This window comes from Elgaria multicarinata, chromosome 4 (genome assembly GCF_023053635.1).
Source record: "Elgaria multicarinata webbii isolate HBS135686 ecotype San Diego chromosome 4, rElgMul1.1.pri, whole genome shotgun sequence".
Classification (NCBI taxonomy): Eukaryota; Metazoa; Chordata; class Lepidosauria; order Squamata; family Anguidae; genus Elgaria; species Elgaria multicarinata.
Genome location: NC_086174.1, coordinates 84267356 through 84339444, shown reverse-complemented (window position 1 = coordinate 84339444; position 72089 = coordinate 84267356). Strand labels below are relative to the sequence as shown.

The following is a 72089-nucleotide window of genomic DNA, read 5'->3' as shown; positions in this document are numbered from 1 at the left end:
GGCACACACAAGCTACCTGCCCCTACTGGTGTGCTGCAAAGTGAAGTACAATGCTCATAGGCATTCCTAGAAAATGAAGATGGCTGGTAACTGAAGCCTTATTGCATTTTGCTTTGAAGCACACCAGATACCCACCAAAAATGTTTTAAAGAAAAGGAAAGAAGCAAAAAAGATCCTGCCACCATTGCCTGGTAAACCTCTGGCGTTTGGGAGAGGGAGCCATGAGGGGATTTGGAGAAGACAGCAGGAGCAAGCAGAGGTTTGGAAGGAGTGACAGGGAGTATGGAGAAGACAGCAGGGAATGATGGTTGCTGGGAAGACCAAAAGGGAGTGATGGAAACAGGAGGAAAAGGGAGGGATGTGTGTGAGTGTGTGTGGGAAGTAGGGGGAAGAGAGAACTTTGGATAGATGATCATCTGGAGAGAGAATGTGCATGTGTGTGTATTCGGGTGTGACCTGCTGAATGTCTAAATGGTGTCTTTGTCCCTGCAGTGGCTACAAATCAGTGGTGCATTGGTTAAATGAAGCAGCCGCCGATTTGCTGCCACTGTGGGGCAAAGAGATGAAGATGTGCAGCAGAAAAGTTGGGAACTTACTCTGACTTTTCCTGCTGGAGTGAGGTCAGCACAGCTATTCCGCTGTCTGTCCTCACTCTGATGCCATGCTGGGGGCATTCCTCAGCAGATGGCAACCTCCAATTGATTGCTGGAAGCTGGGCGAGGGGTAGGGGGTGGACTCGGCAATCCAAATGGCCACTGGAAAGTCCGCACTGTCTCCTGCATTGTGATTACCTGATGCCACCCCACAGCAGCAAAAGTGGGTGAGTGTTTTTCTAAAGCAGGGGCAAACAGATGCCGTCAAGGCAGCATGCTGGAGAAAGTTGGCTAGCAGATGATAAGGAGTTAATTGAAGAGGAATTAGTTTGGATAATGATTTGGGGGATTTTATTTGGGAGTGATATTCCTATCAATTGGGGGAAATGAATTGATTTTTGAAGAATTTACTTAGAGGTGATTTGGGAAATTAATTGGCTTGCCTTCTATGAAATGCTATCCAATTTAATTTATATGTAAATGGTAAATTGCCAAGAAAGTCCAACACAGCCATATTTGTCTTCAAAAGTAGAAACTTCTTTAAAATGAGGGCATTGGTAAAAAAAGGTTGTGGAAATGGACTATCAGGGGTGTAAAATCTTTCAGATGCTTGGGGGTTACTCAAAACCACATTACTAGAAGCTCAGCTACAATGTATACTGCAAGTTAGGAAGAGCATCACCAAGCCAAAGAGATCACCAGCATAGTTAACCGACAGCATCAAGCAAACTATTAAAGAAAAGAAGCTTTCTACAGAAAATGGAAGTATTGCCCAATTGAGACCAAACAGGACTAAAAACTTGCAAAAAAGAAGTGCATGCAGACAATAAGGGAGGCAAAAAATTGAGAAGCATATCACTAATAACATTAACACCACCAATATTTCTTCGATTGTAAGACGCCATGGATTGTAAGACGCACACTAATTTCAGTACCACCAACAGAAAAAAACAAACCCTAAGAAACACCTGTGGTTCTAAGACGCACCCCATTTTTAGAGATGTTTATATGGGAAGAAAAGTGTGTCTTAGAATTGAAGAAACAGGATATATATATATATATATATATATATATATATATATATATATATATAATATATATCAAGAAACTGGCTAGGGAGGAAGTTAGTCTATTGGATGACACAGAAGTTAAAGAAGTACTAAAGGAGGATAAGGAGACTGCAGATAAGCTGAATGAATTCTTTGTATGTGGCTTCACTGAAGAATATATATGGCAGATAGTCATAGTTTAAAATGGGCCATAATGTCTTTAAAGACATACTTTGTGAAGTATGAGACTGTTCGCACAACATGCTAACCCATATTCAATAGTTAAGTGTGGTTTGTTCCTAAACTTAACTTTGGGTTAGCATGTTGTCTGAACCCAGGATATTTTTTGCAGGGTGGTTCGTTAACCATCCAGTGTGACTTATTTTTTCAAATAAGCCACTTTGGGAAGCCATGGTTTGTTGTTGGGTTGTTCAGGGTGATTAACAATAGGCATGTGCTCCGCTCCGACTAGAATCGGAGAATCAGAAGCGAATTGGCCTGCTCCGCCTTGCCCAGAGGCGTAGTAGAAGTGGACCGCAGACCCTAAGAAGCAGGGCAAAGAGAAGCACCCATAGGCGGAGTGCTTCTCTTTTCGCGGCGCGATCCGATCGCCATTTTGGAAAATTTCGCCCATAGGATTGCATTGCGGAAAAGAATAGGGGATAACTGTGTTGTTTTTAAAGCTATCTTTCTGAAACTTCTTGTGCTTAGAGAGTCGTGGCTGGGGGTCATTTTGAGCCTACTCTCAGCTCTCTGCATGGTGCAGTTCGCTTGCTAGAATTTTTTTAAAAATCGGGTAAAAACCCCGAGAGATTTACCTTTTTGAAGTGCTGAGGGGCAGAGTCAACTCCCGGTCATGATCACATGATCCCAAAGTTGGAGGGATTCCCCTATCCCCATCCCAACAACATCTCTTCATGTTGCACCCTAACAGTGCAGTTCTATGGTGGTCTACTCATAAGTAAGGCCCACCAAGTCCAGTAAAACTTATTTCCAGGGAAGTGTGTATAGGATTGCACCCTAAAGCGCTTTTGATATGCCAACATTCAAATGCTGATTGTGTGTAGCATGAACAGCAATTGTTAGGGGCAAAGAATAGTGAAAACACTTCTGGCAGCTCTGGGATGAGGCCATGATCTTCTTGATCAGAGCTACTAAATCAGTGGCTAGGGCCAAAGCCAGAGGTGGCTGGGGCCCTCTATTTAACAACTACATCTTTTTTTATTTTTTACACTAGAGTAGGTTCATGGCCCTCAATTCCGACTGGAACCCTAGTGTGGAGGGTAGGGGGGCCTGTAAGATCTGGATTTGAGGCCCCGTGCCTATTCTAGAGTAAAAAATTTAAAAGATGTAACTGCTATGTAAAGATTTAAAGTAATATCAGTTTCGGACTACCAATTGCTTTTGCCAGAGTTCTGAACTGACTCTTGCAGAGAGATTTTGAAATTAGGCCAAAGGCTGTTTGAAATTAGGGTGAGATTATGCATGTGGTCCTGGGGCTGCAGATTGCCTACCCTTGCACTAAATGGCAGGGATATTTCCAACCTCCTCAGAAACAGCCAGATCAAAGTGGCCATTATATTACATTACATGTAATGTGACCATGCATATTTATTACTTTATTTATAAATAACAGGCATTAGGGTGGGTGGGATCAGGATTAGGACAATGGTGAGGGGAAAGGTTTTTTCGGGGGGGGGGGGGGGATCAGCACTCCCCCAAAGCTACCATTTTGATTGGGGGAAAAGCTGCCATTGGCGCTATTGGAGAATGTTTCTCATGGAGATTTATTATTTACTGGGCTACTGGGAAATTCTTGTTGACTTCAAATGACCAGTGTATGAATTGATCACAAGACACAGTGTAACTATCAAAAAATCAATGGATGGGATGACAGTTTGCATTGCCAGTGTAGATTATTTTCTAATACATACCATAAAAGTTTTGGTTTGGTTTGGTTTTTTAAAAACTACCACAAACCACTGAATTCCTAAATGTCAGTGGGGATACTGCTTGATTTCACTGAATAATATGCACAATATCTTTATGGAGATTTTATAAAAATAAGTGTTTGAGAGTGGGCTATGTAAGAGAAGAAAATACCCAGTCACTTTTTTAAAAGCATATATTTGAAAGCAGAAATCTGAGGGTTGCCATTATTGTTGCTCTTCATGAGACGGATCTGATCTTACTTTTCAAGTGTCTTTTTATAACAATCATTTCAATCATAGGGGCAATTTATCTCATGGTAGTTACTAAGGAAAGAACATCATTCTCTCTCTCTCTCTCTCTCTCTCTCTCTCTCTCTCTCTTCCCCACCCACCCAGCCCTCTCTTTGTCTCACACACAGAGTAATTACATTTTTGCAAATAAGTTCTACCTTTATTGTTAGCTCAGATGTAGCAGCTTTTCACAGTATGGAAACACTAAAATAGAAAGTAAAAGTGAGTCATACTTCTTCCTTATACTCTTTCTGGGGTAACCTGCAAGTGGAGGAAATAAACACCTCTCCTTGCACACTGATTTGCAAACTGCCACTCATACCAGGTGCAGATGAATTTCTCATTTTATATATAATAACCGGAACTGCAAGAAGTATGGTTCCACCACCACCACCACCACCACCCCAGTTTATATACATAATATCCAAAGTTGTGTAGCAACTTCCATTCTGATATAACTTACTGGATGTCTTTATTTATCAAATAAGCAAAAAGCAATGGGAAAAGAATTCCAAGTTATATCTTTCTAGTCTACAGATTATGGGCTTTCTGCAAAAGAAAAAAAAAACCTTCAGGACCTCTAGACAGCGAGCTTTATCACACCAGGGTTATACTGTGCAATCACTGCAAATTGCGTGCAAAAGACTCTGGAGTTTTCCAGCTTATAATCTGCTTTTATTATGAAGTACTCTGAAGTTTTCCAGTTTATAATCTGCTTTGACTGTGAAGTACTCCCATGCATCCTGCTTTAATTGTGCTATAAAGCCAAAAGACCTGCCCTATTTTGCTACTAGTTTTGGAGCGAATCATTTGTTGTTTTCCGAGTGGCCACTGGGGTCTCAGGAGCAGGATTTGATATGTTTAAAGAAAAATTAAACAAATGCTTACATCTGTGTAAGTTTTAAAGATAAAGACATCAAAATTGGCACAGTAATAGATATTAAGGAGAGCTTTAAGCATACCAAATTTGAATCAGATTGGGTCATCCGTTGATTTTGTACATTTCCCCCCTTAATCCCATTTCCTGGTATGCAAAGCATTTTAGGAGTGCTGCCGCCTGGGTGTGATTTAGCTAGCAGCAGCAACAACAACAACAGCTTAGCACTGTAGGGGATAATTCGAGGGAAACAGGTACGTGGGATGAAGCTCAGCTTGTTTACCCTGTAGTAAATGCACAATGATGGCATTTCGGGCAGATGACGCAGCCGAAGCCATCTAGGGGCAAACCCCCGAAGCTCCGCTTTAAAAAAAGCCATGGACTTACAGCAACTTTTCCAGCTTGTGGCGAGGTGACAACAGCATCTGCCGTCTGTCCCTTTGAGTCGGAGCTGTGTCAGCAGACTGCCCCAGCCAATGTCAACCCCTGATTGGTCACATCGGCTGGACAGGGAGATGGGGAGGGCCAGCAAGTTGAATGGCCCCTGGATCGTGTCTGTGGAGCTTAATTTTGAATTGATTTTTAAAAACAACAAGAACAACAGTTGTACATTTTAAAAATACTAATAATAAGGGTGCAGGCTCACCAGGACAGTGGAGAGGTGGTGGTTCATCTCTGTGCCTCCCTTGAAATGCGCAACTGTGCAATTAGAGGACTAAAAGTTTTTTTAAAAAACCAAAGTGGTAAAAAAAAAAAAAAAAAACGGGGTGAGGAGCCGACTCCCCCCTCCAGGACTCCTTTGTTTTCAGACACTGGGAGAAGGAGGAGGGAAAGAATGGGGTGTGCAGCTGCCAGTCAGCCTCCAAAACCCATATTTGCACTCCTTTCCGTGGGTATTACCCTGGAAGAGCTCGTAGAGACAAGGGCCCCATCACAAAACTGCTACATCACATCTACTTTGGGTGCTTCTGTATGGATGACTCAATTCAAAGGCATTGTGCAGCTGTTTCATCTCCTGAATGGATTTTCTCCTTAATGGATTCTTTGTGGTAAGAAAAAAGACTGAAGAAGCGGCGGGAAAACATTAAAACCTAAGAAGTGCCACGCTGGATCAGACCAAGAGTCCATCTAGTCCAGCACTCTGTTCACACAGTGGCCAACCAGCTGTTGACCAGGGACCCACAAGCAAGACACGGTGCAGCAGCAGCAGCCCACCCATGTTCCCCAGCAACTGATGTATATAGGCTTATTGCCCCTGATACTGGAGGTAACACATAGCTATCAGGACTAGTAGCCAATGATAACCTTCTCCTCCAGGAATTTATTCAACCCCCTTTTAAAGGTATCCAAATTGGTGGCCAACACCACATCTTGTGGTAGTGAGTTCCATAGTTTAATTGCATGCTCTATGGAGAAGTGCTTCCTTTTATCTGTCCTGAATCTTCCACCAGTCAGCTTTAAGGGATGACCCTGGGTTCTACTATTATGGGAGAGGGAGAAAAATGTCTCCCAATCCACATGGGAGAGTTATGAGTGGAAGACAATGATATCTGGACTCCCCATCGCCATAAAATTCCATTAAATAATAGCACAATAAAAACTTCATCTGGAATCACCCTTTGGGCTTTTCTATATGAGGCTTTTAACTTGCCACGAAGTGGTTGGGGGTCCATTCACAGCCCTAATCAACACCAGCACCACCCGCACACCTCTAATTAATTAAAACAAAGCTGGATACATAGTTGCATGCTACCTATTTACAGAATATCTGCTTTGGCCCTTAGTCATGACAAAATTTAGGTGGATTGGAACCAGCTTTTTAAACATGTGTGTGTATATGTCACACATACTATCTTAGCCAAATGCATGATTTCACATATGAAAATGAAATCACTTTCCTTTTAATCTTAGCCATAAACAAACACACAGCCCTACTGAAGTATACAACTAACTGAATACAATCAGTATCACTTGGCTATGCCCAGATTCAAATGATGTCGTGATACAGCAAATAATGCTGTCATAGCAAATTCTTCATTCAGTATCTTTACACAGAGGTGTGTGAACAACAAAACTGGAACTAATCAGATCATGCACTTCTACTAATGTCTATATAATAATACATACTGTGTTAGTAATCTGTTTTATTTTTTAATATCTGAATGTCTTCCTGCCTAATTTTTTCCATGCCTTGCTAAGCAACATATTAATTTCAGCTGGCCCATTAAAATCATTAAGTGGAAATTATTGTTATTTTTTAGAATGGGAGCTATAAACACACATATATCCCTCACCGCATAATAAGCCAAGAAAAAGTCAGACTTCAGTTGATTTAATTTTATGTTGCCCATTAATAACATGCAGCATTGTTGAGAGCATTAGGTTATAAGATTACTCCAGCATTGTATTCACTTCGCTGGAGTTATAGAGGCACAAAGACAACTGGGCAGTCCTGAAAAAACATTTTATTTTCATCAATATTCCCTGCCATAATACTGACAGCGAGGGGAATATGCTTGGCATGTGCAAAATGTGGCTATAAAATTATCATAGAGTCCTTAAAACATAACAGTCAGATGTACCCCGAGATGCAAAGCAAAACTTGCATCTTAACCACTAGGGGGTGAGCAGAGTGGGTATTCGCCACCTGAAAATTTGGGGTGGGGCTCCGTTGAGTTTTTTCTCTGCCCTGATTTTCAGAGTGGATCCCTCTCTCCGCCCCATCGAATTAACCGTCGGAGAACCATTCCATTTTCAGTAACCACTACATTATCGTCAATGGGAATTAACAGAAATGCTTACAGTTCCCTCAGTTTTAAAAGTAAACACATGAAAATTGGTAACGTGACAGCTTTTAAAGAGGGCTTTAGGCATGCCATGTTTGGAGCAGATCCCTGCATGCAGTGATTTAAAGGGAATTTTTAAACTCCAAACTCAAATGTCCTCTCAGACACCTCTCGTGCCTTGATCTGTATGGTGAGGGAGAGGGAAACGAAGCAGCGGGATAAAAGTGCTTAGTGCAATAATAAATAAGTAAATATAAATTAATAAATGCCACAACAGCAGCACACATCTTGCCCATCTTCAGAGAGCACAGGATGAGGAGAAAGAGGCACACGCACCCCACTGTCAGTCGGGCACATTGGAATGAGTCAAGGCAAGGCAACAACAGCTTCCCCATAGGAGTATATGCAGCTTGGAGGAGGAGTCCCCCCTGCACTGGAAGCCCAGCCAGCCAATAGGAGTAATAGTTTAACTGAAATAAAGAGCCTGCCTGACTCAGGTGTAGAAGCTTACTCACAACGCCAGCCCATCAGCACTTTCACACTGTGGATGACTTCTATGAGGCTGAGCAGAAATGCACAACCAACCAGCCCCGCACTCCCCATCTCCCCCACAGCCAGAACCACCAGCAGCAGTCAGTGTTTCCCACACCTCATGGAATGTTATCAAAGTGTGCTTTATTAATTGTGTACTGCTTGTGTGCACTGCACGACCCTAAAACACACAAACATACAAGTACAAGAAGATTTTTTAATGGGGGATGTAAATCAAAGAACAGTCACATGGACAGTCGGCTGGCTTGAAGGATTTCAATTGAAACGGCTTCTCTTTTTTCCTGATTTTTAAGTTAAAGAACAGAAACGCGCACACAGCTGTCTCGAATGGAGTTAAAAAAATATTTGAAGGAAGAATTCAAAGAAAAATCTTTTTTAAAGGATTTCTTAAGATTTTTGGACGTGCACATGCTGGGGGTGGAACAGTTCAAATGAACAAAGCATTAAAAACAGTGAAATGAAAAACAGGTCCCTCTCTTTTTCTTTCTCTCTCTCTTAAATAAATTCAATATCTCACTTTGGAATGAATGCTAAACAAACAGTATTTTTGCTCTCTCGCTCTCTCTCTGACCGAAATGAATGCTGCCAGACTGAGAAACCCAATGAGCATGGAATCAAGGACACTGTGAGGGAAATGATTGGCATTCCCTCCCTCAAACACTGCGATTGGAGGATAACATGGTCACAGACAACGCTGTGGCAATTCCTAATTGGTTAGCCACAGATGTCAATATCAATTTTCAAAACCACCCCACCCCATCACCCCATGTTCCTCATTGGGAGGTTTTCAGTTAGACACACCACACATACTAAACGGTTGAATAATTACAGGGTCATTACAAGCTCAGATTGGGCACATCTCTGCTCTGAAATTATTCTATGGGTTTAGAAGCAGCCAATCTCCGCTCTGGAAGATCGAATGCTCTGTGGATGTTCGCGGTTATCAGATGTTTCTGGTGCAGAGTGCTCACCCCTATTAACCACACCCTCACAAAGGCTACCTAAGTACTGTTGCTTCAAACTTTTCAAATCCAGGAAACCCACTTTCTCTCTTTCTCTTTTTTGCACTTTTCTTCCCTGATGGTGGTTCCAAAAGATTGTGGAGGCAAAAGATTGTGGATCCAAAAGATTGTGGAGGCAATGGTGCTACCTGCCTTAGGTTATGCCTTCAGCCACTTGGGCATAGCAATCAATCACCTCAAGGCCAGTGCAAGCACTGTCTCATATTTTGGATTTGGATTTGGCACTTGCCAAAAAAGGTTGACTATGACTGATCTAGATGCTTCCTGGAGCAACTTGAGTCAAGCTGATTTAGGGCATTTCTACATGAAGTTTTTACTGTGCACTTGAGAATGATCATCACAGTTTTACAGTGATGATCAATCACTGACAGTGATTGATTTTCATGACACTGTCGATTTCCAGGGTCCCTCCCATGCTTTCTGGCCATTAAAGTGGTGTTATTCTCAATGGGGAAAATGTGATAAGTGATTTTATCGTGGTTTGAATTTATTTATTTACTGAAAATTTATTGGAAATTTCCAATAAATTTTCAGATTCCCACTATATTGCAGCTATACCACAGTACCACCTAATGGCTGTATAGTGAAACATGTAGAACTTGCCCAGAAAGAACCACCACCAAAAAACCCCCCACTTTTAAAGGAGGCAATCTTAATTCCGCAAGGAATCAGGAAGCAGAAGCCTGGTAAAGACGCGGGATTTTGGCCTTGTGTGGAGAATCCCTTAGATTGACAGAGACTGAATGAAATAGACAGCCTTCCCCAACACGGTGATCTACAGATGTGTTGGACTACATCTCCCATCATCCCCAACCACAGCCAACATGCACACCACCAGATTGTGGTACTGGATCAATACAATAAGAAATGGGTACTTAAACCACATCAACACAAACTATTTATTATATATTTTCTTGTGCCTATCTACTTAACTAGCTTTGTTAAAATTATAGATCTCCTCTTACATTTAGTGTCAGTGACACTGGCATCCTGAATTCCTTCCCTGCAATATTCCCTTCCAAACTTCCCTACCTTTATTTTCTATTAATTTTATTTCCTCCCCGCACCCCGCTCTAAAGGTTAAGGTCCAAAGCAGGTTTATTGAAGGAAAAGGAAAGATGCCATAAAATTCACTAGTAACAACATACATCTTATCAATTTAATTTTCGAAAAGCTTTCATCATTCTCCTGTGAATATAGATGTGATAAATATGTTAATGGCAGATTTGGATGGTTCAGTTTGTAAAACCACAAAGCCAGATAGAAATTACTATTTGCTTTTCTAAATTAAACAATCTAAAATCAAGGATAGGGAAGTAGAGAAAAGAGAGCAGAAGATAGCGAGACAATGGCACTTAAACTCTCAGACTGGAGACAGAAACTTTCAGAATGCTGACAGTGGTACAATAGGAGCATTATTGTGGTCCCTTCCCACAATCATCTCTGTTCACAAGGTATTTGTAGTGCTTCAAAAGCATGAAAACCAGTCTGACCAGAGATGGCAGTGGAGCAAAAGAAATGTCCTCAAGCTCAACCCTTTTCAGAGATGACACAGAAGCTGCCTATATGGCCTTAGCTAGACCTAAGGTTTATCCCGGGATCATCCCTGTTCATGTAAATGACATACAGGATATCCTAGGAGCAGGCAGGGACAACCCCAGGACGATCCTGGGATAAACCTTAGGTCTAGCTAAGGCCTATGACATGTAAACTGCCTATATCACCCCTGCACCCCATACAGTTGTGCTCATCTTCATTGATCCTCTTGACATTTCTCCTCATGGGTTCTGGACAGTGCTATCCCCATTTGCCAGAGCTAATAAAGCCCCTTTATCTGCAATGAGCAAAACGGCTTTTCTTCACAACCAGCTTATTGTAAACAGCTTTTACTTGTTCTGCCGCACTAGATCAGGGATGCAGAATCTCAGGCCTATGGCCCAAATCCAGCCCTCCGGGGTTATCAAACTGGTCCTCCAGGGTTTCCCACATGGCCACACACCCTGTCCCCAGACCACTGATTGGTGGTTTCCCCACTTCTGTGCAGTTTTTCCCCCATTCTAAAAGATTGAAATGCCTCCCCTAAGGTTTAGTTACTGGCATTGAAAACCTCAGGCTTAGTTACTGGTTCTCTTAAGGCTTTGATACTGGCATTAAGCTAAAATATCCTGGCATTTTTTAATATTTTGGCCCTGCATTTTACCTTTGGTTTGCCTCCTGTTGCCTTCAGCTCTGCCCGCCACCAGAACGTGGCTCCCAAGAGTGCAGGTTTGGATCTCAAGCTGAAAGAGATTCAACACTTCTCCACTAGACGGTGATTAAGAGCTTCATCAGACGGGGGAAAATTAAGTTTCCCTACCGTCACTTCTCCGTCCCTGCTTCTGTTGCACAACACTTCCTCTTTTTCAACGGAGAAGGATGAGGAAGTAAACAATGACCACGTGGCCCATTCTGTGGGTGTTTTTAATGCAACATTTCTCCTGCCCACAGTAGGAGATCGCAGCAAGTTCCATTTCTAAAAATAAATCAGACTTACCGAGGTCTTTTTTTGTCATGGGAAGAAAGCCATGCGGGAGATGCATGGGAGATGTACAGCGTCGTGAATAGCACCCACAAAAATCCATGAGTGCCCAGTAATGAGTGTGCTATAAAATGCTCATCTGATCCCCTAAGAATTGCAGAACTGCATACTGTAAGTTACAATACTTCACTATAGAAAAATGTCATACTATAAAAAGTGTGATATTTTCTGTGTATACCCATTTGGCCTATCACCACATCACAATCAAGCAGAGATGATTTTGTGGCACAACAAATAAATAGTAAAGGTCTCTCTTTTTACCTCAGAAGAAACAACATAACACGTCTTCCCCTTTTGCTCTTTGCAGTTATACTCACTTGTACTAGTTCAATCATTTTCCTGTTGAATGCACAATTTCTTTCCAGTACTAGGACACATATATTCCTCTTTGTTTTAATACCTCCCTTGTGCATTTCTGACAGGCAGAGTCTTTTATCCAAAAGGTGGGCTGCCGGGGAGTCTTTTTATACCTAGTTTTAAAGGAACATCCAAACTACAATTCATACATCTGTACAATCCCCCTGCTGTTTCAAAGAGGATCTTTTGACTTTTATGCCAGGAAGTATTTTACTGCTTGGGATTTGCCTATAAGCTAGAAGATAATTTTCAGGCCATTTGGAAGTCATATACAGTTTCTTGATACGTACAATCTGAAAATAGCCATGGCAGTGCCATCAAACCTACACAATCAATAGGCATCTTTAGCAGTAGCTTCTGAAGATCAGCAATAATATTGTTACACATTCCCCCATTTCCTCATGCAGTGAGAAGTTCTAGGGTCAATAATGCATCTTGTGATTTGGTTTGCTTTGACAGAGAGACTACTAAAGAGAGAGGGCATTTTTATATACATAATATTTGGATATTTACAAAGATACAAGTAGAACACAGGTAGAAGCAAACATCATGCACTTTCCTATCAGGCAGCAGATCTACTATCCAATCAGATTCTCAAAGAGAGATGCTTGTGAAAATACATACACACACACCGTGCCTCCAGCTCACAGCTCTCTCTCTCTCTCTCTCTCTGTGTGTGTGTGTGTGTGTGTGTGTGTGTGTTCCTTATCTCTGAGCTTTCTACACAAGACATTTACTGTATCCTCTTGATTCCCTACTCCTGATTGTGAAAGCAGTGCTTATTAGGTCCGGCTGGCAAAAGGACGATTACAAATTAGACACACAGGCATAACTGGGTAATAAATTGGCCACAACTTTATTGACTCACTTGAATAGGCTTGGCGGAAGCATAGGGCGTGGATCCTGTAGTCAGCCAGCCCACCTGCTGACCGATTCCCCTTCCTGGCCTGCATTCCAGGGGCACTGGTGGTGGATGGTAGGGCCAGGGACACACCATGGCGTGGACTGCTAATGTGAACCCCTTTCCTCCTCCCTGGATGTGGCCAGCTTGCAGCTCCCATGCTGATCTGGTCTTGGTGCCATGTCCACGAGATCCCTTTTGGGAATCCTTGCCATGGGGGATCAGGGAGGCCAATCCCGCTCCCCCTCACCAATGGACCCAGCCCAATGTCTATCATGCCTACAGAAGTTGTGACAAATGTTATAAAATGAAGCATCCACACAGAATATACTGATAGTCCAGATCAACTTATTTACAATGGAGATAATCTTGCAATGGCGAAGGCAAAAACCTTGCACAGTCTTTGCCAATTGCTGTGCAGGTAAAGTTCCATCCCAGCTGGTGACTACTTCTGCCACTGCAAGACATCTTACTACCAGGAGTGGGTGGGTGAGTAAGCCAGAAACTACAATCCTGGAGCCGCATGGGAGGTCTGCCTGAGGTTGAACTGGAGGCAGAACAAAGGAGAAACTCTGCCAGGTCTGCCTCTTTGGCCACACCTCACCATCACACGCTTGGGAAGGAGGTGCTGCTGCTGGATCTGTGCTGCTGCAGTGGCTGGACCACCGCACCACTCTCCACCAGCCTTTCTCCCTTCGCTTCCGGCCAGTGCGCCTCACAATTCACTGCTCCCCTTTAAGTGGGGAACTCGGCTTGTTTAACAAGTTCTTTAGACAACGCCGTGATCTTCCTGTTTCGTTTCTGATTTTTCAGAACACTTTCGGGGGGGGGAGTGGAAGGGGGTTAAACTGGGGGAAATAGGGTATTATTTCTGAAAGTACTGTTTCTACTTGTGTATTTGTGCTATTCGTCTATAGTACAGTTCTATCAAGAGGTTATGTAGTGGAAAAGCAGGGAAGGAAAAGCCCTTTGCGTAGAGCTCAGATCTCAATTCTGCGATGAAATCGAAAGCAGACACAGGGATTAACATCCTCATGTAGAAAAGCTCTCTGTCACTTTTCTAAAACTCTGCGTGGTCGAACTTGTTTGATCTGCTGGTTCTACTGATTCTACTGATTTTCGTCAGCACAAAGCCTAACAATTGGAGGTCCCCCGGGGGCACTATAGAACTCCTCTGAGTGGTTTATAATACTGTTTGGAATGAGGGGCAGGAAAAAGAGGCTGAGAGACCAATCTGAATCCCCAACATTTCCCCTTTTGAAGCAATCTAAAATTGAAAACTTTCTACTCGATGATTCCTGCTCCCCTTTACCCTCCACTCCAACTACAAACCGGTTCGCAGTTTTGAGCACCTTTGGGAGCGAAAATCCAGAGGAAAGTGAAAAGGAGGCCAGAGAAAAGGGTGAAAATGAGGAAGAGCAAGTAGTTGCAGGACCACATCACAGGGAGGGAAACAAATCAACTATTGGTATAGCAGCAGATCAGAGCCTGCTGACTGCCAAAACATTAATTAACATCTTTGGGACTCTAAGAGATATTAATGACAAATTATCTCTCATTGCCAATGAGGTAAAACAGCTTGAAGCGATTCCCCAGCTTCTTAAAGACCTGCGGGCCAGAACAAAACAAAAAGCAAATATAAATCAAGAAATCAGTCAAAAGGGGGGGAAACCACGAGACCTGCAGCTTTTGGCTCCATCGACTACACCCAATTACCAGAAACAGGAACACTCGAGTATAGCAGAACGAGGTGACATACTAATGGCAAAAGATTCAAACCACAAGGGAAATCTAATTCTAGTGCCAAATCAAGTGGCCTTGGAAATCTCCCCACTACCAAATGGCGTGGTTCCCAGCTGGCTGGGGAAAACTAGAGTGGCGAACAACTTAAATGCACTGTTAAACATGGAAATCCAGCCAAGGTGTATAAGTGTGTTAAATATACTCCCAAGTCCTCCCTACCTCAAGAGATGTATAGTCTCCTTCAGCTCTCCAGCGACGGTCAGAGAAATCATGGCAGCTAAATTCTACCTGGCCAAATATGGAGTAAAGGCGATAAGAGTCTTCAAAACTACTCATTTAACACCGCTGCTGAAGCAGACCATTAGAAGGAAACCTGTGGTACAGCCCCATACAATACAAAATAGGAAATGTGCAATCCTTAAGCAACCCACTACAGAGATGCTCATTGATTTAACATCTCAGGAGATGGACACTCAGCCCATTAACACAGGGGGCAACGACCAGGTTTCATCAGGAGCAATACTCAGACCACGAGCCCCTAGCAAACCATCATCCAGAGGAAATGACATATCAGGGTTGGCAACTCCACTAGTCAACACTGAAATGATCCCAAACAGTAAAAACACACAATTATTATTAACAACACAAAATAACTTGAAAACGGTGACGGCCGAAATTAATACCCTCCCACACCCTCCGCAAGAAAGCGACCAAAAGGAAAACCCGAAACAGAATATACATTTCTATCCAAATGGCTCTGTGCTATTGGACCCCCTAGTTGACCGGATAGAACTGGACTTTCTCTCCTGACAAACAAAAGCTGGCCGAATTCCACTAAACTGTGTCTCCTGGAACATCTCGGGATGGTCCAACAAAAAAACGGATCCCCCTTTTAGAAGATACCTTAAAATCTTCGACATTATATTTCTACAAGAGACCTGGTGCACTGGGGATATCTGCCTGACTACAAAATATATGCAGTCCCTGCGACCTCAGGCAGAGGCACAGGGCAACCTTGGGGGGGGTCTAGCTTGTTGCATCTCCACCTCTCTGAAGGCTGAAAGCTATCTTATTAACAACTTGCAACCCTGGGCATTGGCTATATTTTTAAAAACTGAGTCTACACCATTTATCTTGGTTAATGTTTACATCCCCCCTTGGAAATCGGCCCATTCCAGTGAGGACGTATGGGAAAACTTTTCAGATTACATAGAGGCCCTGCAAACTCAGTTCCCTGATGTCTCACTGATTCTAGCAGGTGATTTTAATGCTCGGCTGGGCTCGGACTGGTCTGCTGTAGAACAAATAACCCATCTTTCAAAGGAGGATTTCCCATGGCTAGAGGACAGACACTCCAAGGATCAAACAGTAAACTCCCAAGGAAAAATGTTTGCCCAAATGATTTTGCAAACTGGTCTCAATGTGCTAAATGGTACCTTCCCTGAGGATAAGAAAGGGGAGTTCACTTTTATAAACCATTTAGGTGCCAGTGTTATTGATTACGTAGCAGTATTGCCAGCAGCCCTTGGCTTCATAAAGCTTTTTAAAGTAGACGTATACCCATGCAGCAACCACCAGCCACTGGTTGTACAGATGTATCGTGTAAATAAAGTCCCAACAAACAATGAGACGTCAACTTCAACTTGTCCCTCAGACAGCTCTGTCTGCTGCCGAAGATGGGCAAATGTGGACCTATGCGCACTTGAAGATCTATGGCACTCTGAGAGTCTCCAGGCCCTGAGAAACACACTGCTCACGTCTGAAGAACCGGACATAGTAATAGATTGCTACGCCCAGATCACGGCGGCTATTGAACCACTGTTACTAAGGAAAGGACATTTGACAATTTTGAGGCCGAAGAAGGGTAACCTATGGTATGATGATGCCTGTAGACAGCTGAAACGGGAGATCATAAAACAACACAAACAACTAAGGGACATGGATATTGCCCCACTCCCACACTCCTTCCTGGTTCTGCGTAAGAACTATAAAAAGCTAATCAGAGAAAAGAAGCTTGAATATACTAGAATAAAATGGACTGAATTGTCATTAGCACTTCAAAGTAATGACAGATCCAGATTCTGGCATCTTCTTTCATCCCTAAGACACACTGAGACCCCAATTATGGATACTGCTATCACAACCCATGAATGGGAACTACACTTTCGTTCCCTTTTCTATGATGAGAATGCTTGCCTTCCCCCATTGCAGGAGGTAGATGTGGACCTGCCCAGTTGGGTCCCAGTCACTTGTGAAGAAGTAGGCTCCTTGATAAATAAGTTGGATAGGGGAAAGGCTCCAGGCAGGAATGGTATGCCACCAGACTTCTTTATTGACTATCCCCACTGGTGGATCCCCATGCTTGCAGCCTTATTTACAACTATTGATAGTTCTGGGAAATTCCCTAAAGACTGGGCGATGGCAATTGTGGTGCCTATTTTTAAAAAAGGGAGTCGGGCTGACCCCAAAAACTATCGCCCTATAAGCCTTCTCGATATTTCTAGCAAACTATATGCAAGGCACCTTTTAGACAAATTGGAATTATGGGTGACTGGAGAAAATCTTTTGGCTGAAGAACAAGCAGGCTTTCAATGCGGCAGATCTACAATAGATCATTGCTTTTTATTAAAACACCTAGCAGGGAAGTATACATCCCCCCCTTACCACTCTCTTTTTGCCGCATTTGTAGATTTTAGAGCGCCCTTTGACTCCATACCCCAACCTCGCCTGTGGCAGAAGTTAACACTACTAAATATAGACCGGAGGTTACTTAGAAGAATACAGGGGCTGTACTATAACTCTAGCCTATGTGTGAGAACCTCCATAGATGGTGATTTATCAGAGCCCATCGCTACTAACAAAGGAGTACAGCAGGGGTGTTTGTTAGCCCCACTGCTATTTAATTTATATGTAAATGACATTGTTTCCCCCTTGTCTAGCCCTGATTTCAACTCACCCCACCTGAAGGATAGGAACATATCTGTGTTATTGTACGCAGATGATGCTGTCCTCCTTTCATACACTCAAGTGGGGATGTGGAGGATGCTAAGAGCTCTAAGCGCATACTGTACGAGTGAAGCTCTCCAGATTAATTATGATAAAACCAAAATCTTAGTTTTTTTGGGGGAAAAGGAAGATATACCGTTGGCAGATTGAAAACCACCAGCTCGACCAGGTGAATAAATACAAATACTTAGGAATAACAGTCCAGAGTTCAGGATCTTGGTCTGAGCACTTAAAAGTAACAGCTTTATCAGCCAATGTAACTGCAAATGCTATCTTCCGTTTTGCAGCTGGGCCTGGGAGGAAGATGACAGCTCCCCTAATAGAGCTGTTTAAAGCTAAATTACTCCCACAGATCCTGTATGGAGCGCCTGTATGGGCCCATGCAGATATTACACCATTAGCAATTGAGCAACACAAATTTCTAACCAGAGCGCTTGGAGTCCCCAGATCAACATCCAAAGATATTGTCTGGCTGGAAACAGCGTGTCACTCAATTAAAACGTTCGCTCTAAAAGCAGCAATCTCCTTCTGGCTAAAGATACTGTTCCAGTTGGTTTCTCCACTGGTTACGGCCACATACGAGGATATGGGGAAAGATTCATGGGCAGAAAAGATGAGCCATTCTGTAGCCAAATTGGGCTGCTCACAAATTTATCTCCTTACAAGAGGGTTTGATGGGGCTAAAGAGAAGATCTCAAGAAGATTGTATGATTGTGAAATACAATTATCATTGGCTGTCATCAAAGCAAGCCATTCAAACACGTTATACAAAAGTATAATTACTGCCCCGGGAAAAGCCCCTTTATACTTAACTTCTGTTACCTCACATGAGTTGAGATGGTTATTTACCCGGTGCAGGTTAAATTCACTCCAGTTAATGGAGGTGAAAGCGCGTTACAGGACCCATCCACGCGCTAAAGCTGACTGCCCAGCCGGCTGCCCCAAAACTGAGGACATGACACACTTTCTAGCTGAGTGTCCAGTGTATGTCGAGCTGAGGAAGCAATACCTTGTGCCCCTGATTCCCAGGTTCAACCACATGTCACCTAAAAATGTAACTCAGATATTATTGTTAGGCTCTGATCATTATATATCGTTCAGGACTGCAAAATTTGTACAGCGGGCGCTGGAGGTACGGAAGCTTCTGTTTGCCATATAGGATTAAATTTTACTAATCTTACTTGCGGGCCAGTACTGGTACTGCAATTGAGCCTACTATCAGTTTTATATTACTAGCTTGTATTATTCTTCCGATTGTGGTGTGATGGAGTATGGATATGCTATTATGTTATTATGTTAATATGTTATTTTGCCACTTTCATTTGTTTGCGAATGGCCTAGTTGGCTAACAAGCAATAAAGATTCAATTCAAAACTCTGCTCTTTGTGCCATCAGTGCCCACCCAGCAAGTTCTCAGAAAGGTAGCCATATCAGTCTGTTGCACCGAAAACAACAAAGAGTCTTGTGGAACCTTAAAGACTAACACATATATTATGGCATAAACTTTTGTGAACTAGAGCCTAATTCATGGGATGCATGGCAAGGCACCACAAGACTCTTTGTTGTTCTCCCATGTTCTAATAGTCTCTGCCCTTCAAAACACTCAAGGAAGATCACTGGCTATTTCTTATCCATTAGTTCTGTATTGAGAAAACATCTACCAGCCATTTGGGGTTATTAACCAGCTATCTGGCTGTCAAAAGGAATGACAAGAATAGCTGGCCTGTAGCCATATTATCAAGCGATAGCTATCACAAACAAGGAAAACATCTGATAAAAGAAAAATTCTCTGAACAGCTGCTCTGATTTCTATTGTGAAGATGATACATTTCCTAATTTCAATTGTCCTTATATAACCCTATCCTAGGATTATACTTTCCACCTGGTCCCTTAACTCACATTAATACCGTTTCCAGGGCAATATTGTGGATAATTTCCAGGCGAGAATCTGTAAAGAAAAGCTGCTCTTGCCAGTGTAGCACTTCTAGTAAAAAAAAAAAAATGGAGATAAGGGAACAAATGGAAGACTGGAAGCACAGTACAGCATGGAGAAACCTGAGCATATCTCATCCAGTCAAGTGAGCAGTGATACTGTTATCTCCTCCCTCCACCATACAAACTGGTTTTACAGAGCTAGATGCAGCACATATAAAATTGTATATGTAATAAACCAGTTCTGTGGTTGTGGATCATTTAGGGCTGTTCCAGATACTGTTCTGCATAGAGAGGCTATTACAGTCAGCTTCTACATGGCCAGGGATGCAGACTGATGGCTACAGCATCTAGCTTACCACTGAATCACATACCTCCTGTAGACATTGCTGGCAGTGGTTGGTCATGGCATGGCAATGCTGTATGCAATGGCAGTGATCCTGGTTATGGTCTGGAGGCACATGAGGCAGCACCCTTGTTGAAGTTAAGCAAGCCTGGGTCTGGTAACTCTCTGGATGGGAAATCTGCTTAGAACCCTGTATACACTGCCTTGAGTTCCATGAAAGAAAGGCAAGATGTTAAAATTAATGAATAAATACCTATGGGACAAGTAGTTTTAAAAGTCTGAACATTACAGCTACAAGCAAATACCATTATACGGAGGGCAGGTGTTTGCAATGACTTGAAATGGCCCAAGACATTTTAGAGTTTGAAACAAGAAACTCTAATGGTGTATCCCGTGCTATGGTCCCTTGAGACACACAGGAGAAGCTGGGAGCAAGATCAAAGCAGGATGGCAGATCAAGGCAGGAAGAAAGCAGGACCTTGGATAGCTCTAAGAAGGTCCTGCTGGCTGGGAAGCTCTCCTACTAGGACAAAAAGGGTGAAATCCTGTCTATTGCACCTTCGATGATCGTAAGCCCCTTGAACATGGGCTGGAGGAGTGGTGGAAGTGATCACCATCTGCCCTCCCTCCCATCCTGCCTTTTCCCCTAGATAGGCCTTTTTGCCCATCTAGCTAGTGTTTTGGAGGTGGAGGGAAGGAAGCCGGGGAGGCCTCAGGGTATTTTGGATCCTGGATTCTCCAGTCTCCTCCCTTCCCCAGCCACTGAAACAACCCTCCCCCCTGCCCCCCACCTCTCTGAGGTTGCTTTTCTGACCTGAGAGCAGACTGTGAGGTGATGGGGGCCAGGGAGCAGGGGTTGGATCTCTGACTTCTCCTGAAAACAGAGTGCCGTCTCACAGGTGAGAATCCAAACAAGCCTGTAGCCCTTAAGATGCTATCTAGGAACTATAGGATTGATCCTTAAGAGAATGTTGCCTCAGCAGGTAGCTAAATTACTTAGTCTGAAAACAACCTGAACTGTGGTCAGCTCCACCCTTCGTGGAGGAGCTGACCAGATGGTTAAAGGGTCATCACCAGATTTTGTAACCTGAGACTTCCGCAAGGTTGTGGAGAAGGAGGTTTTCCCAGGGACTCATCTTCTTAGCCAGAGGAGGATGATAGGACTGTGTCTTCTGACTAGGAGGGCCTTAATAAGGCACTATCTCTCTTACTCCTGAGGATGTAGCTGTGCCAGAATCCCCTGCTGCATATGGGAAGGTGGTAAAAAGTTAACGATAAATAAAATAATGGACAAGTTGCTGTTCTTTAATAGCATTCTTTCACCTGAAGTGTCCTGCCTTATTTTGTCTTTTACAGTGAGTCCTACGAGCTCTAGCTGTTCCATTACTTCACCACAGTGTTGGGTTTTTATATTCCATGTTATTGCACCACAAGGGCACTGGTTAGGAAGCCACAGTTACACAGAGAAGCCTACAGAAGCATGTTTCTTATATAGCTTAATAAATGTGTAATGGAGAAGTGGCAGAAATATTTCTGCCATTCACTAGAGTTTCTTTCTCAAATATAATGCGGCAGAGGCAGGATGAATTGTAGTTGCCAGGACGCTGGGCATAAGAGAATTGACAGTAAAAAAAATCAGAGATACAAGTTTCCTGTAGGGAATTAATAACAGATGTAAAAAGAGCTGATAATGAAATGAATGCAACTGAAACAGGCTTAAATGAACATTTAGATAATGTTAACTGATGCAGCAATGAGTCTCAAGACATTTGACAAACTGGAGTTAATTTGAATCACAAAATTAAAAGGATGCCCGGAAGGGATACAAAAGAGGACTATTTTCTTATAGAAGAGAGCTCTTGAGGAAGAAGCAGTAAATGTCTGCATAGCACTTAGGCAGGATGCTGACAATACGTACAGCTAGCTGTGGAATTTTGCTTCAGGGATGTGATTGTCCAGCTATGCCAGTGTCAGGAGAATGAAGATTTAATGAAGATTGCAGAACAGGCAGATGATATTTTAAAGATCATCCTTTACTTCTGGATTAAAAGGAGGAGGAGGAGGAGGAGGAGGAGGGGATTACTAAAGACATCCTTTTCATCTTATTTCAGATATAGGCATACAAATTGTTGTTTAATTATATATTTTAGGATAATTTTTATTTTCTTATTTATAATCTCTCCTGGAAACATTTTTTTAAATTTAAGGGTGGCATATAAACTCTTAAAATAAATGCATACATAATATATTCTTTTAAAAATGCCAGTTTTATTCCACTCTGCCATGGAATAAACTTGGAAAAACGGAGATAAGAGGGCTTCAGATAGCACCTGCTGTGTATTCGCAGGGAGGGACAAATGAAGGGCCAATGTACTCACTCAGGAATATTGTTTACATAGCTTATTTGCTGAAGATAATTGTGCTTCCAAACAGAGGGCTCCTAGAGTTCCTAATCAAAAGAGGTGGCCGGATTGAGATGTCACAATAGCCCATGATGAGTTAATAAGCTACTCACAGTAGCTTATTTTTTAAATTGCCCATGATCCCCACCACCACCACAAGAGTGGGCTAATAAGCTACTGTAAAACAACCTACTAATTAAGCTACTGCATGTAATTTGACACATACACCAGCTCCCTGTCCTGCTGCAGTTCTCCCACCCAGGCAGTGGCACTGTTTTACCTCTGAAATGCTGGAAGTTTGTAGAATTGGGACAAAACTTCATATACAGGACTGGGACAAAACTTCATACACAGCCTCTTCTACTGAGGAGGCACCTGATGACACTAACAGCCAGCAACATGCAGAGTAGCAGTACTTTTGACCACGCTTGCCACATAGCTCTCTATCCAGCCAAAATAAGCCACACTGACGGCCAGTCAACGCAATAACACCCAATGGTTTGCTAACCCATTCTGTAGACCATGTGTTATCAGAGCAGGTTATTTTGGGCAAATAAGTCATCATGGGTTAAAAAAAACCTCCCACCAGATGACACAATAATCCATGGTGAATTAATTAAGCCATCGTGGGTTAATTAAGCTATCGTAGGTTATCATGATGTCCAAACCCAGGCAGTTTGTATTCTGTCTTTTCTTCTTTAAGTTCCCTCCACCAGAAAGTAAAATGGTTGAGGGCTAACACCATGGGATTAGAAGTAGAAAAGAAGGGTGCCTGGGCCCTCTATAAAATGAAGCAGAGTGATTGCATGACAAAGGCCTCCTCTGGAATTACTCATTACCCCTTAACCTTCCCACATGCCATGTCGTTGTGTGGAGGGAAATGAATCAGCATCGACCCAAGACATTTTGGTGCCTGATGCAGAGCAACAAATGTCACACACTGCTTGCATGTACACACCCACCTACCATCAAGGTGTACCATATGCCTGAACGTACACAGAATTGGCTCTAAAGGAACATTTTATTTCAGATGAGCAAAGAATTCATGCTACTATGCTACCTACCTGCTCTTCTGAAAGGGCTAACGATATGAGCCACAGAACCCAAGGACCTATAAGGTATAGTATTTCCTATGGGTTTATGCATGCTTTGCCTCACCCTTTTTGCAGCATTTATCCATGAGGAAATACTTGTGTGGCCTGATCCTATCCCTGTTGACCAGAAAGGGGCAGCAGGTTCAGGAGGAACATTGCTGCTATCACTACTACCACCACACCTGCATCTGCTACCTGAGGCAGCTGCCTCACTTTACTTAATAGTAGGGCCAGCCCTGATAGGAACATCTGTTTCTGTAGGTCCAGAAGGTAGAAAGAGACAGAAGAGTAGGAGAGAAGCCAGTGCAGAGGAAATACAGAAAATGGCTGGCTTACTTGTAGGAAGGCTATAAAATATTTTACTTTTCAGGCAAGGGCGATATGGAAACATCTCCTATTTAAGGTCACCTGCTTTCATTGAAAAGGTTTCCTGTGACAGGACGTTCTACTTCTTCTACAAAAATGGGGTGAGGGGAAGAGAAAGAATACTGTTAGGTTGGGGAGATGTTCATACTCATTAAGAATGAAATCCAGAACTCTGTGATAAAAGAAAATGTCAAGGTGTTAAGTTATTGACAAATAATGTGCAAGTGGTTTTCTATTGTTGAGTCACAAGTAAGAAACCTTATTCATCATAGATTTGACACTCTGCCTGTTAATTTATTACCAACATCCCTGTCGATCCAAGCACTCATTATAATTGGATCTGACTTCAGAGGTAGGTGTTTCATTGACTGCTCAGACACAGAAATGCTGGTTTTAGAAAAGAAATGTCAGCCTGAAGAAACGTCTATAATATATGCCTGTGAATGTACATATTGAAAGGACATCTATCTTTTGAGCTCTTGTCCTAAATCTGATTAATTGTTTGCATGACTCAGATTAAAACTGTAAATGTTGCATGATTCATAACAAAATAATAAGAATCATAAAAATTTAAAACGAATGTTTCTAGCTTGCTTGATTTGTAAAGAGATTTGATTGTATTAGAGGACAACGGTTTTCTAGACATACTTTTCAAGTGTTCCTGATATAAGGCTTTTTGTTTTTTTAAAAAAGGTCTGTATTACTTATTACTCTTTCAAAGTTCTCAAAAAGGGTGTCTAAATATGGCTACCTTTTACTGTAACAGACTGATATAGCTACTTATTGTTGCTCTCAATGTAGTCCCTTAGAGGATCCATTAGCCTGGTACAAACAGAATTACTAGAAACTAAGGATTAAGGTTGACATGATGTGGGAGAACCTTGACTGGCTCCGTGATTCCTTTTTCTTTACTTCCAAGCAGCCATTGGGCTTGGGGACTTCTAATTTGACCCAAGGTTTCAGAGTTGAGTGTGTATGTGCCAGCCAAGTGATCCTTCGTGTGTCACTCCCCACTGACATAGGCCCCATGGTCATACCGCCTGCTATCATTCGCATACAGAAGGCTGTGTAGGTGGGGCTCACTTGGGCTGGATCTACACTAGTCTTATAACGTTGCTAGTGTCCATTTCTAACGTGGTTCTCTGTGTTGGTTCTCTGTATCATGGGGCACACTAGCGTTACTTACGTTTAGCTGTAACGTTACTTCAGGGCACACTGTTCAATCCTTTCCATTCTTCCTCTTCTCTGAGAGTAAGCAGAGCTGCTCGGTTTGCTCTGCCCACAGTGCAATAGTTATAAGCACACACAAACTCCCTCCCAAAACATTTTAACACAAGTCCCAGGGAATAGCCTGAATGCATAGGAGCCACCCACTTTGCTGAAGCTAAGAAGGTCTGGGTCTGGTCAGGGTTTGGATAGGTGACCAAATTGAAAAGTTTTAGCAGCGTAGAAGGGGAGGCCTGTTTTTGGCAGCCCCAGCTGTTGAGATTATTTCAAATACACCATTGAAGCCCCACTGGTTAGAGTTTTGGACTGGTAGCAGAGACCTGTGTTAATTTTCCTGCACAGAGCTACAGCGATCCTTTGCTTACCAGGAAGTGATTTGAGCGCTCCTCAACTCCTTTGCAAAGAGGGGGAAATGTTAAAAAAAATCATAAAAAATCAATGGATGACCCAATTCAATTCAAATTTGGTATGCGTAAAGCTCTCCCTAATATCTATTACTGTGCCAATTTTTGTGTCTTTATCTTTAAAGCTTATGCAGATGTAAGCATTTGTTTTAAATCCTGCTCCTGCGCCCACAGCAGCAGCTCGGAATTAGGGCAAATCTTTCGTAAAAGAAGCACAATTAAGGCAGGATGCATGGGAGTACTTCACAATAAAAGCAGATTCTAAGGTGGAAAACTTCTGAGTCCTTTGCATACAATTGTCATTGATTGCACAGTATAACGCTGGTGTGATTTATCTGCTGTAGCAGATAAGATAGCAAACTGGGCGAAGGAAGGAGAACAGGAAGTGGGCAGAGCGAACCCAGCAGCTCTGCTACTCTCAGAGAAGAGGAAGAGGAAAATTACTGGTAGAACGAGGCACATGGATCAGTAGCAGCGCTACAACTAAGCAACAAGAAAGGGGACAATGAAATAGAACCAGTAAGTACAACTCATTTACAACATTAGAGATACAGGGTCACGTGATGCTGTGCGTCACAGTAACCCATTCAAAACGTTAGAATAACATCAGTGTAGATTCCCACTTGGTCCTCCACCCTTGAACAGTTCAACATTCCTGTCTTAATGAACAGTGCTAGTCCCTGTTCATGGGAAACAGATAGCAAAGCGACCGCCTTCCCCAGGCCCCTGATCACTGATGGGAGAGCTGGCACTTTTGCACCTGGCCCAGAAGGAGGAGAGAGGAAGGGCCAACTGCAAAACTTTGTGCCATGTGCAGAGAGGGCACAGGGCAGGAGACTTGATTGCCTGCTGCATCGTTGTGAAGCCCCCTTTCTCGGTCTGCTCAGCATCCACCCGCCTCCCCATGTTGCAGTGTGGGTAAACTGGTTGCCAGTTCATGGGACCACATAAGGATATTTAACAGTTCTGACTGAACTCACCATTGGTTGGCATTCCCCCCCACTCCCAATACCACACTGTCTTAGGGAAGGAACACTGGCTGAGAACAAGGGTTATGTGGGATTTAGGACAGATTGAAAAAATGTCCATTTGATGAGAATCATGTTGGGTGAAGGGAGGATTCCTCATATGTTCTCCTTTAAGGTCATATGGCCAGAAGGGAGAGAGACAGGACTTGCATTTAGGCTACATCTGACCTACATACAGAATCAGAAGGCCTATATATGGATGAGGGGGCAGACACTTACAGCTAAGGGTTGAGTGGGTTTATAGCTAGAATAGAGGCTAGCCATTGGCACTGAGCCAGGGGAGTTCCCCACAAAGGACTGAAGAAGGAAGGAGCATTGCTCTAGCCTGCTAAGGGCCTACTCTGAGGGGATGGAGTTAAATAGTTACCTCATTGTTTGTGTGAACAGAGCTGACAACAAAGATATCAGGGCCCATGCCCCAGCAGAGGCCCACTTACAAGAGTCCCCTGGAGTTGCTGCTGCTCCTCACCATTGAAAATTGCTTGTTGATGTGCCCCTCACTCTGGCACAGACAATGGTGGTGGTGGTGAGGAGGAGCAGTTGTCTGTCAAGCAAGCAAGTGACAGCAATGAAGAGAGAGGATGAGGAGCAATAGCAGCGGGTGACAATGACAATGAGAAGGTCAATTCACTGAGGGAGGAGGCCATTGAGGGGGCCTCACCCAAGGGCCTGGAGCAAGAGCCAGATTCCCCCTTTGCAAAATTAATAAAAGTTTCTACCCATTTTAATGCCCCAAATTGACTTGCACCACTTTATTTCTGGTCTGGGAGCCCAAGCCATAAGGATATAATGACAACTAAATGATCCATTTGATTGGTCTACATCCTCTCACATTTACTGTGAATGGTTTAAGCAAGAAGCGCTGAAATCCAGGAAGTTTCTGTTATTTCTCCTTGATTCGTTTTTTTTTTTTAATGTGTGAGAACTATTTGAGCCTTGGGGCTCCATCACACGTGGGAAAACACGCTCCCTACCATTGCTTCTCCACTCCTGGTTTCATTGCTCAGTTCCAAAACAGGAAGTAAACAATGAGCACAAGGCCCATTCAGTCGGGTGTTCTAATCATGCTGCTTCTCCAGCACACAGCTGGAGAGAGCAGCAACTTCTGGTTTTAAAAATATTTTGGACTTTCTGCGGTTTTTCTTGTAGCGCAAGGAAGGCCAGAAGTGGCGGAAGGGGCGCGGGTGGCAGATGATGTCATGTGAGGGACCTGCAAAAAATCTGTGAGTTTCCAGTAACGAGCATGCAATAAAACGCTCGTTGGATGGAGCCCTTAGAAGAAGAAGAAACATTTGGTATCTGTCTTTGTAAAAAATAAAATAAAACAACAATGCTAGAAAATTGAAATAAAGTGCTGTTAAATTGAGAGCCTTGAACCCATGTTCCCCTTATCCTCTTCCAAATTCTTATTGTGCAGATGACTGCACGATACTGTTACTCATTTTACTATCATTATCAGACAATGACAGCTTTAGTAATTTCCCCTGTAGCTTCAACGGGGACACTTACTGTGAACAAACAAAACTGTCTGCATTCCAGCTAGTGCAGTTGTACTTTGTCACATTGTTTGCATGTAAAAATCATGGAGTAATTATTTAAATGATAGCTTTCTGTCAGCGCCTTAATGGCTGGCATTGTCACCTACTGGCGCTACATTTTGTTCAACCTTATTTCACATCCCAGCTGTGATTTTTTTAGCAGTTTCTATAGACTCGTTTAAAGTTAAATTCGGCTCTGTGAAGACAGTCGCCATAAGGCACAGGCGCCACTTAATTCCCACTTAGGTTCTCAAAATAACTCATAGGGGAATCTGTTCCCTCTTCTGTGTGCAGGTTAAACTCTCACTTTGGCTAAATAGATGTTGGATGTGTGCTTTAAAGTAAGAATAATGTGCCCATCACTGCAAGGAGCTGTGACACCTCTGTATAAATCCATTGACAATCCAATCTCTTTTAAGATGAAAGAGAGGGGGTGGGGAGAGAGAGAGAGAGAGAGAGAGAGAGAGAGACAGAGAGAGACAGAGATCTGGTTCCACTGAATTCTATGCAGCTCTTACAATTCAGGGAATGATGGAACGGTACTCTGGAAGCTATCATATCTGTTATGAGAAACCTCCCTATTGGTTTGGTATTGTAATTTCTCTTATAAGGTAGAAAAAGGTAATGATGAGAGGATACAAGGTGTTGTTGGGATAAACACGGAAGTATGATTGTAAGGAAGTATGATGTTATCTCTTTTCTGTTCATGTTTGCTTAAAGCCAGAAAATGTTTTCTAAATAAATTCACACTGACATCCTATTGCTGGCTTTATTTGCAAACAGAGTGATAGCTTGATCTTATTCCTAAACTGCGCAAGAATATAATAGCAGCCTTATCCTTCATGAATTTGTCTAATCCCTTTTTAAAGCTATCCAGACCCAAAGGCATAAGGCAGAGAGTTGTATAAGTTCCGCCTCATTTGGTTCCAAAGATTTTGCCGACGCTGCTTTATGCAGACACTGGAGGAGTTGGACAGCAGATGACCTCCAGACGTGGAATAAAGTGCCAGGATCAAGCCTGTCCTCCTCTCAATACCTCCCTGCTCCTAACTTTGCATAGTTGTTGGCCATGATGTACCGCAGAGGGGTTGCCTTGGACCAGGAGTGCAGAACCCCTTTGACCCTGAGGGTCAAATTCCATCTTGGAGAAGCTCTTGGGGGCCACATTCCAGTAGTGGGTGGAGCTGGAGGCAAATGGTGTGGAGCTAAAAACCCATTTTAATATTTTAATTTAAAGCACTAACTGTGAATAACAAAGGCTTAGGAGAGGCATTTCAGCCTTTTAGATTGGGATGGGGGGGGAATAGCCCACAAAACGATCAGTGGTTGGGGCAAAGAGGATAGTTCCAGAGGAAGGGGGGTCTGGGGAGCCCCAGAGGATCAGATTGGAACCACTAAAGGGCTAGATTTGCACCCCTGCCTTAGACCTTTGAAGTCAATCTATTGTGAGTCTGAAATAAGGATGCAGGCAGGCCAAAGGGGCAGCCAAGGAGGACATAAAGAACTAGCAGAGGGAAGGAGGTAGGCTGCCAAGCAGAGACACTTGCTGGAAGTTTAGGGAATCACATGAGATGGCAGCGCAAGACTTCAGAATTGCGGCACAAAGCGCCCAGAGAGCTCCGGCTATTGGGCGGTTTAGAAATGCAATAAATAAATAATAAATAAATAAAAATAGCATAAGTCCTGACTGGATACAATAATGTTGTGTTTTGGGTGTTAACTACGAGCCCTAATTCAATTGGATGTGTCAGTGAACATTTGCGGGTGGTGACACAACACCTGGGGTATGTGGCACAAAGCTAGCACAAACCATTAGCTAAGGACTAGCTAAGAACCATTAGCTAAGATTACAGGATTCATAGTTAACAGAGCTTTAGAAACAAGCAAAGTCGGGAGCATAGGCATGTGCAAGGGGTGTGCCCAGGCACACCGTAATGGCTCAAGCAATAAGTGTTGAGTTGAGGAGGCCATTAAAAGGGATCCAAAAAGGGATCCAGACACAGCCAGAATGGTCTGGCTGCCCTCCAGCTGCTTCACCACCATGCTGAAGAAATGCTGCCTCCAAAAGAGCACCATTGCTCCCAGCAGCAGAAGCGAAGAAGAATCACTCTGCTGGGAGTCGTGTCCCTCAGCCACGAGGCCTCTACTGGAGTGGCTGCATCTGACCAACCTCCCACCAACACAGGCATATGTAAATGATACCGGGTGCAAGCCATGCTGAAACGTCGCCCATGCGATAGGAACATCCCTCCGGCTGCTCCATTGCCACCACCTTCGACAATGCGCCTTTGCTCCCAGCAGCAGGAGTGAAAAGGAATCGCTCTGCTGAGCTTCTTTGCCAGGAGTCATGCTCATAAGCCCCTCCTCTGTCCACTGTCACCACAAGCCTGACCAATGCTAGGGCTTGGGAAGCATCTCCTCATCCCCCCACCCTCACCTGCAACAGCTCTGCCGTGGTCAGCCAAGTCAAAACCGGAGTAGGGCATCAGTGTTTAATAAATAAAAGAATAAAAATAATGTTCTTTATCACTGAGTAGTCAATAAATGCTCACCTTTTAAAAAAAATATCCCTGGGTGCACACCCTAATGAAATGTGCTGCACACACCTATGGTCAGGAGAAACCATCGGGATCCATGTATGGCATCCATGCTGCGACCCAGAAATATAATATTGCCCCATTTTCCTACATTCAAGTGACCACGTGTCGCATCACAAGTAGCTTTGAGGTGTTTTTGACTGGCACTGAGAAGCTCCTGGCCCATTCTGTACCCTCCTGCCTGAAACTGCACAGAAGAGCACAGCCTTAGGGCTGCTGTTCTGTAGTGGTGGAGTGGTAAATTTTCAAGTGTGGTGTAGAGGCTAAGGTGTTGGACTGGGAGTCGGGAGATCCAGGTTCTAGTCCCTACTTGGCCATGGAAGCCCACTGGGTGACTTTGGGCCAGTCACAGACTCTCCGCCCAACCTACCTCACAGGGTTGTTGTTGTGAGGATAACATGGAGAGGAGGAGGATTATGTATGCCACCTTGGGTTCCTTGGAGGAAAAAAGGCTGGATATAAATGCAAAAATAAATAAATAAATAAATAAATGCATCTTGACAGTCTCTGTAGCCCTTGCTCACTCAAGGGAAGTCCAAAAATGCAGGCATCCCTCTTGATCCATATCAGCAAACCAGTTCTAGCGTTTTCATCTCATCCAGGACCAGGTCCTTTGTAAAGCTAATAGGTCTTAATTGCCCATTTATGACCAAGTTTCCTCCAAAAGTCTTGGCATTATAACTGAGATAGCTGAAAATAATATATTGCTGCTGGGAAAATCTGCGATTGCAGCTAAGCTAGGAGGGAACAGGGATATCTGAGGGGTTGGCAGATGTCATCAGTGTCCCCACTAATCAAAAGCTCCTGGCACCTCAGCCCTGTCAGCCTTGGCTCCACTACACCACCACTGTTTTAGATATTTTCTTCACAGGTACAGAAAATAAGATCAAACACTAAACCGTGTATCTTGTTTTCTTCCAGTTATAATATGGGAGGTTGCATACTGATACAGAAGCCCTGATGGGGAAAAGAGCACTCTGTTTCTTGTTTTAGAGAATGGTTGTAAACAAACGTTAATATTAATGAAATTTATGTATGGATTTTTTTAAAAAAAAATGGAATCAAGTACTTCCTAGAACATACAGATTCTAAAGGAAATAGATAATTAAGAAGGGGATTTATGCAGCATTCATTTTCACCACTGGTAAACAAGTTGACTTCCAAAATAATGTCATTGTGGTGAACTCTTTTGTTGTGTCAAACCACACTTTAATTGCTTCGTTTAAACTCAGGGAAAACATTGCACTGCTACTAGAGTTTTGATTTATCTTTGTTGAAAGATTGCATGCTAATCATACCAGGTCAATAGAATGTAAAAGATTAATGTTTTTATTATTGTTTGCATTCTATCCAAGTAAAAGAAAACTATCCTACTCACAGTCTGGCAATTAACCCTGCTAATTCTGCATGCTCCACTACCTATCAGGTATGGCACAGAGAAATTGGATATATTTTATTCCTCCTGTGAAGTTTTGTACCTGATCTACACATTCAGAAGAATTATGTGATACAGTTCTCCTTGGACTGTAACATTTCAGAATGTGGTGGTGGTGGTGGGGTGGGGAGTGTGAGTTTCTGAGAGAGAACAACAAGGCTTTTCTATATGACATTTTTAACCTGCCACTTTACCAAGGTTTCTACTTCCAGATACTTTGTGGGATTAAGATTAGCTCCTCTCTCTCTCTCGCTCTCTGTATTCCTACACCTTTCTGTATGTTCCATTACACAACCACTAGATGATTCGATATACTGGACTTTTCTCATTAGAAAAAAACAAACTCCTGTGATACTGGTTGCAAAGAATGGGAGAGGCCTTAGAGAATGATGACATCATGTAAAGCACTTGCAAACTACCATGAGTGAGGAATCACAAGCACACAACGAAGCCTCATGTAGAAAGGCTCAAAGAGAGAGAGAGAGAGAGAGAGAGAGAGAGAGAGAGAGAGAGAGAGAGAGAGAGAGAGGGATTTAACAATCCAACATGTCAGAAACTCTGTGCACCTAGAAAACTAGTATAACAAGGACAAGAACTATAGTCTAGCTTTCTCCTTCATTCTTCTGAAGAGTCAATTTCGCCTTAGGTATTAGCCATGGAACTACAAATAATTATACAAATAAAGTAAAAACTCCAAAATTATAAGTCTTCATTCTATGTGAAAATGAATGGTTGTTTACAGATAACCATTGTGTGCATGTAACCAAATGCAAAATCACTTATCTGCAACATCCAACCATGTCATGGACCATTTTGACCACATATCAGCATGCACACTTTAGTAAACAGTCATGGAGTAAAGGATCTTTTATACATACCCAGTGACAAATACTGCACATGACCTTATATTTAGCTTTTCCACACAGTTCCAGTGAATTAGTTTTGGACATTATCCAAAAGTACAGGAAAAAGTGTTCACAGGTGCCTGAAGCTTTGATTCACATCTCCTCCCATGACTTTTAAAGGCATTTCCAACTCACACAACCTACACAAAACTATGCACACTTGTAAGGCTTTGCAAAGCTAAAGAACAAATTTCTTGCTAATACAATTTTATTTGAATTTCTTTTTTACTTCTGTATCCAATCACTAACTTTTTAAATTAACTGTCCATATCTACAGATTTAATTTTCTTCTAATTTCATGGTATCCTCGGTATGTGATTCTTTAACATTATGCTCCTGATGGAAGTGAACTGGTGTTTCAATACCAATTCTAAAGCTTTTGTTTTAAAGATTACAGAAAGTAAGAAAGCAAAACCAGAACAGAAATGGTTAAAAACATCTATACATTCATTTGTAATGAATGCTACTAGGAGAAGAAATTTATATAAGAATAAATTCTGTAAGGCTTATTATTTTACCAAACTGATTTTGGTCTTTTTCATTTTAAACTGAAGGTTACGCTGTGTAGACATGTAGAAAATTTTGAAACTTCTAAAATGTTCAAAGCTTAAGCTTTAGGCAGCTCAGGAACGGAGGAGGGAGGGGTAAGGGACTACAATTCCCATAATGCACTGTGCTGAGTCAGTGTTGACCACTGAGGAACTACATTTCTGATGAAAATTCAGTATGTTCTTTTTCACACGTTTCCCCTCGTTCCCCTTTGCCTCATAGAAAATGTCTTTCCTCAGTGGTCAACACAGACTCTTCTGAATACACAGAGTAGAGAGATGGAGTGTGTTGAGGTCTGGCAGTGTGATCTTAGCAAGCCTCATGAGAACAACCACTCCCTCTCCCTTGCCACATGGTGGATGATGGAAATTGTACTCTCTTCCCTCTCCCTTCTTTTCTCCATAGTCACTTCCATTCCACTGGCAAGGGAAACAGCCAAACATATTTTATCCACTCATTCTCATACCACTAGTGACCATGGCAACATGAGATTTATGCTAGCATTTTGATCATTCCCTTTAGATAATTTTTGCATACCTAACTGGCTAGTTTGATTACTGTGAAGATTGTTCTGAAGAAGTTATATATGAAACAGGCAGAAGCTAGGAAGCTTCTAAATCTATTCTTTATTGTGTGTAAATTGTGTATCAAAAACACTTTATTGTGTGTAAATTGTGTATCAAAAATCCTACCTTCCTAGGTTTTGCTGTACCACAAGCACTTTGAGCTGGCAGGGTGAGAAAAGATGTCTTGGAGTCTTCTGCTCTGTAGGTTTTCGGAGGCCTGGGCGGTGGGTGTGTAGCTTGATTTCCACATTTCCTCATCATGCAATACTCTTCTTCTGTTATCTCATCCACAATAGACTTTATTGGGAAATGCATAGTATTTTCCACATGTTTTCTCAGCAATTGGAAGGACATATTTAAATTATGCACAGGAGCTTCCCAGATTTCTGTGGGGTTGCTGAAGCTGCTGATTAGCAAGTAAGAATCTATTATTTCCTCTTCAAGCTGCAGACATGATACACTAGCCAAAATGTCCTCCTGGATGGAAAGGTCCCTTACAGAGACCTTGACATTGAATGGAAAGCGAAAATCTTTGCACAGCTCCGAAAGTTTATACTGCCTCTTGTCATGGACAAGTTCAACAAAGCTCCCTTCCATGCACATTGGAAGAAGTACACTTTTGTGGGTTTTATTTAGCAATAGAATTTGTTCACAAGCCAAAGCATTCTCCACTTTCTGCCTTCTGAGATCAACACCTTCATTTGTCTTGCATTGTGGAATGAGAAACTGGTCTCCAACAGAAACAGAACACAGCTCCTCGTGCGAAGACTCAAAAGCTTTTGTAGCTATAACATGAAGCTTCTCCTTTATACTTCTTGCTATTTCTAGGTCATAGGCAGTTGGAAATTCCCGAGGTCTTCTTTTGAACTTCCCGTTGTAGCTGGTAGGAATTAAAAAGTGTCTTTTGTAGGAATTGCTCTTGATCTCAGATGCTAAGAGTCTTATTGCCTGACACTTTTTGTAAATGACTATTTCTCTACCAGGACACAATAAATTATAGGAGTGCTTGTTTCCAATGGAGCCTTCGATTACTGCAACAACGATAGGAAATTCACTGCACATTCTTTCCAATATATCTTCCATCGATAATGGCTGAAGGAAACTGTTAACATTGTAACAGTCAGTTACATCTTTGACTTCAACATCTAAATCAGAAAGGAAGTGAACGGTATCTTTTTGAACTGAAAGGGGGGAAAATACAAAATTCAGGTCAATTGATTTTGATGTCAAAAGGCAGTACTAATAAACTAAAAGCCTAATATGTAGAAATACAAATGTTTTTCTCACTTATGTGTAGCTTCTGAAACAACTATCCTTTCTATAATTCCTGCAACTGCTGAAGTGCTATATATATATATATATATATATATATATATATATATAGTCTAGTGTTGTCAAGAAAAATAATAAGAATATTCAAAATGATAACATTTACTTAAATTAACAACTCATTAAGGTAGGTCAGTGTTATTATCCCCATATTGCAGATAGCGATACCAGGGAAATAGCTTGCATTTGATAAAGAGTGTTTATCAAAGGAGTGTATCTCAACCTTCCCCAATCTAGTGCCCTCCAGGTGTTTTGGACGACAGGTCTCATAATTCATGATAACTGACCATGTTGGCTGGGGCTGATGGGAGCTGAAATCCAAAATATCTGCAGTGTATTCATAAGTCCACTCGATGTAAGAGTTGAAATTGACAAGATTAAATAGTTGTAGCAAACCCACATTGTGAGTTATGCACTTGAGTAGATGTTGAAGAAGACGATACGCAAATTGATTAGTCCCTCTTAACAGTAACTATTTTATTTATAATAGAATGTGTGCCTTGTCTTCTGTTGCTGTCTCATAGTTATAGTGCTTCAGAGAAAATGTGGGCATCCATTTTTTGCAGTTCACAAACCAAAAAGCTTAGTAAATGACACTAAGGGCTCATCTACACCAAGCAGGATATTCCACTATGAAAGTGGTATAAAAATAATATATAAAAGGCAGGAGCCACACTACTGCTTTATAGTGGTATTGAAGTGCACTGCAGGATTTACACTACTGCTTTATAGTGGTACTGAAGTGAACTGACAACTGTTGGGGCCCATGACACATCTACACCAAGCAGGATATAACACTATGAAAGTGGTATGAAAGCACTTGGTATGTGTCATGAGCCCCTACAGTTGTTAGTGCACTTCAATACTGCCATACAGCAGTATGGCTCCTGCCTTTTATATACCGCTTTCAAACCGCTTTCATAGTGGAATATCCTGCTTGGTGTAGATGGGCCCACAGTTGTTTCTAAACAGAACATTGAAATTATTCAGAAAATATTCACTGCTGTTTAGATGTTGCATGGTGAAGCACATGGATATGATTAGAAATTGAAAAGCTAGTGAAGCATACATTAAGACATGGAGCTATAAAGCATCATTCTTTACTTTATCTGACAAATAGTTGGAACTTAAATTTAAAGCCTGGGTCCTTCTATTCAACCTGGGTGTAAAATGGGGGTGGAGGGGGACAACTTAGATCTAAGGCCAGAATTACACATTTCTGTGATATATATGTGTGTATCTTTAAAAAGCCCACTTGCTTCCCCTCCTGAATATTTTTTTATATATAAATTTTTATTGACTTTTTACCTACATCAATACAATTAACAGAAAAAGAACATAATACATAAACTCAAAGTAACATTTATATCATATATTCACGCTTAATCTATTTAATATACTCATACTCAACATAAAAGTGCACCCCCCACCTCGGGATCTCATTCCTGTTTCCAAAAACTCATAGTTTCTTCTGCTGGTGGTTTCCCGCTTCCCTTAGAAAAGACAAATACTAGGAACTTTTTCCAGATTCCCTCAAAATCGTTCGTTTTTACTATGCCTCTTCTCACTTTAATATTACATGTCAATTTATCATTAATAGCAATATCCCACACTTCTTTATACCATTCTTCAATACAATAATCACCTTGAGTCTTCCAGTTCCTAGCTAAGATTAACCTTGCAGCTGTCAACAAATTCGTTATCAATTCCTTAATTTCTTTACTACATTTAAAATCTTCTTGCAGTGAGAGTAATGCAACTCTTGGTGTATCTTCTATTTTCATTCCAACAATCTCTTCAATCTCTAAAAACACCATCTTCCACAGCTTTTGCACATATTTACATTCCCACCACATATGTAGATACGTTCCTTTTTCACCACAGCCCCTCCAACAATCTGCTGAGTGCTGGTTATTGATCTTGTTTAATCTAACCGGGGTTAGGTACCACCTCCATAAAATTTTATAATAATTCTCCTTTATTCTCACTGACATATTCCTCAACACTCTCTGTCTCCAAAGTCCTTCCCAACTCTGCTGAATCTTTCCGAGTGTGTGAGACACTCCTGTTTGTCTCTCTCAATCACCATGTTCATAAAACATAAGAACATCCATGCTGGATCAGATGAAGGGTTAACACAAAGGCCAACCAGATGCTGGTGAGAAATCCACAAGTAGGATATGAGTTCAATAGTAGCCATGTTTGAATCAGCACATAAAGAACAATATCATAGGCAATACCAAAATGGAAACCAAATGCTTAATTCTCCCTTTCTATCTACAATGTCAGGTCTAAGTTACAGATGTGCTGAAGTCACACTGTTGTGCATTCACTGATTCCCCCCCCCACACACACACACGCACTGAAGCCAATAATGTGGAAGAAAACGCCTAATAGTTTGACGTTCATGTACTGGAGAAGATGAGGGAAATTAAACATGCGGCTAAAGTAACTTGTAGCCAAAAAGGTAACAGTGAGGTACATGGCAGTAATTCAAATCAACAATTGTTTCTAAAACCTATTTTATTACATGAAAACATCTTTAATCTATAAACACAATCTGCACATCATCAACAGGCTACAGTCAACAAACAATGGCTTGTTGAAAACGCAGTTCCTATCTGCCTGCTCCTGCTGCAATAAACAACCCAGGGACTTGAGTTATTTATCGTGATATCCAGGAATTCTGAGGTTCTGGAGAACAAACTCAGAGTTTGAACCCATGAACAAGATATCCCTGTGTTGTTTATCTTAGTAGGAGCAGGCATACTCCCTTAGCATTTCCAAAACCCATGGTTTGCTAACCGTGGGTTGTTGATAAAGTGTGCAAACTGGGTCAAGAGCAAATTTCAGACACATTTTCACCAAATCATCATGGGCTCTTTGTTTTCTTTGTTCTGTATCTTTATCTACAACTCCACAGCCACCTCCTGGGTTTCCACATGGAAGCGAATCTCATAGTTAAGAATTATGACTCTAGCAATATCCGCCTCGCGTCCCCCGCAAGCTCACAGTTAAATATATAAGAATAGAAAAGGGCAAGGGAAGGTGAAAAAAAGTTTCACAGAGGGAATGAAAAAGCTCTAAGAGAACTATTACTAGGGAGAATGAGAGAGAACCCTTTCTTGAAGTCACAGGAATGTCATATGCAATCTCTGTCTACTTCAGACATTATGTTAAATGGATTTATAATTGCTTATGTGTTCACAAAGGATTTGTCCCCATTTGGTTAAAGAAAAGCAAGGGGGGAAATGTTTCCTTTTCTATGTGGAAAGATTTATTTGTGTATTTCTTGCACAAGGAGGAGCATTTCACCACTGCCCAGAGGACTTTGGCTATGGGGCAGTCTAGAACTGTAAAAAATGAAATGAAATGAAACCAGTTGAACCTCATCTACAATCTGAAGTGGTAAACCCCAGGAACCAATTGGCCATCTCATCTGCTGCTTGTAATGTAAGTACGAATGTATGAAAATTTTGTTTCTCCCTTCCCTAATATAAGAACTGATCCTCAGAGCATTTTATCCAGGTTTGGAGGGAGGAAGAGTGTAGAAGGGTTAGCTGGCTGGGGATGATGTAAGTTGTAGTCAAAGCCATCTGGAGGGCACTAGGTTGGGGGAGGCTGTTCTAGAATCTCACAAAGACATCTTTTAATGGCAGGTGCAGCAGACTGAACACACATCTTGGAAAGCATGCACTCTAACACTAGACCATAGGCCCTACCCTGCAACCCTATTGTTATAACTGTGCGGACTCATGCAGTGAATTATCAGGCAGTGACCTAGAAAATGACTACAGTACTAGTTTGGGTCTCAACAGTACACACACACACACACTGGAATTCTGACATATAAAATCAACCACTTAAGACATTCTAAATAGATTTTAGTGTAAAATATATGAGATCAATTTTGTATGGGATTGAAAAGTAAAAAATGCCAGTGTGAAGACATTTCCTTCTCAGCTCTATTACTGGCAGCTTCACCTGGTATGACCACAGGCTATGTCACTTGTATCTGCCTGGTTCAAATGACATTTGAAGAAGGTGTGTGAATCTGTTTGTGCCCCCGTCTTTATGGCAGCGTTTGTGCCTGCACTTGCATTCCTTCCTGACATCTGCATGGGAAGGAACGCAACTGCGAACTTTCCAGGTTTTTCAAAGTAAAAAAATAAAGATGGGGGGGAGGAAAGGGGCTGTTCCTCCCCCTTTAATTTTATTATCAGTATCTCCGCAGCTGCGCAGATACAGATAATAAAACTAAAAATAAATGGGGGGGAGGAACGGGCAGCCAGAGAGAGGACACGAGGAGAGGGGGCAGGGACTCATGGTGAACCACCTCTCCTCTCCTCCCCCTGACTGGCCGTTCCTCCCCACCATTTATTTTTAGTTTTATTATCTGTATCTGTGCAACTGCGGAGATAGATAAAAATAAATAAAAAAGAGGAGTGGAATGCCCCCCCTTTTTTGCTTTTACAGGCACGGGGCTGCCCATGGCGACCAATCGGGGGCGCCATGGACTCCGCTGCCAAAAACGTCGGGGTAAGTGCCCGACTTTTTCAGAGTGGGGTTTCCCCCTGGATGGCTTTGCAATGGTGGCTGTGTCATGTAGACAATGTGCCACTACTGCGAAGCCACCCCGGGGGAAACCCTCTCGTGTAGACATTTCGAGTACTTTGCTAATTTGGCACACGTACTTGACATTGATATTCATTAACTTACATTTCATCACTGCTTGTACTTCATATATTGGTGCTAGAACAACACAACCACCCAGTTCCACAGGAAGCAAGCTAGTAGAGTCCTCAGCATTGCAGGCATTAATAAATGTCACACTTCGACTTCTGCTCTTCGGGATTTTCCATTCAGCAACGTCTTTCAGGGTATAAGACTGGTCATCTTCCCATTCATAAAAGTCACCTTCTTGTGAAAATGGCAAAACAAAGGCATACATCTGGTCATCCCTCATTACCTCACAATTTACATTCAATATCCCATTTCTCTCTTCCACAGAGCAGAATATGATCTTCTCGCTCTGTTTTATAGTCAGGTTTTCTACTTTGACATCCTTAGGGCAAGAGAAGCAAGGACGTTGCAGTGGCGTTGGCCCAATCAAATTTTTTCTCACAATTTCTTCAACGTTAGCATATGGTGTTTTATCAGCCACTATCCTGCAAAGACCTTCAAATAAATAAATAACAACAACAACAACAACATGAAAGAGTTCTTGAAATTATGCAAGCATCAACAGGTATACAATATTTACTTTTGTGTTTGTAATTTATTTTACTTCATTGGTATCCAGAATGAATTTACTGGCTTGGGGCTGGTGACAATTTCAAAGCAAAACCATCTGGTAGTTAACTATTAAAACCAATTATAAATTGCTAACAAAAATCTTTTTTGTAGATATCATATAAGCTATATAAACCTAGAAAAACAAACATACAATTTTAAAATGATAATCACCTTTGTGCAATGGACTTGCACAAACTACCTATATTATTTCTTATTTTATTTGTATAGAGGTCTGCATGTCATGTGTGTGTGTGTGTGTGTGTGTGTGTGTGTGTGTGTGTGTATAGACATATAATTTGTGCTAAGATAAAATGCTGGTCGTAGTTTGCTCATTTTCATCTGTTAAATTATTAATTATTAATTATTGAAATATTACTTAACAGTTATTTAAATCACTGCATCAGAAGAGGTTTCAACCAGATGACCATTGAGATCCCTTCCAACTTCATGATTCTATGAAAAATTGCAGCAATATATGTATGTGTATTTATAGGTATATATTAGTACACTTGTATCACTCTTTCAGAGTATATGTTGGGACTCATCCCCCTCCCTGGTCCAGGTTTGGAACCCGTGCATGGATTGACATTCCCTTGTATTCAGAGCTGTGGAGACGGCAACGGGGAAACCACATTGATGGTGATCTTATCATGGTAGCAGTGATTAGAAATCATAGAATAGTAGAGTTGGAAGGGGCCTATAAGGCCATCAAGTCCAACCTCCTGCTCAATGCAGGAATCCACCTTAAAGCATACCTGATTAGCTTTTGACTGTTCTGGAATTTCTTGGAACCTATAGCTACTGACCATCACCTACATGGTTTCTGAAGTGTGTAACCGTTAAGCTTTGGTGTGAGATTTTGTCCAATAAAGAAGTCTCAGTGGTCTGGGTGTCCCATGTTAGTTTGTCAGAATGTGTGCTTGCCTGAGGGACCGGAAGAGCTGACAGTAGATTTTTTTAAAATAAACAAACAATGACATCACTTTAAGAGCATCATCACACAGGGGGAAATCGCATTTGGTTACCGTTGCTTCTCCACCCATGCATTTGTCCCTCATTACTTCCTCTTTTGAAAGAGGAAGTAAACAACATGCATGAGGCCCATTCAGTGTGCCATTTTGATTGCGCTGTTTCTCCTGCACACAGCAGGTGATAGCGGCAAAGTCCATCTTTATTTTAAGCCAGAATCAGGGCTGGGCGGGGGGGGGGGGGCAGTGGGGCCAGTTGGCATGGGCCTACAATTTTGAGGGGGCCTACTCCGAGTCCCCCTGGGCAAAGTTGCTTGATTTTTCTGTTGTAGTTGATGTATGTGCCCAAAGAAAAGCACATAAAGCATTTCTGAATGTGAAGAAGTGATATCTTGAATAAAAGTGCTTGCCATTACCTTTTTAATGAATCGTTCTAGTTCATATGTATTTAGAACTGAATAAAAAATACTTAATGAGCAGTTTGAAATGGGGCCTACATTTCCCATCTGGCCCGGGCCTATTACCAGCTTTGTCCGGCCCTAGTCAGAATTACTGGTGGGGGTGGGGGGTTGTGGCGTGAAGGAGGCTAGAAGGGGCAGGAGGTGTGTGGGTGGCAGACGACATCATGAGAGGAACCCATGAAAATCCTTGGGAGCCCACTAATTAGTGTGCAATAAAATGCTCGTCTGATGGAGCTCTATGTCAGGAGTTAGTTGGCCATCTTCTCTCTCTCTCTCTTTCTCTCTCTCTCTTCCTGCCCACCCAACATGCCAGGGAACAGATATATTGCTCCTGTCAGAACGTCTGAACTTATCACCTGCAGAGATATTGAAATTGGGCTGCAGGTAACCTATTAGGGTGGCCACTTAGCATCACCAAAGAAGAGGAAATGCATCACCAATAAAGAGCACAGAAAAGGATATAGCTTTGTATAAAATTAACACATGCTACAATTACTGTAATTTAAATACATTTTAGAGGGATGGTCGTGTTAGTCTGTCACAGCAAAAATAACAAAGAACCTTGTGGCACTGCAAAATATGCATTTTGTTTACCCCAGCTGTAAACCAGGGACAAACAGAGTTAAAAGGGTGGGGCGAGGGGGGGATTGTGAGTCCAGCCAGCGGGGTGGGGGGAGATTCATGAGGGCTGGGGGTAATTTCTCCCTCACTTTATGTGTTAAAAAATGTGCCCCAGGCTGTCCTTTGGGAGGCTGTGTGTTATTCCTCTCCTGTTCTGAGCTGGGTGGCTATACAAAATGATGTGAGTTGCACTGATGTAGCGGCAGCATATCTTTCTCCCAGGACAGCTTGTACATAGAACGGCTTGGCCTATGAGAGAGTCTGGAATGTCATGTAAGAAGAGCCCTCCTCAGGCATTCACTGAAGATGGGTTAACTTAGTGAAAGCTGGTGGCTCCGATGTCAGTGGGGAAGTGAATCCGCTCCCCTGTGCATCATTTGGCCACACAGGAACAACCCTGGGGCGACCCTGGAGAAAAACAATGGTGTGGAAAGGGCCAGAGAGAGAAAGATCCTTTTCTCTCTTGTTCTCCACCTCATTTGATGCTACTTTAAGGCAGTCCTGAGCACTTGGGAAAAGGAGGCACTGGAATGAGAGTCATTGAGGATTTTCAGATGGGGGGGAGGGATTGAGTTTCCTTACTGTTGTTCTGCTTCCTGGTTCTCTTCCACATTTGAAATGAACAGAATTACACAGAGAAGAGATCAGCAACCACATGGCCCATGCAATTCAATGGGGCCGCACCCTCTAGTGGGCATTTTATAGTGCAACCTCGCCTGCACACGGCAGGAAATCCTGACAAACCCGCCGTATCTCAGAAGAGTCAGCTTTTCTGAGGTTTATTTTTTGGCACTAAAACTGGGGAAAGGAGCAGGAGACACACAGGAGGCTGACAACAGCGTAAAAATGACCATGAACATCCTTGAGTGGCCAGTCAGAGAGTGCTATAAATTGCTCATTTAAAAACACCCATTGGGTGACTGCAGCAATGATGTCCCAGAAGAGGGTTGCCTGTTTCTCCTGATATTAGAAGGAGTAAACTAGTCTTGGAATTCCCATACATAGCTTTCTTGAGTCACCAACTATCATGCAACAATACTGATAGATTAGTATTTAGCCCTAACATTCATATAAATCGTCCCTCAACAGGCAATGCCACAATTTGCATAACCAAATCTAACACAGAAGTATAGAAACAAAGGAGAAGAATATGGCTATGATGGATAGCCACACCACCAGACCCATTAAGTCTATGTTTAGGCACTGGAGACATCTGGTTATCGAGCGTTAATTGCAACTTTGAAATATTACAAGATACAGCAGCTTCTGCAACAGCAATACCCAAAGGGCATTTTTATTTCCATGTTAATCATACCCATTGGAATCATTTTGTTAGAATGATACAGAAAAGAAAAATTAAGTACATATGTACATTTGCTAGGGTTATATTTTTTTTCCCCTGGAGGAAGACTCAATGAAAAGTTTAGAGAACTGAGCAAGGAGATTTAAGTTAGCTATGCAATTAAGCTATAAGTTATAACTCAACAGTAATATTCTTTTTCAAGCATTTATGGCTGGAATGACATGTTATGGAGAATACGCTTTTGCCACTAAATGCACAAACTTTGGGTCTCCTCCTCTCCTTGTAATGTGTAATGCTACAAAATCCATGATGTGATGTCCTCACCCTTTAAGTTCCCCCACTACGGCTCCACTTCATTGGTTGTGGAGAGACACTTGACTGACCAAGAAAGAGATCTTGAAGTTGTGATGGACAGCTTGATGAAAATGTGAAAAAGGCAAACTCCGTGTCAAGCACAATTAGGGAAGGAATGTGAATAAAACTGCCATTATTATATTGCCCTCATACAACTCAATGGTGCAACCACACTTAGAATACTATGTACAGTTCCTCACCTGAAAAAAGGATATTGCAGAATTAGGAAAAGGGGCAGATTAAGGAGCTGGAGCAACTCTTCTATGAGGAAAGGTTACAACAGGTGTGATTGTTTAATTTAGAAAAAAGTAGAGTGAGGGTTTTGTCCATATCTCAGATAAAGCTGAGTGCAGACTACCACTGAAGTGCCTTTGCGAAAAACAAAAGTACAGTGAGACACATTGCAAATTGTTGTGGTTAGTTTTTTACCCACAGAAGGAAAAGGACTCTAAAGAGTTAAAAAGATGTCCTTGGCCAGATTGTCTCTGCCAGGAGAAGTCCAGTATGAAGCAGATTCTTCCCTGGCCTACGTGCGGTACGAGAAGTACAAGATGAAGAGACTATTGGTTAATTGGGCCAAGGAGAAAAGTGTATTTAAGAAGTCCATGTTGTATGGCTTCTTACTGCTGGAACTTACTGCTGGAACTTACTGCTGGAACTTACTGCTGACATTATCAGACTGCTGATGTTATACTGCTACGTTGTTACTGTACTGTTGGTGAAAGGACTGTATATATGACCATTTATTCTGTAAGTAATTTATTTAGTGTCAGTAAAGCTTCTTACTGACCAAAGACCGTGAGTGCTTCTTTTGTTCCTAAATTCAAGCTGAAACCATTTCCAGACTCTACGCTGCTGCTATTTCGCACTCTGCTATATTTTTGGGTAAGAAATTACCCCGATAGGTTATGGGCCCAGAGAAAGTCTGGAAGGCATAATTTTTGGTTGCTGGAAAGCTTGAGAGCAAAGGAACGCTGGAGGGAAAGACGGAGTCTAGCTCAGGCAGTTCATCGAGCTCAGACGGGTCTGTATCCAGTGTGAGTCGCGCTCCAGCCCAGCCGGTGAGGATGGCCCAGGTTCAGATGGCATCCAGTATTCCGGTGGAACGGCTGAATGAGAGAAATTACTTAACGTGGTCATTCAAGATGGAAATGTTTTTGAAGCGGGACAGATGTTGGAACGTCGTGAGTGTCCCGAGGCCGGTTGGTCAGACTGCTCAAGAAGCACAAGTGTGGGAAGAGCAGAATGAAAGGGCCAAAGCAAACATTGTCTTGAGTATGGAGGACTCGCAAATTGTCCATATCACCAGAGATGAGACGGCAAGAGACAGCTGGAATGCGCTGAGACAGATTTATGTGCGTGCGTCGGCAAGCACACGGCTGAGCCTCACCAGAGAGCTGTATCGGTTAAAGTTGGAGGAGGCTGGAAGTTTGGCAAATCATCTCCAACAGGTGAGATCTCTATTTGTCCAGTTGCAGGAGGTCGGAATCGTTTTTACGGAAGAGCATAAGTGCTACCTGATTTTGGGGTCGTTGCCTCAAAGCTGGGACGTTCTGACAACCAGTCTGGAAAGTATGAAGACTGATGAACTCACTCTTCATTATTTGACGGGTCGTTTGCTCCAAGAAGAGAAACGGCGTCTTTCCAGGAAGGAGGAAAACTGCCAGGAAAGGGTTAAGCAGTCAGCCCTTAGCAGCAGAGAAAGAATGCAGAATGATAAGTGTTTCCAAGGCAACAGTGTGGAGAGAACCGCAGTTGCAATAAGAAAGTGTTATTTTTGCAAACAGCCGGGTCATATCAAACGCTTCTGTAAAAAAAAGAAGAAGGGAGTTACACAGGCTGGAGAGGAGAAGGAATGCTCGAATGCATTTGTTTCAGCCACAGTGAGGTGTAACGAGGCCCAAGAGGTTTGGCTGATTGATTCTGCGTCGTCCAGAACAATTTCTAATAATCCAGAGGCGTTTCGGAAGTTGGAACCAAGCAAGGTGAAGTCAATCACGCTTGCAGATGGACGAACGTCGAGGGTGGAAGGAATTGGCTGTTGCTACGTTCCATGTCTGCAAAAGGAGTGTGAACAGGTTCTGTATGTTCCAGATTTAGATTTTTGTCTCCTTTCTGTTAGTGCTCTAACGTCTGAAGGATACGTTGTTACGTTTCAGAAGGATGAGTGCCAAGTGATTAAGGATGGACAAAATGTGGCACTGGGACATGTTAAAAATGGACTGTTTTACATGGGTGCAGGTAAAGAAAGGGTGGCACAAACTGGTAACGTGCCAGACCATAAAAATTGTGTTCATGAGTTGCACAGGCGTTTAGGTCATGCAAGTTTTAAAGTGTTAAGTCACATGCCTCAAGTGTGTACAGGGTTAAGCTTGCGAAACTGTAAAAATTTCTTGGATTGTTCAATCTGTCATCAGACCAAATCCCGGGTGCAGAACATCTGCAGGAAAAGTGACAGGGTGTCACAAAAGCCTTTTGAACTGGTGTTTATTGACTTGGTAGGGCCATTCACGCCTACACAAGGGGGATCCAGTTACGTGCTTGTAATTCTGGATGATTACACACGCTTTAGTTGGTGTTATTTACTGAAGCGAAAATCAGAAGCTTTTGAAACTTTTAGGGATTGGAAAACTTGGGCGGAAAAGTTCTTTAACAAGCCCATTATTTCTGTGCAGTCGGACCGTGGGGGTGAGTTTGTTTCTGGAAGGTTCTGTGAGTGGTTTAGGAAAACAGGAATCACACACAGGTTAATAGATCCCCAAACTCCTTTTCAAAATGGGTCAATTGAGAGAAGAATTGGAGTACTTCAAATGAAGAAAGATTCTCTAATGGCTGATGCAAACGCTGAACAAGATTTGTGGGGAGAAGCATTTTTAACCGCAAACTATTTGTGTAATAGAACCTGGAGCAGGGTTACAGGCAGTTCGCCTTACTGTTTACTTTTTGGTTCAAAGCCAGATTTGTCTCACTTGAGAACATGGGGGTCTTGGGCATACGTGCATATCCCAAAGTCCAAAAGATCTAAAGGTGAAACCAAGTCTGTGAAATTACGTTTTGTGGGTTATTCTGGCATGCAATCCAAATCTTGGCGTTTTTCCCTAAGTCATGGGAAGGTGGTTGTTTCTAGGTCTGCTACTTTTCAGGAGGCAGGTTGGGACAGGATTCAAGGTTCCCAAGTTCTGTTAGAAACTGTGAACAACCAGGAGAAAACAGTAACTCAGGGGTTAACTTCTCAGAGCCCTCACATCTCTGAGAAGAGTGTTTCCACTCCCAAAAGTGGAAGGGAGGAGGGAAATGAAAGGGAGGAAGAAATTGCCAGTGTACCTCGTCGTTCACAAAGAAAAAACAAAGGAATTCCACCTTTAAAGTATTCAGATGAATTCAGTGTGTGTTATGTGAAGTCTGAACCTGAGAGTTACAGTGATGTGTTGAAATTGTCTGAACAAGAAAAAGAAAAGTGTTTTCAGGCAGCGAAAACTGAAAGGGGGTGTTTTCAAACACACGTGTCTGTATGCAAAGGGGCAAGCAAAAGAGTACATGATTGTGGAGCTAGTGGTTCGTCTACTGGTGGCAGGGAGTTCCCAAGACCACATTCAAGAAAACTCAGCCCAAAGCTGCAGGAAGGGTTGAAACTGAAGTCTCTGGGGAAAGTTAGGTGTTACCTTGGTGTAGAGGTAGAAAAGTTTCCAAAGGAAATTACCTAAAAAAGCTAGAAGCAGAAAGTTTTAAAATTGCTGAAAGTTTGCAAGTTGGAAGATTGCAAAGTAGTTCAACGCCCCAAAGCACAAAGTTTTTTAACAGTGTTTGGAAGAAGAAGAAAAGAAAAGCTTACATATAAATAAGTCTCTGGGAAATGTAACACACAGAGAAATGTACACAATGTTGGGATTGCTGTAAACATGTAAAGTTGATTTCTTACAGGTGAAATGTAATGAAATGTAAATTGTATTTTTTCTGTAGTTAAAAATGAAAGGGTGTTGTGGTTAGTTTTTTACCCACAGAAGGAAAAGGACTCTAAAGAGTTAAAAAGATGTCCTTGGCCAGATTGTCTCTGCCAGGAGAAGTCCAGTATGAAGCAGATTCTTCCCTGGCCTACGTGCGGTACGAGAAGTACAAGATGAAGAGACTATTGGTTAATTGGGCCAAGGAGAAAAGTGTATTTAAGAAGTCCATGTTGTATGGCTTCTTACTGCTGGAACTTACTGCTGGAACTTACTGCTGGAACTTACTGCTGACATTATCAGACTGCTGATGTTATACTGCTACGTTGTTACTGTACTGTTGGTGAAAGGACTGTATATATGACCATTTATTCTGTAAGTAATTTATTTAGTGTCAGTAAAGCTTCTTACTGACCAAAGACCGTGAGTGCTTCTTTTGTTCCTAAATTCAAGCTGAAACCATTTCCAGACTCTACGCTGCTGCTATTTCGCACTCTGCTATATTTTTGGGTAAGAAATTACCCCGATACAAATAACTCCTTCAGAATTACCTAATGCTGCCTTTCTTTGCTCATCTGATTTCCTTATCTAAGCAGAAATATTCACACTGTACCTGGAAAATGTAGAGATAGTTCAGCTGTAGTGGGGCACAGGCTAGCATCTTCATTTTCACGGTTACTTGCAAGGATTTTTTTTACTTTTAATCCAACCACTTTAATCACATCTCCTGTTGACAAACAGCATTCATGGCCAAGCTTTTCATAAACTGAACCTAAAGGAGAACACAAGGATGAAAGAAGATGTTTTACAGATTCTTAGCGGCAGCTGAAAAGTACTCTTCTATAAAGTTTGCTCCCTTCTTACCTTTGAGGAGCCCATTTCCCCCCTCTTTAGTATACAATATATATCCCAATGTCTTGATTCCTACTAGTCTGCTTTAAATCTCAATATCAAGGTAAGGCAGAGCAGAAACAGCATTTTGAGACCTTTTAGTCTACCTTCTTAGTTTTGAAAGTGTGTGGTAGGAGTCTTTAAGGACAGCTTCCAGAAGCAGCAAAAGCTTCCCTGTCATCGCTACTTCATTTCTACCTTCTGTGTAAGCTCCATCAACAAGCGTTTTATTGGATGCTCATTGGTGGGCACTCACGGATTCCTCAGAGGTAGCTCACATAATGTTGTCTGCCTCTCTCATGCCTTCCACCCCTTCTGGTCTTCCTTGTACCACAAGAAAAAACAGAAAAACTCCAAAATATTTTTAAACCAAAGTTGCTGCTCTCTACTGCTGTGTGTGGGAGAAGCAGCATGTTCACAACAAGGGACTGAATGACCCTCATGCACCTTGTTTACCTTGAAAACAGGAAGTAACAGAGTGTCCACGGAGAAGCGATGGTACCTAGTGTTAGCCAGCGTTTCTTCCAAGGTGTATTGGAGCTTTGTGTCTAATACAGAAACTAACCACATAATCTGTTCCCAGTCCATAGTATTTCCCCCCCTCCCATTTTCCATATGATAATTGATAATCAGAAGCCGATCAGAAGTGCTGGCAATGCATCCCACCCACCCATGCACTCCCCTGGACTTCCCCGCATTCTTGCTTTTGAGTCCCCTTGATTTTTCTTCTCCCGTCTCTAAGGTGAGTAAAAATGAAGATAACCCAAGGAAGGGTCTGTTGCTTTTCATAAGCTTGTTACCAGTATCTTAACTGAAGTTGCCCTGGCCAGTCATTTAGATGGCAAATCTGAACCTTTTGTGATGAAGAAGGACTGTGCCTGATTGCATGCACAGCTCAAGGAAGAAAATCAGAAACTGGCTACTGCCATTTTTGCCTACACACCACAGTCAAATGGAGTGGTGACTCTCTGCCACTCCCATACCCACTTGTGGCAGGGAGATATCCCCACAACCAGATAGATTTGCTCCAATGCATTGCATGCAGCTGCTGATAGCCATGCATGATCCTCTCCTGACCTCCTCCGACAATCTCAGTAGAATATTGAGCCCCAATGTACATCATTGTGCATACTTTCCTCTGCCTATATTTTGTCTGAAGAACTTTTGGCCCCATTAGGCTGAAGAAAGATAGAAACAGCCACCCACATTATCTAGTATGACAGCAGCACCGTAATCTCCAAAGGAGAATCAGCCTCTTTACTAGTATTTCAAACTGCTGCTGGAAAGATGAGTACAGAGATGGTGTTTAGAACAAGGTGTTTAGAACAAGGTAGTGATGGTGTTTAGAACAAGGTAGTGATGGTGGCAGGTAACTGTGGGAGGGGAGGGTGGATGATTACCCTCTCAGCCATTATCACTTCTTGTGATGTGGGTTATAAGCATTCTTCACCATCAAAGAACAAGTTGTCTTGTCTCTCAGAAGCTATATCCTGTTGTTTGGTTTCTATTGCTTTACATGCTCAACATTCATACACTGAACGATCTAATGACTCTCATGGTATTTTCTGGGTCCTGATCAGTCATACTCCATTCAACAAAGAAATCATGGTTCTAGTCCATATTGTTTTGCTTTTTCATGAAATCTGAGTGATAGCCCAGATGATAGCTGAAATTAAGTTGCAATAGCAATAATTCTACAGCCATTGTCTTGTCTATTCACCATTTGCTGCATCAAAATAAATTAATTGCAATATGAAAGGCTCTGGATTAAAAAGTTGATAAAAATATTAGAATTATTATTCTGTTTTTGATTTGAATTTTGATCAGAAGCTAAAAACAAACAAACAAAAATCCTTGCTCATTATATGTGTATTGTATTATTTTTAATTGCAATAGTACGGTTGGATTCCCTACTACGCGTGGTAGTAGTTGGCACTGAGATGTACAGAGCCCCAGAAGAGATGGGCAAGAGGGACTAGAGCCCCACCAGGGTTAATCGGGCAAAAAAGACTGCTGTTGTCAGTGAGACTGCCTTCAACACACACATTCCCCCAAAATTGGGATGTGCCAGTAGCATGAGGACAGCTTTACATGGGGATGGAGGAGCGTTTTAATTGCGGATGGAGGAAAAAATTGGAGATGAGTACAAGACAGGGACAACATCATGTGAGTACCGTGCTGCAAAACCACATACCAAGCATGGCAAGAGTGAGATAAATAAGAGTGTGATGGAGCTCTTAGTCTACTGTTGATGGGCAACTTCAGGGAACTCCCTTCTTATACTTTATAGAGGATGGTCTTCTGGCAGCCCTTTAAACATGAGGACTGTCCTACATTGGCCTACTGAGATCAACTGTTCTCTGGCTCCTCCCTCCCTTCTCATAATGGTCTCCATCAGCGATTCCACCTGGCTGCATACAGAGGAAGAGGTGAAGCATTGGTTTGGCTGGAACCAATTGCTATCTGGTACCAGCACTCTCATATTATTTCCATTATCAGCCATTCCACATGGATACAGGAATAGGGAGGGCCCTTTTGTTCTCTTGGGTAGAGCAGGACACACCGCCTTTTGACTCCTTTTCTCACAGAACTAACTTCATCAGTAGACCTGGTCATTATAATAATAACATACCTTTCTAAAAGAACTGGCATCTGATTTTACTTATTTTCCACTTTCTTCCCTTTTCTCTTTTGTATTGTTTCTATTAGATGTTATGCCATTATTTTAAATTGTAAACTGCCTTGACTGCATTGACATAAACGTGGTATATAAATATAGCAAGTTAATACGTGTTATTATGTGAGGGACTATAGTAACAATGCAGTTGGCTTGGGTCATCTCTTCAGGTTTGTTTAATATAGCAAGGCTTGGGTCAAGATGCTAATTTCAGGCAAGAAGCAAAGCAATTTGAGCAGTCTGTAATCAAGTAAGTTCCCTAGTATTGGTGACAAAGGGTCAGATCAAATGACTTCACAATAGCTTTGCTCATCTCTAGTAAGACAACACAGTTTCTATCACTTTTCATGTTAGGGTCCCTGCAGTGCACATTAGAACAAGAGGCACCTTGCTGGAATAAATTATGCTATGCACTCCCATGTATTGCATAGTGCAGGCATAGAGGGGGGAAAAGAGAGCATTGCTCATTGTTGTCATGCAAATTTCCTGTGTTTTTCTGTAGAAAAGAAGCACAGCATCCATCAAAGACATGGCCGTAATTAAGAAGAAGGACTGATTCTTCCTTTCAAGTGAAGAAAGATGTTGCACACTCATCTCAGAGGAAACTGGAATAATGCAGCCTATTTACTAGGATCAAACAATGCCCCTGAAGGCTGGAATTAAAGAACTAGATGCCTTTGAAACCACCTTTTTGAGATTGCTACTTTGTTCAATAAGAACTACATTTATATCCCTTTATAAACTCTTCTCTGATTTTACAAATCCATATTAGCCGGTACTGTGATCACATCAAAGCAATGTAACAATTGGTTCAATAGCTTTTCCCTCTGATTCTTCTAAAATGTTAAATAGGTGTGTGTGTGTTTGGGGTGTGCGTGCGTCTTTCTATAATTTCTTTTTATGTTATTTTCCTGTCATTAAGTCTGTAAGTAACGGTACATTTTATAGTTTGTGTAAATGAGGGGGAACAAGTAATGATTCCTGTCTCTGGATTATGACAAAATGTTTGCGGTCAATATTTTGTCATTAACAACATAAAACAGTTGGTGTTTAATTTGTGATAAGCTACTTTTGCAATACAGATCTTTTTAATGAACCTATGAATTATCACTTTTTAAAAAAGCAATCTAACAATGCATTCTTCTACCTGTTTACTCACAAATAAGTCCCATTACTAGGTGTAGATAGGTGGAGATAGGATTGTAGCATGTAATACTACACTTCAGTTTTGCAATATAAAAAAACTAGAATTGCCAACTATTATATCGTCAAAATCCAACATAAAGTTAGATATGTTTAAATTCATTCAGCTGAAAACATAAATTCAGATATGCTTATTAAGTCATGCCTAACTTTGTGCTGGGTTGGAAAGAGGACTTTTTATTGAATATATTTAGGCCCCATATGGTGAAGCTGGATATTCTCACAGTTTTCTTCTTAAGAGAATGACTAACTTTGGGAGTACTTCTCCAGATCTTTAGTACCAGAACATAAGGTATCAGCGGAACTTCAATTATTGTCCAATTCCTGTTCCACATCAACCCCAAGAAGGTGACCTCTTTAAAAAAAGAAAAGTGAAATCCAAGAACCCTTGTCACTTACACAGAAATGCCTCAGAGCTTCTCTTCCGGCAGGCCTACCCAGCTGAATTTTAAGATGCCTTTTTTAAATTGTGTGCTGCTTTTAATGATGCACTGGTTTTAAAAGTTTGAATTAGTTTTATGTATTTTATGTTGTTTTTAATTGTGTTGTACCCTGCCTCAATCCAGAGGGAGAGGCGGGTAACAAATAAATATATGATGATGGTGATGATGATGATGATGAACCCAAGCTGTAGGATATTCTCTTCATAGACCCATTTCCGTTTTTTGCAGCATGATCTGTGCTGTTCTTCCAGTCCTCGTGATACACTACTCTCCCCTACCCCACCTAAATACACCCCCTTTTTAGGGAAGGTACTTGAGAGGGTTGTGGCGGAGCAACTGCAGGCATTCTTGGAGGATGCTGATTATCTAGACCCATTCCAGTCTGGGTTCCGATGACCTTTATCAAGAGAGGGACAGGGGGAATGCAACCCTGTTAATCCTGCTCGATTTCTCATTGGCTTTTGATACCATCGACCATGGTATCCTCCTGGATCGACTCCGTGGGATGGGCATTGGAGGCACTGTGTTACAGTGGTTCTGGTCCTACCTAAGGGGTCATTTTCAGAGAGTAGCATTGGGTGACCAGTCCTCGGCCCCTTGGCAATTGAGCTACGGAGTGCCGCAGGGCACCATCTTGTCCCCAATGTTATTTAACATCTATATGAAGCCGTTGGGAGCGGTCATTATGGGATTTGGAGCTAAATGCCATCAATACGTTGATGACACGCAGCTCTATCTCCCTGTGACAACTGAATCAGGTGAGGCTGTGCAGGTCCTGGACCTGTGCCTAGACTCAGTAATGGGCTGGATGAGGGCCAATAAACTGAGGCTGAATCCTGGCAAGACGGAAGCCCTGTGGGTGAGTGGTTCCCGAGTCTGGGAGACAGGCTCATTGCCTGTTCTGGATGGGGTTGCACTGCCTCTGAAAGAACAGGTTCGTAGTTTGGGGGTACTCTTAGACCCATTTCTGTCGTTGGAGGCTCAAGTAGCCGCCACGGCTTGGAGTGCCTTTTACCATCTTCGGTTGGTTCGCCAGCTATGGCCTCTCCTGGACAGAGATAGCTTGGCCATGGTGGTACAGGCATTGGTAACCTCAAGATTGGATTACTGCAACATGCTCTATGTGGGGCTGCCCTTGAAGCTGCTCCGGAAGCTGGAGCTAGTGCAGAATACTGCAGCTCGGCTGTTGTCTGGAGCTGCCCTTTTCCAGCATGTAACTCCTCTGCTGAGGGAACTGCACTGGCTGCCTATTCACTACCAGGCCAGGTTTAAGGTTCTTGTAGTTGTGTACAAAGCCCTAAACAACTTGGGACCATGATACCTGAGAGAGCGCCTTCTCCCTTACCAACCTGCCCGGTCACTGAGGTCATCCGAGGGTCTGCTCCTGGTGGTTCCACCTAGATCCATCCTCCGATTGGAGTCCACCAGGGGAAGAGCCTTCAGCATGGTGGCGCCCCTCCTGTGGAATTCCCTGCCTCTGGAGGTCAGGCATGCTCCAACCTTGTACTCCTTTTGGCGCCTCCTGAAAACATCTTTATTCCAAGAAGCCCTTCCTTAATATGCAGCCTTGAATCTCTGTTTTTTGCTTCTTTTAAATTTTGTTTTAACTGTTTTAATCTGGTTTTATTTTCATTTTATCTTGTACAGTGCTCCAAATTTTTTCAATGGGGAGTGGTATATAAATACAATAAATAAATAAATAAATAAATAAATAAATAAATAAATAAATGTGTCTCCTTAACACATTTCCATGGGACATCTAATTGGCTTGGTACTTAAGTCAGGTGAACTGTAGGTGTCAATCGCCTAAGAGCAGTCAAGAGAGCTTGACTGTATTCAATGGAGTTTACTTCTTCATAAATATGTATAAAATTGCAGCCTATGTAAGGCCAGTCCTCCAAAATAATATGAATGACTATATCCAGACTGAGTATCGAAACAGGAAACTCCCCTTGTGAAGGATGGTACTGTACACACTAAACGTATCTGGAACCACCTTAATTTAGGACACCCACGTTTTGCAAATATCCAGCAGTCATTAGAAAAGCAGCGGACACAGATTTATCTTTCTATATGCAAAAGTAAAACTTTAAATGTCAAGAGCTTTAAGCCATTTCTATCCTAGGTGAATCCTTTAAAAATTACTTCTGCTGTTTCTGATTTATTCCTCCCCTGATGGGTTTATGACACTTTCTGCTGTTTCTCATTTATCTGGCAGGTTTGAACTTTGCATGCAGCGACAGAGCTTTGATGTAAGTTGCATCGTCTTACAGGAAAGAGCAATGTGACGCCTCAGAAGTATTTTTTAAAAACTTTTGGGGGTTTGTCTTTCTTCTCAGAGTCAGCATTAACTAGTTTTAATCTCTCCCTATACTTATGCATAATTGGATTAATCCTTTTCTCCTCCTTGTCCTTCTGTCCTCTTTATTGAGGGTCTGGAGAGGTCTTAGAGGACTAATTTTATACAAGCATAAGCAGCTTGTTTAGGTCGTGTGTATTCTATGTAGCTGACTTTGAAACTCTTAATTGTGTTGAGTACATCTATTTCTCATCTGCATATCAATTTTCATTTTAATGTATGCATATTTTGAATGATTTCTTGTGGAGCATTGAGGCTAGGTCATCTCCTCAAGCTGGCAAAAATTTGGGGCGAGGTGGTTTAAATCATAGTAGTATGTAAAGAACTGCACTAGTGTTGCTAAAGCAGGGTTCTGTAAGAATGCTAAAGGTGGTAATGGTATTTGGTAGAGAATTCAGTTTTCTCAGAATCTCAGTTCTTCTTTTTTTCACTGTCTTTTTTAAAAAGCAAACTTTTTACTCTTATGGTCAGGGTTTGTCTTCACGCCGCTGGGTTGGCGCTGCCTCCCACCTTAACCTCCCACCGTAACTCCATGCTTTTCCTCTCCCAGGGAGTGGGAGAGGTAATCCTGACGCCAAGGCGGGAGCGTGGGATTTCTGGGTGGCCATCCAGGTCCTGGAACCACCCCCTCCCTCTTCCTGGTGGAAAGGCAACCAGTCGCTGGTCACCTTCCATCAGGCTCCGTCCCCGGGTTGGTCCTGGATTGGCCACAGAGTGATGTTACACAGCAGAAGTGCCAGGTTGACATCACTCCCTTTGAAAAAGTCCGGGTAAATCTCTGGCTTTTTCAAATCAGAGCATAGCAAGGAAGCCCCATGGTGGCTGTGAAGGTGCGCCTGTGTAGTCTTACCGACGGAGTGCGTATCCACAGCCACCGTGGAGCTTTCCCCATGTGTAGACAGCCCCCTCGTCAGTTTCAGAAACCAAAATAAATATTGCTGATTAAAATATGCAATATAAGAAAAAAATGCAAATCAATTAATTTCTACAATATATTCAGGCTGCTGACTTTAGTATTTCATAGTACAAAGTGTGACACAGAAGTCGGACTCTATGTGTATGTCTGAGTATGTCTGGCTGCATAGTACACATAGGGAAGTCTTTTATGTGTGGAGTTTGTAGTTGGAAGCCATGTTGCTCAGGGGTTCTTATCATAACTGGCAATGCATCCCGTAAACACAAAGGCTAAACTATTTGGATGCTGATTTGTCAGGTTGGGTGTTGTTTTATTCTGTTATTATTGTGTTTACCTCTTATGACAGAGCTCCATTTTCTTGGTGGAAATGTGTAGTACAAACACAATAAATAAATACATAAATAAATGAGGATGGCAAAGTGCCTCAGTAAACAGAGACAAAGGGAATATTAATATAAAAATGTCAACAGAATGTAAGAGAGAATCGTGGGTCAACCGAAACACAAATCATCAGGCTTTTTCACTCATTCATTCCTGCACGAGAATACACTTCAGCACGTGATGCTAACATTATAGTGTCAAATTGTAAATTGGGTTACATTGATCCAAACTGTATGGCTATATGTCCATGTAAATGCACCAAGGACAGCATCATAAAAATGTTGCTTTTGCTTAGCTAACCTAGAGATATATATGGGCATACTTCTGCCTTTTCCATGCAGGTGAAAGCACATGATAACAGTCTCAAAAGGCCCAAATTAAGAAATCAGATGACCCAACCTTTCTCTCTGTGTAAGAATAGTTAAGTACATGTAGCCACCACACAGAACCTCTCCCCCCTTTTTTTTCTTTTCTTTTCTTCAGAAGCTGATTAAAGCACATGCCAAATGAATTTGAATAAATGGTTCTGGCAACTCAAGGGAAAGATGACACTTTTTATATCCCTGCTACTAGTCAAATCAACCCAGCAAAAAATTAAATTCAGTTTCTCATAAAATGATCATACTGGTTGTTTTTTTAAAGGCATAATTTTTGCAACATAAAAATGGGGAAATGAAACTTGTGTCCTAATCTTCATAAAATCAATGGAATATAATGTGTGCAGCTTATTAAACATCAATATTTACTCAAATATTCTAAAAGGGATTTTCAACTAATCATATAAATTCCTACAGGAATTTCATTTTCTATTAATCATATTTACTCCTCGATTGTTGGGTACCTTTCTGATCAGTATGGATTATGAAGGTATTGCTTTTAAGAGAATTATTTCCATTAATAGCTTCCTCCTCCTCCTTTCTATTTTTCACATAATTATAATGGAGCTCAGGCTAGGGCAAGGGTGGAGAACCTCTTTTAGTTTGAGGGTTGGATTCAGTTTCAGAGAAACTCTCAGGTCGGGGTGTGGGCACATTGCAGTGTGAAGGAAAAGCGGGTGGAGCTAAAAATACAAAAAAAAAAATTACCAAAATTGTAGCTTAAAGTATGAAGTGGACTCTAGTCCACGAAAGGTTATTACATAAGTTCATTAGTCATTAAGTAATGTGACTCTTCGTTGATTGATTTAATGGTTGGTTATTTATTTATATTTGTTTTTTAAAAAACAAATTCTTCCCAGGTGTATATGTGTGTGTGTGTGTGTGTGTGTGTGTGTGTATTGGAGGATCAGAGTTCCTAATGTCACAAACCTCAGTCAGTCAGGGGCCAGCCCAGCTATGTTTCTGTGCCAAATAGCCAATTTTCCTTGAACTGTATCCTGGGAAAGAGACTGTACATAAGAACAAAATGCAACAAATGTGCATATACATTTGTTTGTACCATAGATTGATGGCATGTCCCACCCCACCAAGCTGACTAGAAGCAAGCTTAGTTTTCTTTAGTCCTAAGCTTAGTTTATTAGCAATTAGACCTGCAATTAATGGGACTCCTCCTACCCCTAGTAAGAGACTAAGGATCAGGAAGCCAAATTCTGGCTGGACGTCAGGAAAATCTTCCTGACTGTTAGAGCAGTACAACAATGGAACCAATTACCTAGGGAGCTGGTGGGCTCTCCCACACTAGAAGCATTCCAGAGGCAGCTGGACAGCCATCTGTCATGTATACTTTAAGGTGGATTCCCGCATTAAGCAGGGGGGTTGGACTCGATGGCCTTATAGGCCCCTTCCAGCTCCATGATTCTGTGATTCTGAGCCAGTAAGTAAGCCTTAGCAGAAGCATTTCAACCTTTCAGAGTGGGGGAAAGCTGTACAAAACCTAGGAAACCAGAAAATGTGTTTGGAGGGAAAGGGTTTGGGCCAGGGGAATGGAGCATGGGCATCTGGGGAACCCAGGAGGGCTGGATTGGGACCCAGGAACACCAGATTTGGCTCTCAGGTCTGAGATTATCCATTCCCTGGCTAGGGCATTAAGCAGGTTTTTTGGGGCAAGGGTTGTTAGATCAGGAACAAATCTGTGCTATGGACTGTGATGCCTCTCATTCCCATCTTTATGGCCAAAAGAAAAAAGCAAAAGCACCATTGAAGTCAAGATATTATCAGAAAAGTTAACATTTTTAAATAATTGCCAATAAAAAGGAAAGAAAACAACTATGTACAACTCCTTGAACCCTTTCCCCAGTTCCAGAGTAGGCTGGGATTTACTAATATTGTGGCAGAGGAAATTCTTCTAGCTCCATAGATCCTTCATATTACATCTAGTTTGGCTCCCAAGTGTGAATGTGTTACTTCTAGTTCTTTGTAGATCTTTGTTCAGCCTTACTGAAAGATAAAAGATGTTCCATGAACTCTGCAGCCAACATGCTTGCTCATAATTTGGAATGTCAGAGTCCATCACAAGCTAGATTCCATCTGCCAAAATTATTGTTCGATGAAAACTAGTTTGAATTCCCACTGATAACTCTAGATCTAGAGATCTTTTTGTGAATCTCTTCCGCCCCATTTTGCTGCCTCTTCAATGCTTTACATTAAAAGATAGCACAAACCCTACGTTTTAACCTGTATCTTAAATCCCTCTGGGTTGACAGAGACTAAACATTGTTCAACTGCTGATCTTCAACTCTGTGCAATAGGTCCACAGATCTTTTTTCTGGCTTTGATTTGCTATTGTACTCAACACACATGACTACATCAAATTTTATGATAAATGGTAACTTAGGCAAACATGGGCTTACTACAAGAAGAGATGTGAGAAATTAAATTATCAGTTGTTTCTGAGCCCTCTCTTTTATTTTAATGTGGTTTTGTGGTTTTCTAACTAGAGCATTTTGTAAAGTATTATGGTTAGCAATGGAGAGTATTTACTAAAATAGAACCATAAGAAAGGAGTGGGCTCTACTGTACTAGTAGTGCCATCCCCAGGGCCAGTGCTACCATTAGGCCAACTAGGCAACTGCCTAGGGTGCAGACCTCAGAGGGGTACAGTACTGACTGTTAAGAGTCACAGTTTTATACAAATTAGCTGTTTTAAGAAAAAACATAGTAAGCTCAAGTTTTGTGCTTTATATTTTTTCTACAAAACATCTGTTCTTAAAAGTCAAAGTCGGCATTTGGGGGGGGGATGCAAGTAGCTCGATTTGCCTAGGGCACAAAATAGTCTTGCACCAGCTCTGGCCATCCCCCATTCCTTCTGCCCCAACAGCCTCTTTAATGAAGGGATGAATGGAAGTGCAGGCACAGCTGAGAGAACCAAAATGTTGTTGTTATTATTATTATTATTATTATTATTATTATTATTATTATTATTATTATTTATATAGCACCATCAATGTACATGGTGCTGTACAGAGTAAAACAGTAAATAGCAAGACCCTGCCGCATAGGCTTACATTCTAAAAAAATCATAATAAAACAATAAGGAGGGGAAGAGAATGCAAACAGGCACAGGGTAGGGTAAACAGGCACTGGGTAGGGTAAAACTAACAGTATAAAGTCAGAACAAAATCAAGTTTTAAAAGCTTTAGGAAAAGAAAAGTTTTTAGCTGAGCTTTAAAAGCTGCGGTTGAACTTGTAGTTCTCAAATGTTCTGGAAGAGCATTATGTTCCAGGCATAAGGGGCAGCAGAAGAAAATGGACGAAGCCGAGCAAGGGAAGTAGAGACCCTTGGGCAGGCGAGAAACATGGCATCAGAGGAGCGAAGAGCACGAGCAGGGCGATAGTGTGAGATGAGAGAGGAGCTATAGGAAGGAGCTACACAGTGAAAAGCTTTGTAGGTCAACAGGAGAAGTTTATATTGGATTCTGAAGTGAATTGGAAGCCAGTGAAGAGATTTCAGAAGTGGAGTTACATGGTCAGAGCAGCGAGCCAAGAAGATGATCTTAGCAGCAGAGTGGTGAACAGAAACCAACGGACTGATGTGAGAAGAAGGAAGGCCGGTGAGAAGAAGGTTGCAGTAGTCTAACCAAGAAATAACCAATGCATGAACAAGAGTCTTGGCAGAAGAGACAGACAAAAATGATCGCATATGGCAGCATATAAATGCAATAAATAAATAAATAAATAATAGGTCTGGAAACAGATAACAGCTAAGAGCATCAACCCTCTTACACATGCCAATCCAGGTCCTGAATGCAGAGAACCTGCTCAAGGCACTGCATGCATAGCTCTTTTTTATGCACATGGTTCCCAATCCAGTGGTGCTGCACACGAGGAAGCCTGGTGCCATGTGCACATTGCTTTTACTATGTAGTAAGTGAGTTTTGTAACTTACAGATTTCTAATTTGCATCAACACTTTGATCACTTGTGTATGAAGGCTACATATGTCAAAAGCCTGCCTTGCGTTATATTTGATCCTTATTTGCCATGCTCCTACAGCATACTCTCCATATATTAAAACTGTTATTTTCAGCTTTTGGGTGGGTGGGTGGGGGGGATATGAACAATTTATTGAAATATTTTTGATTCTATACATAAACAACCCCCATTTTCCCTCTCTTTCTATCCGCTATTTGTTTGCCTCCCCCTCTTACTCCATATATATGTAATATATGCATATGTACACATACACCATTTTGGGAAATATAAAAATAAAAGCAAAAAAGAAAACAAGTATATGTATAAAAACAATAATAGAAAACACTGAGTTACAGCTAAAATTAACACAATTGACATCCCCCCCTCTGGTGTGCCATTTAGTTTGTAAACACGCCAACAATTAATCCCAAATACTTGCAATTTTTTTCCATATTTCCACTGACGTTGCTTGCATTAGGATTTCTTCAACCAGCTCTCATGGTTTTGTGGGAACTTACACTTCCAGGGCCTGAGCATCAAATGTTTAGCAACTAAAAACGCCCTTATTAGCCATATGCATGTGCGTGTAGGGCTCCAAACCAAGTATGTCATGCATTATTTTTATATGCTCACCATCACCTTTTGCTGAAAGGGAACCTGCTAGTGATGGTATGATGCTATTCTTACAATGTTCTGCTCCTAGTTGTTTGACTTCTTTCCACAAAGCTGAAACTGCAGCCGCGGCTATGAGCTATGCACAGTTTTAGACTAAGACTCACCTTCATCATAAAAGCCAGACTGGATTTGCAGAATCCTAGGGAGAGATTTTAGATCCAAGGAATGGATGAAGTTCTTCAGGCTGGAGGCCATGGTCTGTAGAGCAGCAGGAAGATTTGGTGTTCAAAGAAGAACACCTTATGAGAGGCTCTTTCTTTGCTCTTCCTGTACTGAAAAACAAGTGTATGAAACCTGAAACAAGCTTCCTGTTAAAAGAGAGAGGTTCTCAAGCCTTTTTACTGTGGAGACCACTTCCTCTGGGTTGGTTCAAGGCAGGAATAGGACGCTAAAAGAACTGCACTCAGCACCTGGGTATGAACTACCACGTGGTTGTGCCAATTTGGGCTACAGGAAAGACAGTCTATATTGGCGAGAGGTGTTGAGGGTGTGGATTGGTACCTAAGGCAGCTACACCAAAACACACACAGACCTTGACTTGAGCTTTTGATAGTTTGACATCGAACTTCTGGAACAGCTTGTTCTTCTTTTGAAAGAAGCCATGAACTGTGTTTGAAGAGATAAAATGAAACTGGTTTGTATTTTGCTACTGTTGTTTTGCAGAATTCATAAAAGAAGGAGAGAGAGACAGTTTAAAGGGAATGTGCCATCTGAACCTGCTGAGGTTAGCTGAAAGTAGTAGAAATGTTTGCTTAAAGACTGGAAAGCTGTGTCTGGGTCTAGCCATGAAGCTGAATGCAATGGTAGAACTACAGCACTTCAGATGTCATGTGGGGGACAACACTTCAAAAAGCCCCCCCCATCTAAAATACTTCAAGCCAATCTCTACCTATTAAGCGGAAAGTATGTGTGTGTCACGTATGTCCAAAAATGTTTACCCACTTCCACATATGGTACTGCCTTAACGCTGTTCACCCAGGCAGATCTTTGTGTACATGGAGGCCAAACTTACTGGCCTTTGGCGGCCATTGTGATTCCTAAGCTCAGCCTCAAGCAGTCAACCCAATTCCACATAAAAGGAAACAACCCACATAAATGGGCTGCATTCATTTGTGGTGCCTCCTCCCGCCTGCCTTGTGTGGTTTTAAAATCATAACTAGATACAACAGCATGTCTTTGAGAGGCCGAACTCTGGTCATGCTCACAGGCACTCCGTCCTGATATCAGTTTTCTCAGAAACTGATGGAAGCACACATGCAGCTTTTACCCTTGGGAGGGAAGGAGGAAAAGGAAGCACTCTGTGCATGCCCAGAAACAGGCTTGATGAAGGGGAGCAAGTGCCTGGCCCAGTCCCGGCCCTTCAGTACAGGCTCCTGATGGAGCACTTCATGGGTGAGAAGTGTGGACTGAGGCAGGCCCAGCAGGACTTGGCTGGAGTTGTGCGCATCTACTGACAGCCGCTTACCTCCCCTCCTTGGCAATGCTACTCCTCGATGCTATATCAAGGAGCAGCATCAGCCATGAGAGGAAGAAAGCGCCTCTCAGACGACATGGGCACCTGAGGGCTGCCAAAGACATGCTGGAAGGTGTAGTACTGGCATCACTATCTCTCAGTCCTAACTCAGCCCCCACTAACTGACTTTCCCCAAATGCCACTAACTCTGCCCACCATTCCATTCTAGCCTTAGCTGTCAGTCATTCTTCCATTCACTCTTCTGTTTCAATAGCCTTGGGTGGGAGGGAAGATTTATCAGGTTGTGGCAGCCATCATCTGGAAGTGGCTCGCCATACTGGGCCTGAAGGGAGAGCGCCTGGGTTGGCTGCCTCAGTTACTAGGCCCCACTGGGAGCAAAAGGGAAGGAGGTCACAGGTCTGGGCAAAAGGCATGCTGGGAGTTGTAGATTTTGTTTTCTGTGGGGACAAGGAAAATCATGACGACAGCTTCAAGACGCGTTGAGAGAGAGAGAGAGAGAGAGAGAGAAGAAACTAATTTTATTTGTTTTAAAATCACCTCACAGGCCTAGGACAGGCCTACCTTGCAGGGTTGTCTTGAGGGTAAGAGAGCAGGGGAAATGAATTTAATTTGTTTAAAGGTGAACTCATAGGCCTAGTACCGGAATGCTACTTTAAGATGGTGGATCCGCTTCCCTACTATATGAGCTTTATCACACCAGCGTTATACTGTGCAATCACTGCAAATTGCATGCAAAGGACTCAGAAGTTTTCCACCTTATAATCTGCTTTGATTGTGAAGTACTCCCATGCATCCTGCCTTAATTGTGCAATAAAGCAAAAAGATGGGCTGTATTTATACTTTTTGAGCGTATCTTCCGAGCCGCTGCTGAGGTGCAGGAGCAGGATTTTAAAGAAATGCTTACATCTGCGTAAGCTTTAAAGATAAAGATACCAAAGTTGGCACAGTAATAGATATTAGGGAGAGCTTTAAGCATACCAAATTTGAATTGAATTGGGTCATCCGTTGATTTTTTACATTTCCCCCCTTAAACTCACTTCCTGGTATGCAAAGGATCGCTGTCGCCCAGTAGCAAAAACAACAACCGCAAAAGCTTAGTGCTACGGGGATAATCCGAGGGAAGCAGGTACAGTACATGGGATGAAGCTTTATGTTATTTAGATATCTGGGCAATGCCGGGTATATTTTGATGGGAGGTGCAGGACACAGAATAATGAGCTCAAGTTACAGGAAGCCAGATTCCGGCTGAACATCAGGAAAAACTTCCTAACTGTTAGAACAGTACGACAATGGAACCAATTACCTAGGGAGGTCGTGGGCTCTCCCACACTAGAGGCCTTAAAGAGGCAGCTGGACAACCAAGTGTCAGGTACGTTTTAAGGTAGATTCCTACAATGGGCAGGGGGTTGGACTCGATGGCCTTGTAGGCCCCCTCCAGCTCTACTATTCTATGACTCTATGATCCATCTCAAGGATGGGCTTCAGCTCAGGAAAGTAATTGCTATGCAGGAGCTTTTGGAGTATTGCCATCCAATAACAATTTTTGTTCATTTCCTGGTAGCACATAGCTGGAAGATGTTCATTTGGCAAGGTGGCAATTTGTTTAAAACATTTTAACTGAGCACTCTCTATTCTTGTCCTAATTGATGGCCATCCAGATTCTGTATGCAAAAAAAAGCTGTAGGGGTTCTGGATTGGGGAGAGAGGAGTTTTCAAAGAAAATAGTTCTGCATAATTTCCAGGGCGTTAATGATGGAGTTGGAGGGGATTAACCCTCAGTGATTAAAATCCCAGTTTCTGGTGGTATAAAACCCTCCTCCTTCACTGTACAACGGCTAAATATGGTATTCTTCAAATCTCACCAAAAAAGCAAAGGTGTTAACCATAAAAAAAATCCAAAATCCATGTTGCTGTGATGGTTAGTCTAATAAATGGTTGGTCAGCACAGCTACCTTTGCCTTTTTAAAATAAATAAATACCAATAAATTTATATCAAAATTAAGCAATCCACTCTTCATTCATAGTAGGGCCTAATAACAACAGAAATACACACACATACACACAATTTTTTTCGCAGACTAAATGTCACTGCTCCCCCACCCTAAAAAGCAAAGGCCCCTAAACAAGACCTCATTCTGATAGTCTCTAGGCTCCTTCAGCAGCCAGGAGCAAATGAGCCAGCCAGGGGCCAGGCCTTGTAGGACCCACAGCTAGCTAATCTCTTCCAGCCTTCCCCTCCCCGCCTGAGGCCTTCTAGATGTGCTGACCAGAGAATACAGGAGTTGTGGTCCACACATCTGGAAAGCCAGAGGTGTGGGGAGGCTGGTCTCTTTAAGCCTCGCCCATTCCTTCCAGCATCTCCTGCTTGTTACAGGAGAGAGAACTCGTGCTACCCATTCAAACAAGTGTTTTCTTTTTTCTTACTTCAGCCATTTCTTTTAGAAAGACCTGGCGTATGTCTCTTTGCTCTTCTAAACGGGGCTTACTCCCGAGTAAACTTGAATTGGGCGTTTGGCCTCATTCGCCCTGTTGCCCAGCAGCAACTCAGAAAACACACACACAAACACAATTTATTGGAGGAAAACCTGCTTATTAATATAGTAGATACTTTCTATTCTGTTCCCTCTCAGTATAAAGGGGTGTGTGTGTGTGTGTGTGTGCGTGCAATCTCTCTCCTTTAAAAGCAATCGGAAAGGACTTTTCACCTCTGCACACAACCTCACCTTCTCTGAAGGATCGTTGAGAAGAATTACGGAAGTTTTTTTTTTTTTTAATTGTGGGGTGGGGTCGTGTTCTCCCCTGCCCAACGCCCATGCATCTCTGCATTTTCTACCGTTTGGACACATTTTGGTTTAGGTAAAATACAAACTGGAGCTTTTTTCTTGGAGACGCCACCACCAACAGCATTCTTCATAGAAGGCAGAAAATGACTTGTTCAACAAGGTACTCCCCTCTCCCCAATATTAGTTTACCCCCTACATATCTCTATAGAATACAGTGCATATTTTTATTTAAAAGGTGCGTGTAGTCAAACCTCTCTGATTCCAACCTCTGTCGTGGAAAACAATACTGCTTCCTTCTTTGTCTTGTAATTTGAGACCTTGTGTATTAAAGGCACTTCGCACACGCTGAGACTCTATTGTTTCACATAGGACAGAGTAGTAGTGCCCTAGCAGTAGTGATAGTAATTTAAGCCTTGAACAAAATTAAATTGTACTTTAATCCCTCTGATTTAAAAATATTTAATCCTAGTTGTTTGAAAACTAGATAGCGTTGGTTAGCGGCAAAATGAAGGCACTTTGTGTATGCTCTGAGAGATGTTATTTTAATTACTTTTTCTTTCTCGAACTTTGAAAATGTCTTCTGTTTTGGAGGCCCAAGGATGTCTAAATTCCATACTGTTTTCTCTGGAAGTTGTTATCCATAATTTTCTCTTACTGTTTTATGGTGTCTATCACTTTTCTTCTTTAAAAAAATGTTGCTGTTTTTATGGGTGTTGTTGGTTTTTATTGTTATGATTGTGTTGTTGTTTTATTATGTTTTTATCGCTTTTAGTATTGTATTGGTTTTATGTGTTTTATTGTTCTATGCTGGCTTGGGAGGACTTCTATCCTGAAATATAATTAGTTAATTCATATACCTAAATAAAAAGAGTATGGCTGTACCTTCAGACTGACAAAATAGGGGGCCAGTTAAAATGTGGTGGGAAGTGGTTTGCTGTGCGAGGTCATGGTTTTCTGGTGTGGGCAAGAAGTGCAAACTAATGAGAGGCACGAATGGGAACAGCACAAAAGCAAAATGATTAGATACGTAAGATAAATAAAATGGATTAGAAGCACCATGTACATTGATGGTGCTATATAAATAAATAAATAAATAAATAATAATAATAATAACAACTCTTAAGCCTGTGCAAGGTGGCTTTACTTCAAGATTTATACAGAATCTAATAACTGCTTCTGGAGATGTGATGGAGGACTAGGAAATTGCTTTCTAAGGGAACTTGGTGTACAAATTTTACTCTGCTGTTGGTTGCTACGGTTGAACTGAGGAAAGCATTTTTACCTAGGTTAGAAAGATGTGTGTGTGGGGGGGTGTTTCCCCTTCATTCCCTGTGGCATGCAACTTCACTTAACTGAGCAATCTGGGTTTCTTTAGCAAATTGATTTATCCAGGAACAACTTTGCATGAGATATTTAGTATATCCTGCATTTTTGCGTGTTCATATTTGGAATTGTGGGCCATACCCATTTGGGCTGCCAGGCCACACCCCCAATGTGACCACATAACAATGTCCTTCTTTTCATCTGCAAACTGTTGGTGGGTATGCAATTTATGGCCACTGAATTGTAAGCAGAATAGGAAGTAGATCTAGGGCAGCTTTCCCCAACCTGGTGCCCTCCAGATGATTTGGGCTGGGTTCAGACAACATGATAACCATCGGTGGTTTAAGTAGTCAACCATCAGTTGAGTGGTCAACGGTTGGTTATTGTGTTGTCTGTCAGGCAAAAACCACCCCGTGGTTAACTATTTCCCAAAAATAACCAACTGAGATGATAAATGCTTTGCAGAGTTTACTATCTGCACAACTGTTGGTTAGCATGTTGTCTGTTGGGCTCAGTGGAGTATTTTGCAGGGTTCAGTGGGCTATTTTGGCTGGCTACAGAGTTCCCAGGCAAGAGTAGCCAAAACCACTCTGGCTGCTTTGCTACAACTTGCAGAGGCTGCTGGGATAGCATTGGGAGGACTAAGGGCGGGGTCTGTGCCAGTCAAATGCTGGGTTGACTATTATTCCACTCAACGCCAGCCCCGACAACTCCACAGTTGTATAGGAACATGATGGCCTGGTTCAGCTGACATGGCAATCAACCGTGGGGTGGGGTGGGGGATGAAGCAACTGTCCATTGAGTTGATTATAATGTCCTGGAGCGGGGGACAAAAAACTGACACACAGCTGTCAGTACCTTGTTTTCTTGAATTAAACTACACAGGAAAACAACGGGCTGCTCCGTTGTTTATCCATTAATCGATTAAAATGTTGTGTGGAGGGCTCCCTCCCTTTGTTGAGTGCACTATTCCATTAGCCGTAGAGTTCTCCAGCAGGAGTGGCTGAAAACACCCCGGCTGCTCCTGTATAGCTGGCAGAACTCACAATGGCTGATGGGATACAACTGGGAGGACTGACAGAGGAGAGAGGGAGGAGCACCAGCAGCCCCGAAGGACGCGGGAACTTTCATCCGTGTGATGGGGGAGGGGCAACATGTCGTGCGGAGAGTACTAGCAAAATAATGCATGTGAGTGTGTTGATGTTCTTATAGTCTAGTTCAGTACAGAATGTTAATAAATCCTAGTTTTCTTTTTTCCAAATATGCTGACTATTTTCCAGGAACAAAAAAACTGCTTTGAAATGTTTCCTCAAGGCAATCTAATTGTTTGGTGAATTTTTTTATTGTAAAATACATATTTTCTTTTGTCAAAGACAGTGCAAAGTGTTTAGGAGAGGGAAAGAAGATAACACTTTATTCATGAAAATACTGCACGTCCATTAAAGGTTTACTTTGAGAGCAAAATTACTCAAGATCTTCAGATTACACAAGTGTTTTGAAATGTGTTTGGCATAGCTTCAGTGCATTTGTGACAGCTGGAGACACACAGGAGACTCCTTTTGAATTAATTTTGCAGATCAGTTCTCCTGTGGTGTCTTCTATTGCACATTGCAATTTATTTTTTAAAGAGGCCACAGTGATTCTTGGGTGTCATGAAACAAATTCCCCAAAAGTGTTTACATACAATCCCTGCTCAAAGGAAAGGACAATGAATTCATTTAAATACATTTGTGCAAGATTGATCTTCCCAGTGGAATTTGCACAATCACTTTCTCTAATTGTTCTTGAAGTTTTCTATCAACTTGACAATACTCTGCACTTGGGAAAGGAAAACAGATTGACATTTCCTGACAGCAAAGTGGTTTTACAATACCGTACAAGAGAGATATCTTTTTTGTTTTTTCTCCTTTATCTTTCCCAATATTTAAGAAACCAATTAATATATTGTGGTTGTAATGGAGGAGATCTGCTTACCATGTGGATCACTTTTAACAAATGGAGATCTTCCTTCCCAGTATTATCCCTACCAGTAATGCACGGTGCTGGGATGGAAACATACTACAACGTGGAAAAAGCCATGGGAAGAGTGTGGTCTCCTATGTTGGGTAGGAAGATCTCCGGAGGTTTTGGACGTCAACTTGCAGCGTTTCTGACTACTAGCCATGCTGCTTGGGTCTTCTGAGAATTGAAGTCCAAATCATATGTAGATCTGCTGTGTGCTAACTTCTGCCCTATGTTATACCCACTGCATGGAGCTGCCACTACAGAAGCTTTTCCATAGCATTAGCTTCAGAATTGGCCTCTTGGTAACTAACCAGAACTGCACAGATGAAAGCATACCTGAAATGAGAAGCGTTTGTTGGTGTTAATTTGAAGTGTTTATCGTTGGATTTGTGGAGAATGTAGACATTTGGGGCTTGTTCAAAAATGCATGCTCATCAGTTGATAATTAATGATTTTTCACTTGCGGCTAAGGGCTGACCTATTAGATACAGACACTTTTGCAAAAGGCCACAATGTGATGACTTAATGCCAAAGTCAGAAATTAAGTTCACATTATCATTATGCTTTTCAGGAGAGAGTTCATATATTTTCCAGATGGGAAGTAGAACTGACAGCCAGTGAAGAGATTTAAGGAATAACTGAAAGTGATCAAAGTGTTGAATGGCTTTTTAAGAATTTGAGGAACCCTGAGAAAATTCAAACTGTGGCTGATAGTCAAAATATTTTGGGTGGTGGAATAGTGATACGAAGAAGTTGTTGTGAAGTCAAATAGCTTCTGAATTTAGCATTGCGTATTGCAGTCTTTTAGTACGTTAAAAGTCAAGAAGTTTGGAATGTTGATTTTAGATATTCAAAACTACTTGACTGAAAAGCACTGCCATGGAGGAGAGATTTTAAACTTTGTAAGGCTGCCTTGAGGCCCAGCATTGGGCAAAAGGCGGGATACAAATAAATATAATAATAATAATAATAATAATAATAATAATAATAATAATATATCCCAATTTCCATGAGAAACATATGAATAGTTTGCTGCAATGACATGGCAGTTATGGGAAGCAGTTTAAAATAGCTCCCACATGACAGTGTTTCCATGTGCCCTGTCCTGTCCCATAGTAACACTTTTGTTGGTGGTGCACAAGGTCTCCTGTGCATATGAGAGGAATTTATTTTTTATTTCCTTATTAGTGTTCTATTCTATGCCTACTTCAGAAGTATTGTATGCCTGCCACAATAATTCAATTTTGAAAATAGGTCCACAAAAATTACTAGCCTGTAATTATTTTTACTAGCTTGCTAAGTCGGGGTGGGGTAGTCTGCATTTCCCTCTTGGCCATGGAGGAGGGGGCAGATTGACATCTCCTATCTCTGTGAGACTGCTACATTCCGTGTTGGCTGTGAAAGAAGATGCTTTCTTTCCTCTGCAGCTAGTACAGAAACAAACCAGCTGGTGGAGGAGGGATTAAGTGATCTGTCTCTCCTTCACCATTCCGCTTGCTCACCTGCATGGAATTATTGGTCATTTATAGTGAACAGGCAAGTTATTAAATTCAAGGCTGTAATAACTGGGTATTTATTAGGGATGTGCTCCGCTCCTCCTTGGAGCGGAGAATCAGGAACGAATTGGCCTGCTCAACCTTGCCCAGAGGCGGAATAGAAGCGAACCGGGGTCCTGGAGAAGCATGGGGAAGAGAAGCGGCCATAGGAGAAGTGCTTCTCTTTTCGCAGAACGATCCGCCCGCCATTTTGGATAATTTCGCCCATAGGATTGCATTGCGAAAAAGATTAGGGCATAACTGTGTTGTTTTTAAAGCTATCTTTCTGAAATTTCTTGTGCTTAGAGAGTTGTGGCTGGGGGTCATTTTGAGCCTACTCTCAGCACTCTGCGTGGTGTGGTTCGCTTGCTATAATTTTTTTAAAAACAGGGTAAAAAAAGCGGGAGAGGTACCTTTTTGAAGTGCTGAGAGGCAGATTCAACTCCCAGTCATGATCACCTGATGAAGCATCCTCCAATCCCAAAGTTGGAGGAGGGGATAGGCAAAACGGGATACTTAGTAACTTGGGATACTGGGAAACTTCTCTTTCTTAGTCTGAACGGACTTTTCCCAGTGTTTTTTAAAACAGTAGCCCTACAAAATGCACAAACACAACCTGAAATCATATACTAAGCAAATAAATAACAGATAGGAAACACAGCACTGCTACTCACCCTAACCTTGGTGAACAACTGAATAGATGTGGTGCAAGGGGATGAGGTCCCCTAGG

General features: G+C 42.0%; 1 protein-coding gene across 1 annotated transcript; it reads right to left on the bottom strand.

Annotated features, from left to right (window-relative positions):
• Positions 1-32704: 32704 nt before the first annotated feature.
• Positions 32705-62435, bottom strand: THEMIS (thymocyte selection associated). Its single transcript, XM_063125449.1, has 5 exons — positions 62345-62435; positions 48961-49113; positions 40124-40582; positions 34202-35256; positions 32705-32716 (listed from the first exon to the last, which is right to left on the bottom strand). The coding sequence occupies exons 1-5, from the start codon at positions 62433-62435 to the stop codon at positions 32705-32707; spliced, it is 1770 nt and encodes a 589-aa protein (XP_062981519.1).
• Between the last annotated feature and the right edge of the window lie 9654 nt (positions 62436-72089).

What these genes read in the sequence shown, in the direction of transcription:
- THEMIS (XM_063125449.1), bottom strand. Translation starts at nt 62,435, where the DNA reads ATGGCCTCCAGCCTGAAGAACTTCATCCATTCCTTGGATCTAAAATCT. An exon ending in GTCTGGCTTTTATGATGAAG is followed by an intron (nt 49,114 to 62,344) that starts GTGAGTCTTAGT and finishes CTTTAGGTTCAG; the next exon opens with TTTATGAAAAGCTTGGCCAT. An exon ending in AGTACAAGCAGTGATGAAAT is followed by an intron (nt 35,257 to 40,123) that starts GTAAGTTAATGA and finishes CCCCCCTTTCAG; the next exon opens with TTCAAAAAGATACCGTTCAC.